Source organism: Silene latifolia, chromosome X (assembly GCF_048544455.1).
Source record: "Silene latifolia isolate original U9 population chromosome X, ASM4854445v1, whole genome shotgun sequence".
Classification (NCBI taxonomy): Eukaryota; Viridiplantae; Streptophyta; class Magnoliopsida; order Caryophyllales; family Caryophyllaceae; genus Silene; species Silene latifolia.
Genome location: NC_133537.1, coordinates 299,413,498 through 299,485,586, shown reverse-complemented (window position 1 = coordinate 299,485,586; position 72,089 = coordinate 299,413,498). Strand labels below are relative to the sequence as shown.

Here is a 72,089-nt window from a genome sequence, read left to right as displayed (position 1 = left end):
TCGTTTCAGTTGGTCGAGATTTGTGGGGTTTGAAAACTCATTCCCATCTAGGTCTGTGATTCTAACCGCACCCACGGGAGTATGGATTTGACTAGATATGGTCCGCCCAATTAGGTTTGAATTTCCCCCTCGGGTCGACAAAAAAGAGCTCTAACCGATTTGAGAACTAAATCTCCTTCTTTGATGTTTCTTGGCCTAACTCTTTTGTTGAAAGCTCGTTTGATACGTGCTTGATATGTTTGGACATTATGTAAGGCACGAAGCCTACGTTCATCCAAGAGGATGAGTTCTTCGTATCTATCCCTTTTCCAATCGGCCTCCGGGATTTGACTTTCTAGTAGAATACGCAAGGATGGTATTTCTAGCTCAACTGGTTGTACGGCTTCCATGCCGTAAGTCAAATAGAAAGGAGTAGCCCCAGTGGGCGTCCTGACGGATGTACGATACCCCCACAAAGCGAAGGGTATTTTGCTTGGCCAATCTCTGTAATTGTCAGTCATTTTCTTGAGGATTGTGACGACATTCTTGTTAGCCGCTTCTACCGCGCCGTTAGTCTGTGGTCTATAGGGCGAGGAATGGTGATGCTTGATCTTGTACTTGGCTAGCAATTGTTCGGTTTCGGCTTGGAAGTGGGACCCATTATCGCTAATGATCTCATGTGGGCAACCATATCGGCAGATGATGTTATTCTGTATGAATTTGGCCACGTTTTTGGCTGTAAGAGCGGTGTAGGAAGCCGCTTCCACCCACTTGGTGAAGTAGTCGATTGCTACTAGGATGAAACAGTGACCTCCTGTTCCGGCTGGGGTTATTTTCCCAATTATGTCAATTCCCCATGCGGAGAACGGCCAAGGAGATGTCATCGTATAGAGCAACGAAGGAGGGACATGTTGTACGTTCCCGAAGATTTGACAGTTGTGGCAATGCCTCACATATTTGATGCAATCGGATTCCATTGTGGTCCAATAGTACCCTAGACGTGTGATTTTCTTTGCCATCATAGGTCCACTCATGTGAGGACCGCATTCTCCGTCGTGGACTTCCTCCATCACCTTTCGTGCCTGTGAATGATCGAGGCAACGTAGGACTACACCAAGAGGTGTTCTTTTGTATAACTCTCCTTGCATGAGAACGTATTGGGAAGCTAGAAGGCGTATAGCTCGTTGTCCCCTTTTGTCCATATCTGGTGGATAGGTACCATTAAGCTTGAAGTTCAGGATTGCTTGGAACCAGGGTTCCTGTGCGAGTTCTTCTTCATCGGTGATTTGATGGACATAAGCCGGCTCTGACCGTCGTTCGATACACAAAGGCATTTCCATCATGTAATCTGGCATGTTTATCAAAGATGCAAGTTTCGCAAGAGCGTCTGCAAATTGATTTTCCTCTCGAGGTAGGTGTAAGTAGGTTACGTGATCAAAGAATTGAGCGACTTGGTCTATCCTAGCTTGATAGGGTGCAAGGCTTTCACTCCGGATTTTCCAGGATCCTGTAACTTGGTTGATGATCAGTGATGAATCCCCATGTACTCGGAGGTTTTTGATGCCTAAGCTTACTCGCGCTTTGTAGTCCAATTAGACAAGCTTCATATTCTGCCGCGTTGTTTGTCACCTCGAAGTCGAGTTTGACAGCGATCGGTGTATGCTCACCTTCAGGAGAAATGAGCAACACTCCTATCCCAAATCCTCTCAGGTTTGATGCTCCATCAAAGTATAGATCCCAGGAGTCTACATCTGTTTGAAGTATATCCTCGTCGGGAAATGACCAAGTATCTATAGTTTGTGTGTCGTTGATGGGATTTTCTGCGAAGAATTCGGCGACGGCGCGACCCTTTATTACTTTCGGTGGCACATATTTGAGGTCAAATTCTGAGAGCATCATGGTCCATCTTGCCAGGCGTCCGTTGAGGACGGGTTTCTCGAAGAGGTATTTGACTGGATCCATTTTGGAGAATATCTTGACAGAGTAGCTAAGCATGTAGTGACGTAGCTTCTTCGTTGCCCATACAAGAGCGAGGCATGTCTTTTCGAGTTGTGAGTATTTGCACTCGTATTCTAAGAACTTCTTACTTAGATAGTAAATAGCTCTTTCTTCACTTCCTACGGTTTGAGCTAGCATGGCGCCCATGGCGGTTTCAGTTACCGTGAGATACAAACCAAGAGGTTGATCTCGTTGTGGTGGCATGAGCACTGGTGGTTTAGCCAATATCTCCTTGATTCTGTCGAACGCCTTTTGACAATCGTCATCCCACATTGTGTGGTCCGTTTTCTTGAGTTTCTTGAAGATAGGCTCACAAATCATCGTAAGTTTCGATATGAATCGACTTATGTATTGAACTTTTCCCAGGAATCCTCTGACTTCTTTTTCTGTTTGAGGTTGCGGCATTTCGATCAGAGCCTTGATCTTGGAAGGATCTATTTCTATGCCCCGTTGGCTAACGACGTATCCCAGGAGTTTGCCGGATGTTACCCCGAATGTGCATTTCTGAGGATTGAGTCTCATGTTGCACTTTCGTAGCCTTGCGAAGAACTTGCGAAGGTTCGCGATATGTCCCTCTCTTTCCTTAGATTTGACGATCATGTCATCCACATATACCTCGACTTCTTTATGCATCATGTCGTGTAGGAGTGTAGTCGCGGTGCGTTGGTATGTAGCTCCGGCGTTGATCAACCCGAATGGCATTACTGTATAACAATAGGTTCCCCATTGGGTGACGAATGCGGTCTTATGCATATCTTCCATGGCCATCTTGATTTGGTTATAACCCGCGTATCCATCCATGAAGGATAGTAACGCGTGGTCTGCAGTATTGTCCACTAATATGTCAATGTGAGGTAGAGGGAAGTCATCTTTTGGACTTGCTTTGTTCGAGATCCCTAAAGTCAACACAAACTCTGATTCTCCCATCCTTTTTGGGTACGGGTACTATGTTAGCTACCCAAATCGAAATACTCGAAACTTTGATGAACCCGGCTTTGAATTGCTTGTCGACTTCTTCCTTAATCTTTAGAGCCCATTCTGTTCTCATTCGTCGAAGCTTCATTTCACGGTTTGAAACCCGGCTTAATCGGAATTCTATGTTCGGCAATATCCCTGTCGATCCCTGGCATGTCTTTGTAGGACCAAGCGAAAACGTCTTTGAATTCATTTAGGAGGTTTATGAAATCGGTCCTTTCGGTTGAGCTCAAGGTAGTCCCTATCCTAAGTTCTTTGGGTTCTAGTTCGGTTCCAACATTGATGGGTTCGGTGTTTTCTATTACTGGTCCCCCTTCCCCTTCCTGTAGTATTTCTTTGGCTACGTAGGGAGGTATTTCGGTCAAGTCTGGGTCTTGGTCGTCCTCAGTATCATCATAAACAGAATTGCACTCAAGATAACGCAAAGAGTAAGCAGAACCTGATTTATTCATATTAAGATTTGAGTAAAGTTGAAACAAAGAAGCCAACTGATCCAAGGATAGTGGCGGCAAAGGGACAGTGGTTGGGGCATTTCCCGAACTACTGTGACTACTCGAAAATAAGCTAGGAGAAACGAGGGGAGTGGGGATGACGACAGGAGTAGACTCTCTAATGACTCCTCTAGCCTCTGACTCTGACTCCGACTCCGACTCTGATTCGAATTCGTCGTCTTCTGGTTCTTCTTTGAACATCTCTCCTTCTCCAGTAGTGAGCTTGAAGAGTCTTCCTTGACTGTTGGTCCATTTGATTGATTTTCTCCACCCTTTCTCGCTTGGGTGTTGATTTCGTGATCAAGGCGGTGGGGTTGAAGCGATCGTCTTGAAGTATCGTAGTAATGATCTCATCTCGCGCGCCCTAACAAATCGGTCCTCTCCAAACAGAGGCTAACAGACTTGTTCGTCTAAGCAAGGTGCTTGACGGGTTTTGACGGTAGGAACCGTTTCTGGAGGGATGAAGTAGCAATCGTGAAAGATCTCGATTCCGGCTAACTTCTTCTCGAGGTAATGCCAAGGTTCGGGGAATCCATGAAAGGGTTCTGAACTTCCTTCTTGGACAAAGTATCCATTGAGGGTAGGAAGATATGGCCTCATTTGGACTCCCACATACTTGCGGTTTTGGACTTGGGCGAGCATTTCGAGAACTTCTTCTGTTGTGGGCTTGTATCCTAGCCCAAGTGGTATTCTTGATGAGTTGCCTTTCTTGTATGGTGCGAAGGTGTTCTTCCGAACTGGGTTCAAAGGCATTCCAGGGAAGTATCCCTGGTTTTTGAGAATGTGGTTGACCACCAAGTTGGAGTAGGGATTATAGTATAAGGGTGCCAACTCACTTTCTATGACATTTACACTTTGGAAGCCCCCAAGTTCGTATATGGGATCTGCAAGGACTTGATTATTTGATTGCTTCTCGATTATGGCCTTAATGGGTGACGAAGCGATTGTCACAACTTTGCCATTTAGTGGAATCTTGATCTTTTGATGAAGGGTGGATGTTACTGCTTTGGAAGCATGAATCCAAGGTCTTCCCAGAAGTATGTTGAATGAAGCTTCGATATCCACTATTTGGAAGTTTACCTTTCGCTCGATTGGTCCTGTGGCTATGGTTAGGTTAGCAAGTCCTACCACCTTTCGACGTGTACCGTCATATGCACGTACACCTTGATTTGTAGGGGTCCAGTCTGACTCTTTCATGCCTAGTTTGTATGCCGTTTTGAGGGGTATAACGTTGACCGCGGAGCCATCATCCACCAAGGTCATTGGCACATTCTTCTTTAGACAAATGACAGTGATGTATAGAGCAAGGTTGTGACTGGCGCCAAAAGGTGGCAAGTCTTCGTCTGAAAAAGTAATAGGATTACTTAGCTTCGGTGATTCTTGGAAGACCAAGTTGACTACATCCTCAGGAGTAGAGTTAGGTGCCACGCTTAATTTGGCCAAGGCTTGCAGTAAAGCTTGGCGATGTGGAAATGAGCTTGCCACTAGTTGCCAGACTGAAAGATCAGCCTTGGTTCTTTGTAATTGCTTGAGCAAATGATCAGTGGGGTCGTCTTCGTTGTCATTTGGTGTGATGACGTTGGTTGGACCGTTCTGAGTAGTGCTTTGGTATGGACGACCCGAGCGAGTTAGGTGGTCCACATCTTGGTCTTCACCATTTTGGACTATTTCCTTGACTAAGGAGTTTTCAATGAGATATTCATCTTCATCGTCATCGGCCCAAACCCCATTGACTGCAGCTAGTTCCCTCATCCTCATGATGTCATTTTCTAGTTGTATGATTTGATCGACTAGCTTGTCGACCGCGGCGACTACTTCTTGCATAGTGGCATTTTGAGAGAAGGTCAATGGTACGCGCTCTTTAGGGGTTGCATTGGGATTGCGCAAGATTGTTACCATGTTTTCTAGTTCCCACACTTGTCTATCTACACTCCTTGCCCATGCGATGAAGTTGGAAATGGTAGGGGAGATGGTAGAGTAGAGTCTTTCTTTCTCAATTGCATGAATTTCATCCTCGGCGGGAGAAATGAGATGTGAGCAATCTAAGGTAGATTCATCACTTGTAATCACTAGAACTCCAAGAGGATTCTGAGTGTTATTGGGCTTACCTCCTGGTGGAATTGGAAGTCGACCATCTTCAATCATATCCTGAAGCACGTGTTTCAACTTGTAGCATTTTTCGGTGTCGTGCCCCTTGCCCCTATGGTATTCACAAAGAGGAGTTTTCGTCCCAAATTTGGACTTCCTTTCGGGCTCGGGAGTAGGTCCAATGGGTTGGAGTTTGCCTTGCTTCACTAGCCTTTTTAGAGCATTGGAGTATGTATCCCCAAGGTTTGTGAACTTCCTTGGTGGGCTAGTTTTCTTGGATGGTTCGAGAAGGTTAACTTCGTCGGTCTTGCTAGTAGAGCCGTATGAACGACTTGTGGAACCTTGGTATCCACGACCTACTGTCTTGGACAAGAGTCCTTTGCGGATGTCATCTTCAATTCGTGTCCCTAATACGGTTAAGTCCTTGAAAGTCTTGATGTTTTGATATCTCAAATGGTTGGCATATATGGGCTTGAGATTGTCCACGAACTTTTCCACAAGAGTGGCCTCATCCGGGCGTTCAACTAGTTGAGTACTAGTCTTCCTCCACCTACTTAGGAAGTCGGTGAATCCTTCTTTGTCATTCTGGGTAAGAACCTCTAGAGTACGCATATTGACTTGGATCTCGGCATTATCCGCGTATTGTTTTGAGAATTCGATCGCGGCGTCCTCCCAAGTAGCGACCTTTTTGTGATCTAAAGTGTAGAACCATTGCTTTGGGATGGTGTCGAGAGATGAAGGAAAGATCCTTAAGAACATCTCGGGTTTGATGCCTTTGATAGACATGTAATCCTTGAAGGCACGGATATGGTTCAAAGGGTTCTCGTGTCCCTTGAACTTAGGGATATCCGTCATGCTAGAGTTAGTGGGCAATTTGGAATTGACGGCTTCATACTTACGATTGTTCTCCCTATAAATGTCATCTCCTTTAAGGTACATCAATTGCTCCTCTAGGTATTGGAGCCTTTTCTCAGCTGCGGTCATCCCCACGGGAGGACTTTCATCCTTAGACTCGTCATCGGAAAATTGTAGTACTTCACCTTTAATGGGAGGCAACCTTCCCTCTACGTCAAAGATACGGCCTTCGATGAGCTCGAGGCGGTCATAGGTTTGGTTTTGGGTAACTTGCATTTGGGCTAGCGCGGCTAGGATTCGATCATTACTTTCTTGAATTTGCTGGAGGTTCGTATCATCACTTGACCCAGGCATCTTGAAAACTGAGTAAGAGATCGGCGACGAATCAAAACACGATCGACCATTCTATCACACTTGCTAAAAGAGGAAAAGTTTTGACTCGTGAAGTGGGTGTGTGCCACTTGTGTTGAGTGAGTTTTGAAGAAAGACAAGGTCTTTGAAAATGTGTGTCCTAGTCAACTGTAGTGTAGTTGCAGGAGTGGACTCGAGGTGAGGTTTGAAATGGGCTTGTGACCCGAATTTTGACACGACAAACGGACAGAGTTTTGACCGGATTTTGTACTAATCAAAGGCCCTATTTCGAAATTCTTGTTTGAAAACGGGTTTTGATTTTTTGAAAATTCGTCATGGTTTTGTTTAGAAATGGTGATCACATAAGGTTTACATATTCATACACGCATTATAACGGATCTTTGAGTGCTTTTAGAAGGGTTTTGGTTTAAAGGGTGGGTTGCCATACCGAACCATCAAACCCGAAGTCTGTGGAGAGGCTCGTGCCAAACAAGAGTAAGGCCGATTCCTAGTCCATTTCCTCAAGTAGTGAAGGCCCTTGATACAAACAAGAGTAAGCATCACGGTATGGATGACGTCAACCGCTATCCATCCTTAGGCCCAAATAGGAATTAGGACCGTTTAGACGGGACGATTGGTCGAATGGGTTGGGTTGGGCCTAGGAAGGCCGAATTAAACGGTCTAGGAAGACCGAGTTATGAAAACCGACAATTGTCTTGTACAAACTTATTCCCTAACCTTGTTCAAGTTTCACCCTAGCTACACGTAAGTGTATATCCCAGAGTCGCCAAACGTGGACAGCGGGGCGCCCACGGGGCGCTTGGAGTGAAGGGGCTCGAAAACATGCGTTTGCATTTTGTAAGGAGTCGCCACCAATTTTTGTGGGAAATTGGAACCGTTCGAATACTCGTGTCATGTCAAGACACAAAGTAGTGACATGAACACTAAGCAATCGTTACCCTTAGCATTCTATGTCTAGAATGACTCTCGTGGATGCCAATGAACACGGGTGCTCACGGAGATCTGGAGTAAGGGGTGAGGGTACGTATTAGGAAGCTCTTTTGATCGAACACCTAATCCCGCCCGCCTCGATAGCGGCCTCTACTAATGATTAGGGAAGTTGTTCGTACTTGATATATCGTCGGCTAAATGCATGCAATGCAACATCCATAGATTAATCCTAGCATGTGAGAAATTAACACTAAGTCGGTTGACACGTAATTAGCAAACAATTGGGTCGAAGTTGGAGTTAATATTGATTTACATGTGAAAACATACAAGGAATAAAAGAAATACGATAATAGAAAATTACAATAATGAAAATTACAATAATTACATTGGATTAGGTGATTTATGTCGAAAATACCTTTAAAACGGATAATTTGGAAAAAGAAATAAAAGAATAAAAGAAATAAAATTACGAACAGGAATTAATGTGATAATACGAATAATAGTTAATTAATACGTAAACTAATTAAACTAGGTCAAGGCAGGAAAGGAGTTCAGGGGCAGAAGTCGTCGCCTGAACAAAGAAGAGATCTCGCGCCCTTTGGAAGAGGCGCGTGACGCCGCGTCTTCTCCAAGGACGACTCTGGCGTGGCCGGAACTGCAATTGTTAACGTTAATTGATGAATCTAATGGATTGATTGATATTACTCGGATGGAAGTGATTTACAGATTATTTACATATGATTAATGTCATAAAAACAATAACATGGATGAAACGGAGATAAAGACAGATTAAACATGTGAAGGGTCGATGTTAATGAACGAACTAAACAAGCGAATAATTAACTAATACTAAACATGATGGATTGATGACGAATTAATGAACAAACAGGTGAAAATATATCAACGATGAATCCCAGAAACTCAACATGAACGAATTGAATCCCTAGAACTCGAATTGAATATTAGTGACGAAAACCCGCAAATATTGATTATTTCGGATTTGAATCGGACCTATGACAACATAAACATGCTAATGACGATAGAATATATGATACAATATACATGCTAATCATTATGATTTTATGACGGAGAATTAACAGACGAACAAACAAAACAAATAAATTTGATACGAATTACAGAGGACGGAGGAAGAAGAAAAGAAGCGAGAATCTGCGCGGCCCCTCACAAAGAGGCGCGGCAAAGAGTGCTGCGCTCCTTTGAAGAGGCGCAGCGGTTGCTGCGTCTTTTCTCGACTGTCTGTCTACTGGAAATCCGCAAAACAGGTTTTAAAGACGGTTTTAGAAATCGGTTTTAATGAGGTACTTCCGACACAAATCTTACAATTGTTATACAATAATCAAAATACAATAAATAAATAAGGATTATACACCCTCAGACTTACATGTTGACGGAACGAGAAGAACTAAGAAAATCGATTAGTGATGCTCGACGCGAATGCAAGGAAAGAGTGCCCTCTTAAGAGGAAAACGATTGAACAAGTTGATTAATTAGATTGATTGAGTGTAGTGGTCAAATTGGTCGGTCATGCAACGGAGAGGCTGGTACCCGGAAGGATCCGAGCTTACGTGGTCGGAAGTCCAAGCACGTAGGCGCCAATTAGTAAGAACGAAGTCTAGAATGCAAAGGGAGAAGAGAAGGGCGGACACTCGCGTGAGAAATATGAGGAACGAAGGCTCCTATTTATACTAATCACATGAAGGAATAGGGTTTCGGAGACTCTTTGGAAGTGAATCTCGGAAAGATATAAAAAAGATACGTAAATCATGCAAAGAAGGGCCTGGGAAGAGGCGCAGCAGCCACTGCGTCTCTTGGAAGAGGCGCAGACACTCTTTAAATCTGTTCCCCGGAGGTTTCCTCCCGCTAAGAAAGATTTCCGCGTTTTAGTTATGGTAGGACGGATTTAATTTGATTATCTTTTGAATATTACGGGATATTGTTTGCCAAAAGATAAAATTTGATGAATATGGAATAGAAATATCCGGAACATTCCGGAACATTCTGACTCGGGATTTAACGGTTATCAGAAAATGGAGACGGTTTTTGACCGGACTCGAATGAACTCTAATTATCGCCAAAACGACCGTATCGGGACGTAGATGACATTTAAGAGGTTGACATTAATATTTGAGAAATCACTTGACGATAAACTTACGAACTGTCACTAATCGTTCCGCGAATCAAACATGCGGCCCAATCATCACCGGGTGGTTTGCGAGGGGTGCAGAAACGAGGTGTCTACAGAATGATGAAAAAGGCGAGGAAGGAGAAAAACCCAGTGAGGCTGATGATGAGACAGTTGGCGACGAAGAACCAATAACTACTCAGTGCAGTCAGGTAGCAGAAGATGACGACGATGATGAAGTTGATATTGTCGATGATTGCAGTGATGAGATCCTGTATGACAATTACGACGAAGATACTGGCGACCACTATTTGTTACATGTCGAAACAACTGAAGACTGGATGCGCGTGATGGATCCTCGCTACGGCTGCACAATCGAATGTGGCCTACCAGCTCCGGATCTAACACTTGTGTCCAAGAGTATGATAAAACACAAGGAGATAATGGCGCTTATTCTTGAAGTTAGGAAAGAAACAATTGACTATTGTTTTATCGACGATGACGAGAACCTCTCGAATCGTGAGTACTTTATTTACTCTTGCACTGTGATAAACAAAACGTTTTACTTTGCAAGTGAATACTTTTTCAACCGAATAGTTATTCTTGTTAAAATGTTACTCTATTAAAAGGTGTTCTGACTATTACATCTCATTGTCCAACAAGGAAAGGCTTGTCTCGTATGGGAAGTATCACTTCATTCCAAGGGAAGATTTAACTTCATTGGCTCCTGGTGAGCTTATTTATATAATGGTCACTTTGAATGTTGGTCAATGTTCTTTGAATGACCTCATCTCCGAAAAGGTAGCAAGTGATACACCATTGAGGATTTTCATGGGCTTGGGTCAATCTGTATGTATTCTTAATAAATAAATTTTTATTCTTATTGATTTTCTGTTTCTATAATGTTTATTGACTTTGTATTTATATTTATTTTTGTAGGACGCATTAGCAACGATGGCTCTTGGAAAACCCATTCAAAACAGTCATTTAGAAAGTGAAGTTTCTTTGTCCTTCACACAGTGGATCAAATACAACAAGAGTCCACTGAATTTCGACTGTGATATGGTAAACCACATTACTGTTAATATTGTTTTTTTTTTATTCTTATATAAGTAGAGTGTATAGAAATTCTGTTTAGCAATGATATATATCTGCTTAATTGCAGATATTCATTCCACTCATTCTGGAGGACCACTTTTTCTGTGCTTGCATAAATTTCATGTCGAAAACCGTTGACTACCTAGACAACAAACCCTTATATGCCAGATCCCGAAAAGCAAAAATGGCAAGAAATGCGGTAAGTTTCTCTACTTACAGTGACAATGTTATACCTTTAAATTTCCATTAATAAATTTGGCAATCATAGTTACTGATAACATAGATACGATGAATGATATTACTTTTGTGCGCAAATATCATGGGGAAAATGTTGTTAAAATGCAAATTGCAAAAGGCTCCAAAGTGGAAAGTTTCCCACTTAAGAATGTGAAATTTAAATGGCGAGCACCGCAAAAACGTGGATTGTGGGGTTTTCATGATGATGCACATGGCTTTCTACACGGGAAGGTTTTTGACTACGAAATGGGGATGAACGGAAAAGAATGTTGTACCGTCTTTGAAATATGTGCAATACTTGTTCTTAGCGACTTGAATCAAGTACGAAAAGAGGTGCAAGGAGGATATCAAAATTCGGAATGAAAGGGAACAATGAAGGAAAAGTCTGCAAAAAAAAAGAAGGCTGGAAGAGAAGAAGGAAAAAAGGAAGAGGAAAAAAAGGAAGAGGAAAAAACAAAGAAGCCACAGAAAAACAAAAAGGGGAAGAGCCCAAACAGTAGAGGGTGAAGTCGGTTGCTTACAGGCATTCTCCTAGAGCAATTGGTGAAGATGAGGAGATAATATTTAAATTTCATAAAGATGATGTTATGGGATGTTCTCTAGGTGACGGTGAAATTGACGGTGATATATTCCTAGTCTCGAATTTATGAGAGCAAATCGAAATCTGTCAGCCTGACAACTAATCGAGAAGGCACGTTCTTGATTATGCGTTTATGGATGATATCGACTTCCACAAAAGGTAAAATACTTGTTGTTCTTGTGAAAGTGTTCTTTGTGACACTCGTTTACGTAAACGGTTTTTAAACACTTTTTTATGTTACACTTTGTTTCGCGAAAACTCTTGAGTATTCGACTCTTATGGTTACGTAACGGTGAGATCCTGGCTGCGTTTGGAGACAACAGGAGGTTGACAAGAGCTGATATACTCTCACTACGTCCTAGGAGTCACACAAATTGGATGGTGTTTGAATGCTGGTCTCTACTCTTGAATTATGTCGAGAACAAAAAAGAGGCACAAGGGCGTGCAGGGCCAACCATACTTTACTTAGGACTAGGTCACATGGTAAGTTGCATCGGTGTTAAATGTCCGCATACGTTCAAGAACATATGATTCTTTTACAAGGGAAATCTAACCCTTACATTTTTTTTTTTTTTTTAAAAAACTACGGCATGCTCTACTTGTTTGTGATGCGGGAGGATAGTGAACGATCGATATAAAGAACGAGTTGTTTGAAATTTGGGATAATTTCATCAACGCGAGCAAGGCAAATTACAGACTTGATGCCGAACTTATTTTTATACCTTGTTTGGCTGGCTATCACTACTTCTGTGTGTGTATTAATTTCCTCAACAAAGAGATTAGTGTGATCGACATCAATCGTATGCTAATCGGGAGTCTTCATTCACTTACGACATCGCAATGGCGTGATAAGTCCCCGAGTTGTCGAATTGTATGTTTACGTTTCGCTGATTTCGATTTCGATTTCGATGTTACGAATGTCATTATCTTTGTAACGTTATTATGTTGTTTCGGTGTTTCTTGTTACACCTATCTTTGTAACATTGTTGATTACACGATTTCTTAGTTGATAGTAAAAGGAAATTAATGTTACTGCTTTCGACGTAGGTTGCATGAGTGACTACCTGGACACAAAGGGCGACGTGAGGGTAAATCGAAATGCTCCGCTATCCCGGTAAATGTGAAGTTTAAATGGCGAAACGGGCTTCCGTATTTGAAGAGTCACCAGTATCACTATGACAGCCCTCTCCAATTTTTTGGGATATGCAAACAAGTCTTCTTTGCTCAACAACACATTTTATCGGCGGGCATGTGCTTCCCAAATTGCTTTGCATGTTTGCTCATGGTCGACATCAACAAAATACGGGCTGAATTGTTGGGCCGTTGAAATTTTCAAAAAATCAAAGAAAACAATCGGCGGATATAGCCGCAAGGAGGGAAGCGGCTAGAATGCTCAAAGGGAAGGCAACGGAAGATGAATTGTCAAACAAAGAACCACCGATTGAGAATGAACCGAAGCCACTCAACACCGAAATGCCCGTACTTCGTTTTAAAGTGAAAATCAAGTGATGTACTCTAAAACAATGTTACTTTAACAACGTAATAGTGGCTGTCATAGACAGTGGAACATATTTTCGAATATTTTGGAATGTATTACAAATAAGTTTATTCTTGTAACATTAACTTATTATATGCGAAATTCATTAACTATGTTCTTTATAAAGGTGACGATTTCAAGAGTGAAAAGAGAAAACATAATTTGACGTTTTGAATTCTTCACTCTTGCAAAATTATAACCGCACTTCATAGGGAATACGAAACATGGGTTGGATAAGTTTCATGTCTGATTTTGTCTTTGGAATTCAAAAATTAACTGTTTGTTTAAAGCATTTAATTTTGAAAACGATTATTAAAATGTTAAGTGTTTTTTTAAACAAAAAAAAGTCGAGACAAAATGAAAATAATGTTTCTTTGAACAATTTGATAGTAATAAATGAAAATTATAATAAAAGATTTTAACGCTTAGAATTCTCCACTCTGCAACATTTATAACTGGACTTAATTATGGGGAACATGCACGTGGTTAACATCAATCATCATTTAAAAACAATTTTACAAAGCGATTAATAAAAGTGGTTTTTAAAGCGATTAATTTTTTTTTTTTTAAAATAACTGTTTTGTTTTTCACAATTATCTATAAATAATGTCATTGTAAAAAAGCACAATTATGTTACTCAGAATGTGACGGTTTTGACGCTTTGAATTCTACAATCTGGCAGCAGATTATCTTTCTAAAATGCTTTTGCACTTTGTTCAAAGTGACGTGTTTCAAGGCGCTTTTTTTTTTTTTTTTTTTTTTTTTAAAACTGTTCATTTTTTTTCATTATCTATAAATAATCTCATTTTCATTCAACATTTACACTTCATTTTCTAAACAAAAAAATAAGCCAAGACAAATTCAAAGGTTTTTCATGTCTAATTTTTTTTAAATCTTTTGTAATATTAAAAACCTTGCTCTAATTGAGGGAAAACAGTTTCTGTTTGTTTATAAATAGATTTTGTTTTCTCTAATTTAGGGAAAACAGTTTATTTTTCTGTTTTAATAGGTTTTTTTTTTTTTTTTTTTGTTGCAAGAGAAAAAAATGGAACGAATTCAAAGGAAACTAGAAGACACCAAGTTTGAACTAGAAGAAATGACAAGGCATAGAGATTCATTACTTGAGCGGGTTATATCATCGATAGTAAGGTAATAGAAATGGTGGAACGAGTACAAGTGCTTGAAAATGACTTGGAAAATGTTTAAGCTCATATCAAGTTTCTGATGGCGGAAAACAAGTGTATTGGGAAACAACTAGAAGAAAATAAGTCAAGAAGTACACTCGAAACGATTTAGACCGTCAATTTCTCCTTGGTGTTACAGCTCTTAGGGAGTCATATGCTAAACTCAACCCTTCGATTAACAGGAAGTGGCCTCTTGTTGTCAAAGCTATTGAAGAGATGGAAGGTTACAGGAATAATCTGAAAAGGGAGTTGCTAGAGGGCGAAAGCAGCGTTCATTCTCCTCCTGTGAATAAACGACTAAGAAGGGAGTAAAAGATTTAAAATTTCCTTTACTGTTACAGTTTATGCTTACTGTGACAGCTTATATTTAAGTTAACTACTGTTACTCTTTCTAAGTGTTTCGTTTGTAATCAGTGTTTGTAACACTTGTTTTTAATGAATGACATCTTAATTCGGTTAATTGTCCAATTTACTATTTGAATTGTGGTATATTAAATTGAACAACGATTATGTAACTATGTTTAAAATTGTCAAAAAACGCTCCTAAAACGGGACGGAAAAGGGTTTAGGGTTGGATTAGGCGGTACCGCGAAGCGGTTCCGCCTAATCCAACCCTAAACCCTTTTCCTTAAACAAAGCTTGTTCGTAGTACAACAGTGTTACAGTAAACCTTAGGGAAGTTTTAGGAGTCAAAACTAAACCTTAGGGAAGGACGGGTGATACCCTGTCGTGGACGGGATTTAAATTTGGGGAAAAACGCTCCTAAAACGGGACGGAAAAGGGTTTAGGGTTGGATTAGGCGGCACCGCTTCGCGGAGCCGCCTAATCCAACCCTAAACCCTTTTCCTTAAACAAAGGTTGTTACATTAAAACCAAAACTAAACCCTAGGGAAGGACGGGTGATACCCTGTCGTGGACGTGATTTAAATTTGGGGAAAAACGCTCCTAAAACGGGAAGGAAAAGGGTTTAGGGTTGGATTAGGCGGGACCGCCCGCGAGCCGCCTAATCCAACCCTAAACCCTTTTCCTTAAACAAAGGTTGTTATAGTAAAACCAAAACTAAACCCTAGGGAAGGACGGGTGATACCCTGTCGTGGACGGGATTTAAATTTGGGGAAAAACGCTCCTAAAACGGGACGGAAAAGGGTTTAGGGTTGGATTAGGCGGCACCGCTTCGCGGAGCCGCCTAATCCAACCCTAAACCCTTTTCCTTTAAAAATCGTGGTGCGAAAAACCAAAACTAAACCCTAGGGAAGGACGGGTGATACCCTGTCGTGGACGGGATTTAAATTTGGGGAAAAACGCTCCTAAAACGGGACGGAAAAGGGTTTAGGGTTGGATTAGGCGGCACCGCTTCGCGGAGCCGCCTAATCCAACCCTAAACCCTTTTCCTTTAAAAATCGTGGTGCGAAAAAACCAAAACTAAACCCTAGGGAAGGACGGGTGATACCCCGTCGTGGACGGGATTTAAATTTGGGGAAAAACGCTCCTAAAACGGGACGGAAAAGGGTTTAGGGTTGGATTAGGCGGCACCGCTTCGCGGAGCCGCCTAATCCAACCCTAAACCCTTTTCCTTTAAAAATCGTGGTGCGAAAAAACCAAAACTAAACCCTAGGGAAGGACGGGTGATACCCTGTCATGGACGGGATTTAAATTTGGGGAAAAACGCTCCTAAAACGGGACGGAAAAGGGTTTAGGGTTGGATTAGGCGGCGCGGAGCCGCCTAATCCAACCCTAAACCCTTTTCCTTAAACAAAGCTTGTTCGTAGTACAACAAGAAAGATACGAAAAACCAAAACTAAACCCTAGGGAAGGACGGGTGATACCCAGTCGTGGACGGGATTTAAATTTGGGGAAAAACGCTCCTAAAACGGGACGGAAAAGGGTTTAGGATTGGATTAGGCGGCACCGCTTCGCGGAGCCGCCTAATCCAACCCTAAACCCTTTTCCTTTAAAAATCGAGGTGCGGAAAAACCAAAACTAAACCCTAGGGAAGGACGGGTGATACCCTGTCGTGGACGGGATTTAAATTTGGGGAAAAACGCTCCTAAAACGGGACGGAAAAGGGTTTAGGGTTGGATTAGGCGGCACCGCTTCGCGGAGCCGCCTAATCCAACCCTAAACCCTTTTCCTTTAAAAATCGTGGTGCGAAAAAACCAAAACTAAACCCTAGGGAAGGACGGGTGATACCCTGTCGTGGACGGGATTTAAATTTGGGGAAAAACGCTCCTTAAACGGGACGGAAAAGGGTTTAGGGTTGGATTAGGCGGCACCGCTTCGCGGAGCCGCCTAATCCAACCCTAAACCCTTTTCCTTAAAAAATCGTGGTGGAAAAAAACCAAAACTAAACCCTAGGGAAGGACGGGTGATACCCTGTCGTGGACGGGATTTAAATTTGGGGAAAAACGCTCCTAAACGGGACGGAAAAGGGTTTAGGGTTGGATTAGGCGATGCAGCCGCGGAGCCGCCTAATCCAACCCTAAACCCTTTTCCTTAAACAAAGCTTGTTCGTAGTACAACGGTGTTACAAAGAAAAACCAAAACTAAACCCTAGGGAAGGACGGGTGATACCTGTCGTGGACGGGATTTAAATTTGGGGAAAAACGCTCCTAAAACGGACGGAAAAGGGTTTAGGGTTGGATTAGGCGGCACCGCTTCGCGGAGCCGCCTAATCCAACCCTAAACCCTTTTCCTTAAACAAAGCTTGTTCGTAGTACAACGAAGTTACAATAAAACCAAAACTAAACCCTAGGGAAGGACGGGTGATACCCTGTCGTGGACGGGATTTAAATTTGGGAAAAACGCTCCTAAAACGGGACGGAAAAGGGTTTAGGGTTGGATTAGGCGGCACCGCCGCGGAGCCGCCTAATCCAACCCTAAACCCTTTTCCTTTAAAAATCGTGGTTCGAAAAAACCAAAACTAAACCCTAGGGAAGGACGGGTGATACCTGTCGTGGACGGGATTTAAATTTGGGGAAAAACGCTCCTAAAACGGGACGAAAAAGGGTTTAGGGTTGGATTAGGCGGTGCCTTGCGGAGCCACCTAATCCAACCCTAAACCCTTTTCCTTAAACAAAGCTTGTTCGTAGTACAACAAAGGTGTTGCAAAGAAACCAAAACTAAACCCTAGGGAAGGACGGGTGATACCACATCGTGGACGTGATTTAAATTTGGGGAAAAACGCTCCTAAAACGGGACGGAAAAGGGTTTAGGGTTGGATTAGGCGGGACCGCTTCGCGGAGCCGCCTAATCCAACCCTAAACCCTTTTCCTTAAACAAAGGTTGTTACAGTAAAACCAAAACTAAACCCTAGGGAAGGACGGGTGATACCCTGTCGTGGACGGGATTTAAATTTGGGGAAAAACGCTCCTAAAACGGGACGGAAAAGGGTTTAGGGTTGGATTAGGCGGCACCGCTTCGCGGAGCGGCCTAATCCAACCCTAAACCCTTTTCCTTAAACAAAAGAAATCGTATAACAAATTGTATAATACTGTTATTCTTGTAAAACTTAGGAAATATGCTCCTAAAACGGGACGGAAAATGGTCCTAAAACAATATGTATTCTTTGTATAAAATGTTGTAAGTGTTGTATAAAATGTTAACTATGATGTAGGAAAATCGAATGACTTTTTATGTGACATGTTATTGCCACAAGACACAATTCTACTTTTTTATTTTTACTGTGACATATTATTGGCACAAGAACACAAAATCCTACTAATTATTGCTAAGGTCACAATGTTCTTGTAACATCATAACAAGATCAAACTTTTTCTTTTTAGCCGCTTTCTCGCAGCTACATCAACTATGCGAAGAGGGCATGTTCTCCCGTCGTGGGTAACTCTTTCTTTGCGGTATGCACATAGCCTCTTTGGCTTGGCCGCTTTTTCAATGGCCTCGTTGTTTAGCCGACTTCAATCTTTTTCCACCGCCCTTGTTGCGTGCTTGTTCGGAGGGTGGATAGTGACTTCGAGACGACGAGTCAGCCCAACAAAGATCTCCATCTCTTGGTCTTTTGTAAGCGGTTCAATACATAACTTCTGTCGGAACTCAACTAGGAGGGATGCTAACTCTTCCGTGTGTTCAACGGGTAAAGTTTTGAGAACACCAACTATCCGACGGAACTCGACCATACGTTGCACAAATGATCAAGTTATCGACGTAGCCATATATGAATCCTCAATGACATTCCCATTCGAATCAAGCACGGAAGTAAAACAAAGAAAGTTCTTTTATCATGGTGACAATGTTACTGTAAGAAATTATGGTTACAATGTTACTGTAAAACAATTACTGTAACAAGTCAAAACTGTCACTGTAATAATGTTTTCGAATCAAACCTGTTCGCTGCGTGTGTGTTATTTAGCCAACGATCTACAATGTACTTGCTTGGTATTCGCCCAATTCCTTTGCCCTTGTACACCCACAAAATATGCCTGCAGAGTAATCCAATTCTTTCGAACAGTTTACACTCGCATACCGCATCTCGTGCTTCTAAGGTCCAACCTCACCTTGAAAATTACTCTCTCGGCATCGATTACATGAATTATGCGCACATGCTCCTCCTTCTCAAAGTCATCAACACCACATGAATCGGCCGCCATTACTTCTTCTTGGAACACCTTGAACACAGCATGTGTGTATATAATAGCGCCATGCTTTTCTATAGGTAATTCTGTCTTAAGCTCAGGGAATGAGTGGTCGCTGTTATAATCATCGCACCTTCGTGTATAGCGCTGCTGGTCCATAGCAGTTTGGAACCTGGTTTTAATGCAACAAGGATTCGGCAACAAATTATTTATGTAACAATGAAACAATGGTAATCTTGTAACATACACTTGTTCCCGAATGCGTAAGGAATGAAAAAGAGGTGTTTACCTCATCCAAAATTCGACCAGTGTACCAAAGTGATTCTCATAGCGCTTGAAAAACGAATTTGTACTTTACGATCGTTGTGTTGTTCTTAATATGCAGCCCAAGGCAAGGTCACGATGGTAGGCAGGAATCCAATGGTGTCTGTCGTCGAACATTGTAGTCAACCAATCATTATCTTCCAGCTCGAAATCTGAAATGACCTTCTGCCACTTCTCTTCGAACTCCGACGGCTCCATATCAGGGTCCCAAACAACAGCGTTGAAGCGAGCAAGGAAGTCCGTGTCTCTGCAGAGTGCTGAACCAACTTTGTCCGTGATCTTTTGTGTAATATGCCACATACAATAACGATGCCTAGCTGTCTTGAAAACGAAGGAAAGCCTGTTGTATGCCAGGCATAATGAAACGACAAGTCGAACGTGATATTGACCAGTGATAGGGAAAGAGCAAGTGAGTAAATTATATGTTAGTAATTTAGTTACTGATGACATTGTTATTGAATAACCTTGTAAAAGAGGAAGAGATGGAACAGTGGTAGTTGGAGTCGAGAAAGTTGGGGTACAATAATCTTAAGTAAGTCTCATTACGGAACATTGTCACACTATTACCTTCTTTATGCCAGGGCATTGATCCGTGATCATGAATCGTGCTCTTTTTGTCCCATGGCGGTCAAGAAATCTTTGAAAGGTCCATTGGAAGGAGATGTCATCCTCGTGTAACATGAGACAACCGGCAAACAACACCGACTTTCTGTGGTGATTAACACCTGTGAATGGTGTAAAAACCATATCATACTTGTTGGTTCCGTAAGTAGGGTCGAAGCTAACAAAGATCCCCAAAGAATGAGTAGTTTCTAATACATGTAGCATCAGCCCAAAAGAACTTTGTTAGACGGTTTTGCGGATCAACATCATAGGCGAAGTAGAACTGGGGTTGGGTTGCTTTGAGTTTCTCGAGTCGATCGATGAAAAGGTCAGCATCTCTTAACCCAATGTAGCACTTGATATCTCTTTGAAAGTTCTTAAAATCTATCAATGTAGCACCGATATTTTCATACCCATTGACAAGTTCCTTAACCGGTCTAAAGGTCAATCCAGCGCCAATATTCAACTTGGAGTTGTCCAAGATAAGCGTCTTCTGGAACATATCAAGGGATCGTGAAATCTTATCGAGATCTCTGTTACAGACAGAGGTGAGACGATGATTGTGGACTTCAGAAAACTCGTCAATCATAGCTGGGCCATCAAGGCCATGTAGAAGGGCAAATCTGACGTATGCTCGGCATCCAATTCTTGTGATTTTAACTCGCCGTGTAACTGTACTAGCTGTGGACGAACAATTACCCATATTCTCATCATCCTTGGTTCTGGGACGCTGTTTCGGTTTAGATTCCCTGAACCCTTGACGGTTGCAGACTACGAATTTTTGGTGTGCAACACCACCTCGTAGTGTTTTCGTACTGTGCTTCCGAGGGGTAAATCCGCATGCCCGAGCATAAACCTCGTAGAACTTGATTCCAGCCTCAAGGGAGGCGAAAACTGCACCAATGGTAGGTCTAAACTTGTGCTCAACCACACGCATCCAGCGCTCACCTCCATTAGGCGTGTGAGACAGAACAAGCTGATTATTTGGTTGAGGATTGGGTTGCTCTTGGACAATTGGCGTAGAATGGGGTTGAGTGACAGAACTTGAGTCTGTAATACAAAAAGGGAAATACGAGTATTAGTGACCTGAAATACAACGGTGGTATTACAAAGAGTAACATTGTTACAGTAATACTAGTACTATGACAATGTAGTGACATAAGGATGGACGGGAGAACAGGAATATGCGAAGAGGATGGACTTCAATTTAGAACAAGAAACTAAAGTACATTGAAAACAAGCGAGAATAAGAGGACGTCCCGATGGTACAAAGATATGTTATATGTGCAATGGAAAATGAATATATGTGATTGTGTTACAGTAACATTGATATTGTAACAAGCTGAGCCTGTAAGCATTGACAGCAGAACAGGAATATACAGACAGGGGAACATGAATATACAAGACAGGATAAGAGGTCAAATATAATGAAATTTGACCGAAGTTGAACGAGAAAATCAACAAATACAAGGATATTTGACCTAATATTTAAGAGAAAAGCAACTACGAGTATAATCAAAGGAAAGGAGACCGTAAACTGAAGTAGAAGTGAACGGATTTCATTAAAATTGAAGCAAACATAAAATCGATTAACCTAAAAAACTGAAAAGCAACAAAATAAAGACAAATATAATCAAAATTGACGGAATGTGACGATAAAGCAACTGCGATTGTAAGCGAAAGCGAGAGAGAACGCAAATATGAAAAAATTCGATAGGAAAAACAACAAATACAAGGATATTTCACCTAATATTTAAGAGAAAAGCAAATACGAGAAGAATCAAAGGAAAGGACATCGTAAAATTGAAGTAGAAGTGAACGGATTTCGTTAAAATTGAAGGAAACATAAAATCGATTAACCTAAAAAACTGAAAAGCAACGGAATAATGAAATTACAATAGCGAGTGATCAGCGACATAGAATCCAGATGAAATCGCGAAAAGCAAAACTGAAAACGAAAGGATTACGGAAATTACCTGTTTGCATGTTAATGTCGGTAGCAAAAACAAAGGAAAAAGCGAATTTGCAGCAAAGACATAGATTATAATCAAATTCGATCAAATATGACGGAAAACAACAACGATTATCATGAAAGCAAAGGATAAAGCGAAATTGCAAATTCAAGAGAGAAAACAACGATTCTAATCAAATTTGACAGGAAAAACAATAACGATTATAATCAAAGAAAAGGATTACTGCGCAAAAACTATTTTCGAGAATCGGCATCCATAGGAGTATCAACCATCAAGCAAAAACTGAGAACGATTGAACTGTAGAAATAATTGAATGATGAATTGAAAAGTAAAATTATTTGTGTATATTTTTTGCTGGATTTGTTTTACGCGAGAACGAAGAAAAACAGAGGGAAATTCGTAGAGAGAGAAAAAGTGTGAATGAAGAGAGAGAAAGTGAAACAGAATTGTAAGGTTAGCAGCGAGAAATCTGAGCCTTATATAGTCTAATTATAATTTTTGAGATTTAATCTCAGCCGTTGATTAGGAGTAGATCTAATGGCTGAGATTAAGATGCTAGACTCACCTAAGATACCTAGACTCACTTGATGCAATTTCTATATATATATATATATATATATATATATATATATATATATATATATATATATATATATATATATATATACATAAATTAAAAAAAAAATTACATATATAAAAATGCAATTCTTATATTTTCATAGAGGATCTTATTTTGCTCTATCGTATCCGTCCTCTTCTCCTTGGCTATTTGGAGGTTCCGTTCGCAGCTGCTATATCGTCATATAGCCGCAATCGCTGCGCTCCGTCAAGCCATCTTCTTTGGCGTGCTTCGGTGCGGATCGAGCATCCGCAAGGTAGCTCCTGAAACTTTCCTCAATATGGAGGAACCTGGCGGATGAAGTCGTTGTTGTTCTCGATCATAGTAAGAGTCTTAAGGATGAAATCATTCATTTTGTTGGAGTTTGGAGTTTGTTTTGAAAGATTAAGTAGAGTTATTTATTTGGAGTTTGTTTTAGCAGTTAGGGTTTGGAGATGTATATATATTGAGATAATGGAAATGTTAGTTGAGATAATGCAATGTATTTATACTAAGCAATGTGTGGGTTGAGTTGTTTTTTAATTAATATATATGTTAGGAAGTTGTGCCATAATCATCATCATATCTCTCAATGCTGCTTCAAATCTTATTACTAACCCTTCTCATTCCATATTGTCCGTTCATATGCACAGTGATGTCAGTAATAATGCATGCATCGGAATTCTAACGGGCCGTAATTATGCATGCATCTAGTAATATTTAATTTAATTTTTATTTTATTTTTTAAGAACAAACAACAACGGTTATTTACAAACAACCCATTGTCTTTAGTTATAACAACGGTTTTGTATATTAAAACCCGTTGTTATAACTTTCCCCCCAAAATTGAGTCACACTTTCCACAACGGGTTTTTATACTTAAAACCGTTGTTAATATTTTTAACAACGGTTTCCTTAAGAAAACCAACCGTTGTTAAAACCTTTTACAACAGACGCTTTAACAACGTCCGCTTTTTTATATAACAACAGTTTTTGACCGTTGTTATAGCCTGTATCTGTAGTAGTGGCTTGTTGATATTAAATACAACTGATTATATTTAATTACGAATTAACTGATTAATTCGTCCAAGCTAACATTATATATATTTAATTAAATATAACTTATTATATTTAATTTACGAATTGACAGTTAATTTGTCTCAACTTAATATTATTTAATTTTCATTAAATAATTATCTCATCAACACATCGACTAACTTTTTAGTCATTTTGGGCATCAATGTAATTATATTTCTATAACCACATTTCTCAAAAACATCCTATAGGTGTGACCTTTAGGGACCAGTTGATCACCGCCATCTGTATGATAATAACGTCAAACTTTCTAGCAAGCCAACCGTTATTAGGTAAACTTTAATCAACTGATTAAATATACGAAGTATTCCCTTGTGAACCTGTAAGAGATTTACAAATGTTATCACACTAATTTGTGGAGGACACAAGCTCCAACAAACTCCCACTTGTCCTCACAAGTGTATGTGCGATAACCGATTCTCATATCCTATAAAATTTCTCCCACTCAATGTAAAACAATTTGCAAATCCGAATTCACAAAGGTCGTATTTTACAAGCGATCAATATCAAGAGTGGTTTCCCGACTAGAGAGTAACTTAACCGATAAACGAATCAACATTCGAGCATGGCCATGCATTTCGATTCTGACTCCTCGAGTGGCCCCGAGAAATAACTATACCTGATAAGGGTTGGATATTTTCCTCAACTCGAATCCTGCAGATGTAAGCACAGTATGAAATGACCCGAAAAAAATCTACTTAGCCTCCGATTCACGGCAGACCGTGAGAAAGAAACCAAAGTCACCCAAAAACTGCCTTAATCTCAAGAGACAGTCGATAGTCAAAAGAATCGACTCTAGGAACACAATGGATGTCCTATCCACGACCTGGCATCGAATGTTATTAAACATTTAGGACTCCATTACGTTGTCACAAAAAGTTGTCCTACGAGGTATCGTCATAATCTCGCATCGTGATCGATCGATCAACCGTTTGACTTATGGCTCGTTGAACCCACCATCAATCGATTGCACAATATAATAGCCGGAGTTATCAGCTCACATTGGCGATTACGGACCAAAACAAATATAATGTAATTCAGTTCACTTTGTGGCGTTCAATGTTGTCAGTACAATCCACATGAAAAACAAAATATTATATATATAAAACGATAAAGTTATAAATAGTATATGAAAAAGATAATGTATCAAATCCATAATCAAGTACTACAACTCTAGAACATGTTTAATTCCCATGGAATTAACATGCCCTACATGCTTATCATAATTCAACGGTTTGGTGAGAGGATCCGCGATGTTATCATCCGTCGCTATCTTGTCAATCACTATCTCTTCTTGCTCCACGTAATCACGGATCAGGTGAGCTTTCCGAAGTACATGTCTAGATTTGTTGCTAGACTTTGGCTCCTTAGCCTGGAAGATGGCACCTCTATTGTCACAATAGATGGTGATCGGGTCATTCGAACTAGGAACTACCGAAAGCCCTTGTAAGAATGGACGCATCCATATCGCTTCCTTTTTTGCCTCCGAAGCGGCATAGTACTCGGATTCAGTAGTAGAATCTGCTACAACACTCTGTTTAGAACTCTTCCACCTGACCGCAACACCATTAAGAGTGAAGACGAACCCGGACCGAGATTTTGAATCATCTCGATCCGTTTGGAAGCTAGCATCTGCACAAATCTTGGGTTGCGCATAGCTTAGTATCGCCTTCATAAGTCAATACCCAATCCTTAGTCCTCCGTAGGTACTTGAGGATATTTTTGACTGCTATCCAAAGTGTTTCACCTGGAGTCTTTTGGTACCGACTCGTCATACTCAATGCATATGCCACGTCTGGACGTGTGCATATCATGGCATACATGATCGATCCTATTGCTGATGCATAAGGAACACGACTCATGCGCTCAATACCTTCAGGCGTCGTGGGTGACTGAGACTTGCTCAACTGCATCCCAGTCGTCATAGGAAGGTTCCCCTTCTTGGAGTTGGTCATGCTGAACCTCTCAAGAACCTTATCCAAATAAGACTCCTGACTAAGTGATAACGTCCGTCGTGATCTATCTCGGTAGATACGGATTCCCAAAATACGCTGTGCCTCACCCAGATCTTTCATCTGGAAATGGTTCTTCAACCATTCTTTAACCTAAGAAAGGAGAGGAATGTCATTCCCAATCAAGAGTATGTCATCGACATACAATATCAAGAATACAATCTTGCTCCCACTCGACTTGATATATAAGCATGGTTCCTCGACCGATCGAGTGAAACCATACTCTTTTATCACTTGGTCGAAACGATGATTCCAACTCCGAGAAGCTTGCTTAAGTCCATAAATGGAACGCTTAAGCTTGCATACTTTCTTAGGATGTTTAGGATCTATGAAACCTTCGGGTTGCACCATGTACAACTCTTCCTCCAAATAACCGTTTAAGAAGGCGGTTTTCACATCCATTTGCCAAATCTCATAATCATGAAATGCGGCAATCGCTAAGATTATCCGAATGGAACGTAGCATGACTACAGGTGCAAAAATCTCATCATAATGCAATCCTTGCACTTGAGTGAAACCTTTTGCCACAAGTCGTGTCTTATAGATATCAGTTGCGCGTCTACAGAACGCTTTATTTTGTAAAGCCATTTGTACTGTAGAGGTTTTACCTTATTAGGTAAATCAACTAGATCCCATACGTTATTCTCATACATGGAGTCCATCTCGGATTGCATGGCTTCGAGCCATAGCTTTGAGTCGGAACAGGCCATAACACCTTTATAGGTTGCGGGTTCATTACTTTCTAGAAGTAATACGTCATTCTCCTCGACCATACCAATGTATCTGTCCGGAGGATGAGAGTCTCTACCCGACCTCCTAGGTTCCTCAGGAATATTAACCGTATCATCAGTTGGAGGTACAGCTTCCTCCATCTGTTCCTCGGTCGTTGGTTCTGAATCTCCGACAGCTCGAAGGTTCTATTACTTGACTTGTTCTCGAGAAATTCTTTCTCTAAGAACGTCGCACTAGTCGCAACAAAAACTCGATGTTCGGTAGGCGAATAGAAGTAATGACCAAATGCTCCTTTTGGATAACCTATAAAGTATGTCTTGACCGACCGCGGGCCGAGCTTATCCTCGTGTCTCCACTTGACATAAGCCTCGCAGCCCCAAACCCGAATAAAGGACAAGTTAGGGACCGTTCCCTTCCACATTTCATATGGAGTCTTGTCGACAGCTTTAGACGGACTTCGGTTAAGTATAAGAGCAGCTGACAAAAGAGCATAACCCCATAATGAATCAGGCACTACTGTGTGACTCATCATGGATCGAACCATATCAAGTAAGGTTCGATTTCTCCGTTCGGATACACCATTCAATTGAGGTGTTCCAGGTGGAGTTAACTGCAAAACGATTCCACAGTCTTTCAGGTGTTGATCAAACTCATTTGAAAGATATTCGCCACCCCGATCTGAACGGAGTGCTTTAATCTTTCTACCCAGTTGGTTCTGTACCCTATTCTGGTATTCCTTGAATTTCTCAAAGAACTCACTTTTATGCTTCATTAAGTAGACATATCCGTATCTACTCAAATCGTCCGTGAAAGTGATAAAATATCTATAGCCATCTCTAGCGGTAATTGACATAGGTCCACATACGTCCGTATGTATGAGTCCTAATAGGTCACTAGCGCGCATTCCAACACCTTTGAAGGAAATTCGAGTCATCTTGCCAATGAGACATGATTCACACGTGCCATATGCAGAAAATCCGAATGCGGGAATAGTCCCATTATCGACGAGTTTCTTTACGCGTTTCTCATTTATGTGTCCCATTCGACAATGCCATAGATAGGTTTGATCTTTGTCACCAACCTTTAATTTCTTATTATTCATGTGTAATACTTACGTGGTTTGATCTAAGATATAAATTTCATTCATGGAAACTGCTTTGCCATAAATCATTTCATTAAAAGAGAAAATACAACTATTATCCTTTATTGAAAATGTAAAACCATCTTTAGCAAGTACGGAAATAGAAATAATATTCTTAGATAAACTGGGTACATAGTAACAGTTATTTAAAGATAACTCAAAACCACTAGGGAGTTGGATTACATATGTTCCCTTCGAGGCGTGAAGAATCGTGCTCCATTCCCGACTCGCATGTCCACATCACCTTTTTCGAGAGGTATGATGTTCTTTAGGCCCTGCAAATGATTACACAGATGAGAACCACAACCAGTATCTAGTACCCAAGTTCCGAAACTTGCATGGTTAATTTCAATCATATGAATATAAGATAACATACCAACAGGAACGACGCGGCCTGCCTTGATGTCCTCACGGTAGACGGGACAGTTCCTCCTCCAATGTCCAGTCTTGTGATAATGGTGGCACTCTATGTCACCGCCCTTACTCTTTGTCTTGCCCTGTGAGCCACTAGTCTCACCAGGCGTACTCTTACCGTTTCCTGGCTTCTTAAACTTTGGCTTACCTACAGCTAGGTCGCCATGAGCCTTGCCCTTACCTTTACCTTTGTTGTAAATCGTGAGAACATCCTGCTTCACGCTCCCACTCAATTTCATATCCTACTCGGTCTGTACGAGAAGGGAGTGTAGCTCATGAGGACTCCTTTTCAAGTCATTCATATAGTAGTTCGCCCTGAAAAGTGCAAAACCATCGTGAATAGAATGAAGCATTCGGTCAATGACAATGCTCTCACTGATTTTACAATTCATTACCTCCAGCTTCTCGACATTCTCAATCATGTGAAGAATGTGTGGGCTAACCGGTTGGCCCTTCTGTAGTTTCGCATCAAAGAAGCGACAGGTATGCTCATATGTAACGATTCTCGGTGCCTTTGATAACTCGTTAGTGAGCGTGGTGAAAATCTTGTTTGCACCTTGGGCAATGAAGCGTCTCTGCAAATTGGTTTCCATTGCAAAGATGAGTACGTTCTTTATCGCACCCGCTTCCATAACGAAATCACTATAAGCGAGTGACTCGTTGACTCCTGCATTTGGGCCTGGTTGACCGGTATTGGCTCGCTTAAATACCCGAGCTTACCGTCGCCATGGGGCAGCATTCCGTAGTGCCGCCTCCCGATCCGCAAAATTGGACCCATCATTCTTCATCAGTGGACCGATTCATTTGGTCCATGAACATTTTGAGCCAGGACGAACGATCTAGTGTGGCACTAGGCATTGGGATTGCGTTATTTCCAGCCATTTGTTGTAACAGTATTATTGATAATAAACGTGTTCTACACTGCGAAAGAAGAATAAAATAATAAGCATGTGCATCGTTTTTATTTTAAGTCTAATGAACTAATGTCATAACGCGAAGACTCAAAACATTTATACAATTGACCTCCCTCAAGAATTATATAAATGACCTCAAGACTCAATTCTCTGTAAATTGATAAGCTAACCTTTTAGCGAATTCTACCGTTAGAAGTCTTGGTCGATAAATTTCTGTAAATACTATCTTTAGTCCATCATAATCACGAGAAACTCTTCGGACTATGATGTTGAGGTAAACTAAGTCAATACAACTACTTACCCAACGTAGAAGGGGTCATATTAGGCCTACCGACGAAGAAGGGATTCATAGATGTTTGCTCTTATAAAGACTAATCTCAATTTCCGTTTTAGAGGAAGATCCCATCAACTTTATTTAAATTCATTTTAAGTGAACTATAATCTAGCATGCGAGAATGATTAAACTAAAGTGATGGCTTAAAGACTGTGATATCTGCATGTCCATGAAAACTAACATACAACCTATATGAGTCAATTTTCATGCATTTTAGTAGTAGGTGGTTTGGTTTTAGGCGGAAAATGATGCATAAACTAACATGTGAATGAAAAGCAATAAGAATGAAAAAAACGTAAAAACAGTAAAAGTCCTAGTGTGGCCTATCCTATCAAAATGAACAATGAATACAAGTTTGGAATCCTCCTTGGACCCGAGAAGCTTGTCTAGATGTTCCATCTTGATCCATGTAGCGGGAGTGAGCTTCAATCTCCATCTTTAGTCTTCTTTGAAATTACAAAAATAAAATTACATGATTGACCTATTAATTACATTCTAATTTCAAATACCCAAAACTAAAATAAAGGAGATTCGAGATCTCATAATTACATAAAAATCATGTTTCCTTCATTACGAAAACATAATTTGACTAAGGCCACACTAAGTATAACAAATTACAACCGATTACAAAATTAAATACGTAAATAAAATTCATTCATTCGATTCATTCAACAAAATTAAAAGCATCAACTAAAATAAATTAAACATACATAATACAATACATTAATTATGTTGATTAATTTATCCAAACCACCTATTTAAATTAAATTAAGTGACAATTCCACAATTTAATCACATTAATTTCATACTTAATCCATATTAAACTTGTAATATGAATTCTATCCGTCAAAATTTTAAACTGCTTTAAAATAACTCGGTATCATTAAATTGTGAACCGATTCACAATAACTAATTGGCCAAAATAAAAAAAGACAAAATCCAATTTTTTTTAAATTGGTCTCGGCTGGAAAAAAAACAAAAAATTTTTTTTTTTTTATTTATCAGCTGTCACGGCTGAATTTAAAAAAAAAACAGCCCCTTTCGTATTTTAATTCGGTAAATAGGAAAAACAAGGAAAAACTTTCCATAAATTTTTTCTCTTTCTTTTTCGGCAAAAAAAGGCAAATAAAAAAAACTTTCCTATATTTTTTTTTCTTTTCTCGGTTTACCAAAAAACAAGATTAAAATAAATTTTTTTTTTGTTTTCCGGTAAACCCTAAAAAAAACGGCCTCCTATTTTTTCTTTTTGCGGCAATATGCCCTAAAACAAAATTTGATGACTAAATTGTTTACCTTTGCTATTAGAACATGATTAGCATATGAAATAATAAACATGATCAATTTATATGCCAAAAACTATATAGCAAAAACAATCTTTTTATCATAAACATGACGATTCCATTTAATTTTAACTTAATCTGCATTAAATCAAAAACTACCAATTCTTCATATGATAATTTTAACTGATTATAAACTATAATATGAAAAATAGAATGGAAAAATATCATCAAACAGAAAGAAAAAAACGGCAGGAAAAAAACGGCACAAAAAAAAATTTTCGAACCACAAAAAAATTCGAAACCCTAATTTTTTTTTCGAAAATCCTATTGTTCACATACAAATTTTATGAAAATCATCAAAATTAAAATCGTAGCCTAAAGCTCTGATACCACTTGTGGGAAATAATCTGTATACTTCCCTTAAACTAGAAGGATTATAACGAATTTTAACAATGATGATAAAGGTCATAAACAAAAGACATAAACAAAGTATAAGGATTTAGAATTAACCTTCGGTCCTAGCAAAAGTGGCCTAAGAACAATATCAAAATTGATATTCGCCTATTAGTTGCACCCAAGACGATCTGAGATATGCCCTTTGATTATGCTAGAAATCGATCTAAAATTTTATGTAAAATTTAGTTGTTTTTGTGTTTTTTGTGATGAGAGAGAGGAGGCAAGGTCAAGAAAAAACATTAGGGTAGAATTAATTCTCTCCCTTTCTTTTTATACAGACCGAAACTTGGAGTCAATTAGGAAAGATAAATCTCTCCTAATATTCGGCCAAGCTGACCGAAATAAGGACTAAAATTCTCCTTATTTTTGGTCTTTCCAAAAATATATAATATGTGTTGAATTGTCATCTAGTGAGGATCGAACCCATGACCTCTTGGTATGTGTACCCTCACTATTACCACTATGACACATTCAGCTTGTTGATATTAAATACAACTGATTATATTTAATTACGAATTAACTGATTAATTCGTCCAAGCTAATATTATATATATTTAATTAAATATAATTTATTATATTTAATTTACGAATTGACAGTTAATTCGTCTCAACTTAATATTATTTAATTTTCATTAAATAATTATCTCATCAACACATCGACTAACTTTTTAGTCATTTTGGGCATCAATGTAATTATATTTCTATAACCACATTTCTCAAAAACATCCTATAGGTGTGACCTTTAGGGACCAGTTGATCACCGCCATCTGTATGATAATAACGTCAAACTTTCTAGCAAGCCAACCGTTATTAGGTAAACGTTAATCAACTGATTAAATATACGAAGTATTCCCTTGTGAACCTGTAAGAGATTTACAAATGTTATCACACTAATTTGTGGAGGACACAAGCTCCCACAGAATGGAGCAAATGATTTTAATTTGGGTTGTGAATGAAACTGAAACTGAATATGTGGTCGGAGGAATTGGTTTAACAGAATATTATGGCTTCTTTTCAAATGTGTGTTGGGAAAGTAATATTATTCAATTGTTTATTTGGAAATGTCTCTTTAACTTTCAGCCCTAGTCTTTTCTTTTGTCAGGCTACACGCAAACACCTATTATTACTCCTGACCCATTTTCATACCATTTTATATAATACGGTTGTATTCGACCCGTCTTAAGCTTAAGACGGATACCCTCCGTCTTAAGCAAGACTTATTGTAGAGTAAATTATAAATTACTCCCCTTTAAGTTGGAGTTTTCTAAACTTACTCCCTTATATGTTTCTTTTTTTAAATTACTCCCTTAAGTTGACCTCGGACCAAAAGTTGCTACCATTTTCCAACTCCGGCAAGTATTTCCGTCTCTTTTTGAATTTTCCCTCCATTTCTCTAAATTCATGACGAAAATACCCCTGAGATTCCTTCGCCTTATGTTAATTTCACCTATCTTCCTTCTTTATCTCCCCGACTACTCCACCAGCCGCCACCCCCTCCTTCCTCTCCAACGCCCCTTCACCCGCCGTTCTCCTTCCTCACGAGAACCCTGCCATCCGCCCTTGTCTCTCCTTTCTCGCCCCATTTGCGTTTTTAGTCGATAACGACCACCTTTGATGAGCGACATCGCCGGCGACTCAACCACGGAAAATGTTGACGAAACCAGTTATGGGCTCTAATTTTGCCGACAACGTCGCCGTAAATATTAGCTTCTTAAATTTGTCGGTGTGTTAGGTGGGGAAAGGAGCGAGGTGTTGCTTGTTGTCGGCAAATTCGGATGAGGATGGTGGCGCGTGCGGTGGGGCATTGTCGTACATCAGGTAGTGGGAGGGAGGTCGTTGGGGTGACGGTGGTGCGATGGCCGATGGCAGAAGGGTGGATCTAGGAGATGAGGAAGAAGAGATAAAGTGAGTAATTTTTTCGAAGGGCAATTTCGCCCATTTACTTATTTTTTTTACCTGAGAACTAGCTTGGTAGCAACTTTTGTCCTAAGGTCAACTTAAGGGAGTAATTTAAAAAAAGAAACATATAAGGGAGTAAGTTTAGAAAAATGCAACTTAAAAGGGAGTAATTTATAATTTACTCTAAAGATTAAGAAGGCTAAAAGAAATGTGAAAAGCTTACTTTATTGTGGAAAGCTGCATAAGTAAAGTTTTGGTCCTGTGTTTTGTGACGACACTTGTTTTCTCTATCCATATTTGAGTTCGGAGGTTAATTTTTGGTTTCTCTATAAACCCTTGTAAAACCCATTTGGTAGATTCAAATTCACTATACTATTTTCAGGCGCGCGCCGCGCAGCCTCTTAGCACTATATAGCTTTTGGTCGGTTAGTCTTGTAACTAGTTAAGTTTTTATTATTATTAATAATGTATCATTGTTGTAAAAAAAAAAACCATTTGGTAGCCTCACATAAGTTCTGAAGTGTTCTGGGGTTGACTTTGGGTTTGAATTTTGCTCGAGTCATTTGTATTAGGGGTTGTTAAAAGTGCGAGTTAGTCTGGTCCGTCCCGCCCCGACCAGCCCTATATCCGGGCCGATTCCGGGTCTCCAAATGTCAAGCTCGACCAGTCCCAGCCCGGACCCGCCCTAGGCCACCCGCACCGAGCCCGCCTTAAACCCGCTACCTGGGCCACCTTTTACCCGGCCCGACCCGCCCTCAATCTCGGGCTGGTTCCGGGTCTCTCTAACCAAGCCCGACCCGCACCATTGAGCAAGCCTAATTTGTACACAATTATTACTCAAACTTTAATTTTTATTGTTCAAAGGTTCTTCTTTATTAATTTGATCAATTCTGTAGCAAGCATTTGTTTATTTTTCATTATAATATATCTCACAAAAATTAAAAAAGGTAAATAAATAATTAAAACGGATAAAGTATAGTTCTCTTTGTTTACTTTGTCTTTCGGTCTTTCCTCATTTAATGGTACCAAACTAACAACGTTTTTAAACATTTCAGAATATACTCCCTCCAACTCAATCATTTGTTTATCATACCCTTTAAAACTTATCAAAGCATGCATATTAGCATACTCCACATAAGTAACTAGTACCCCTTTCATTTCACTTTTATTTCCCTCTTCTATTCCAAAGTTTCTTCTTGTAAATTTAGTATGGTAAATGACTAGATTACCAATCTTACCTCTAATTTACTAACTGATGGGGCATATTCTGCACCCGCTGACCGAGTCAACACATTGAGCAAGGTCAAAGATATCCAAAGCAAGTCAACACCTTGGACAGTCTAGCCGACGCAGCCTGTCGGCCTGTCACCTGGGTCTCGGCCAGGCAACTAGCCAGCCGTGACACATATCCGCGTACTCATATCCAAGACCCCTCGGCATGGAGTCAACAGGGCCCGCCGGCCTGCCATGGGTCCCTCGGCCGAGGGCAGAACAGACTTTCCACCTGCTACGCCACTTGGCCCACTTGGCCACTACGTGACAAAAGGTGAAAGTCTATAAATACTCCACTTCTCTCATTGAGAAGAGGATCCACAATCTAACCTAAAACTCACTATTCATCTGGTATAAACTCCCTTATCTCTCTACAATATACTTTGTCAAGTAACACACAACTTAATCCCTTTAAGTTTACTGACTTGAGCGTCGGAGTGAGTACGCTCGGTGCAAAGCCGAGCCCTCAGTTTGTTCATCGTTTCAGGAGAGACCGAAAGGAAGAGTCAAAGCAAGGAAGGACATCCATTCACCAAGCTTACGTGGTAAACAAATCTGCTCTGGAATTACACCCGGAACACTAACTACTATTCCCTCCTTAAAATGACATTGCTCTCATTTTCGTTAATTCAAGGGATATGGTTGTAACTTTACCCTATTTTTTAAATTCTTCCCAAAATAAAAAGTACTTCGTATAACAATAAAAATAAAATGGAGAGAGTACTATAGTCTATATAAGCACATTTGATACTCTCAGTCCGATTAATCTTTACATTTCCTTCTGCACAAAAAACAAAGACATGAGAGACGATATGTTTTTATTTTTCTTTTTAAAAAAAGGTGAAAAAATGGCTATTTCGAAAATATTTTCAAATTGTACATGTTAAAAGAAGAAACACATACATAAAAAATACAACTGTAAATAAATTACCGAGACAATTAAATACGAAGTAATACTCAAAGTGACACCTATTTTTATTTATGAGGAAAAGTTACTTGTGACATCTCATAATCACCTTTACTTTTTTTTTGGGATATTCTACGGTGTACCCTCGTGGTTTTCGGTTTTCTACGTTGTACCCCTCTTTTTTTTTTTTATATTCTATGGTGTACCCCTCAACTCTATACATTAGTCTATACCATGACCTTATTTATTATCATTGCTAACTTAAGTTCTTAAATGACCTATTAAATCGTCTATTTATCATTCCATTTACTCTATAACCTACCAATTTACTTATTAGTTCTCCGAATTACTCGTTAACCCAAGAAATAGTATACGAAACTAACTAAAAGTTCAAAAAATCTCCAGTATCATGTCATGAATCATAACAGATGATTTTAAAAGTAGTTGGTGCTTATTAAAAGTGATTTGTGGTGTTTCTCATATAGAATGACGATACAGCGTTAATAAGTCAAAATAAGGTCAAAGTATGGTCGTTTGATAGTGATAAAGTTAATGGATAGTTAAACGAGGTTATGAGGGAGAAATAAGTAAGAAGTTTAGGGGTACAATGTAGAATTAAAAAAAAGAAGGGGTACAACATTGAAAACCCAAAAACTCAGGGGTACACCGTAGAATATCCCCTTTTTTTTTATCATTGTTTAAGACGGGTACTAGATAAGAATTTGTTCAAAGTGAACGACAAACACAAATAATTTCAACGCTCATTCATTATTACCCCTCAGATAAAACTGACCCAATCAGATTGACCCGATCCTATTAACTCGATCCGCACTCGAATTGAGGACCTGAATTTGAATCGAGGCCCCTATTGAGTATTGACCCGACCCTATTTCATTTTACCGAAATGTTTATCATTGCATAATAATCGTTATTCGCAAATAACTTGATAACAACACAAGCGATAATAACATGACCCAAAATACCCCTACCCGGCCCGAATTCTTTCTAACACGAACAACTTGAACCCGGCAACCCAATTAATCCGTTTACCTCAAATAGTCAAATATAACACACTTCCTAGTTCCTTAACAAACAAACAAACAATTATTTACCGTATTTTTATTTTAGTATTTCAAATTTCTCTCTCCACTTAACGAACCAAATTAATGCACACCATCTCCAATGGAGTCTCTGAAAATCAGTGCCCTAGATCCAACATTACCCCCATAGGGTTTCTTAATCAAATCAATTTAGCACAAACATTCATTCCTTCATTCATCCTACAATCCAATAAAATCCGCTATTTTTTCGTAAATTTAATCACCCAAATCTGATTAATCATTTTTCTTGAATTACGACGATGCTAGAGTGAGTATACAGATTCGTCAAAAATGGGATGTGTATGTTGCAAGCCATCTGCAATCGAAGATAGCAAAGAAAGTCCGAGAAGAAGAGATGATCATCTTCGTAAAACTAATAGTAACAATAATTACAACAATGGCGGTGATGAGAAGGTGTTGTTGATCGATAAGCAACAACAACAGCAACAACAACATCAATCGGTGTTTGGTGGTATTAATGATTCGGGCCGAAAACCGCGTCGAGAAATACCAGTTAGAGTGGAGTCTCCTTTGTCAGGGAGGATTACGAAGGTAGTGGAGGGTGAACAAGTAGCGGCCGGGTGGCCTACGTGGCTGGCGGCGGTGGCGGGGGAAGCTATTAAAGGTTGGGTGCCGAGACGAGCTGATTCATTTGAGAAGTTGGATAAGGTTGTGCTATGTTTGCATTCTTCTGAATTTAGTTCATTTAATTTAATTAATTGAATTGCATTGTGTTGTGAATTTGGTACAGTAGAATCTTTTACTTAGTCTATTGGATTATTATACTTAGTCTATTGGTCAATTAATTTGAGTATTTGACTGTGTATTGTCGTTTTAGGATATTACAGGAAAATTAAGTAATCATTGGAAATGTTACATTATTAATTACCCCTTGATAATTGAAAAAAGAGACATTAACTTTTGTATCAAGTTTTATTTTAGCCCTATAGATTAACTTTGGTTTGTAAAATAGTGCAGGGGAATTTGCAATTGGAGAGAGTAGTTCAAGTTCATGGTAAAATGAAAAATATAACGAAAAAAACATTGGTTTTTAAAACGAATTGTAAAACGGGACGGATGGAGTATAGGAGTACAAAAGGAATGTTCTTGACTAACTTGAGGTTATCAAGAAGAATTTTGCTGTAAAAATAGTTATTTGTAGCTCTTTGAGGTTACTGTTGTGGTCTTTGAGGGTGTGAAGACTTTCATTGCTGCTTTTCTATGCTTAGTAATGAACCAGATGTTTCGTGGGGTGACGATGAAAGAAAACAGAGGTATTTTTTTGTGGACATTGCAAGTGTTTGATGATGGTCGGGAGCTTGCCTTTTAGGGATGTTATCGCCTCATGTGCTCAGGGATGTTATTTGCCTTTTTTAGTAAATCAGCAGGCATACATGGTTGTATACCAGCTCCTGACCCTAGACCAAATGTTTGTCAGCATGTTGTCATTGTATTTATTTGAAGGAATTTATCTCAGTGTAGTCTTATGGAGGCTCGCCGTAGGGGTTGCCAATCATCTGTACCTGGCTGTTGTTTGACTCTACTTGCGCCATTTAATTTCAGATTGGCCAGGGGACTTACAGTAGTGTCTATAGAGCGCGCGATCTTGATCAAAGGAAAATTGTTGCTTTGAAGAAAGTCAGATTTGACAACTTGGATCCTGAAAGTGTGCGTTTCATGGCTAGGGAAATTCACATTCTTCGTAGACTAGACCATCCTAATGTAATTAAACTAGAGGGTCTTGTTACGTCAAGGATGTCATGCAGCTTATACCTTGTCTTTGAATATATGGAGCATGATCTTGCAGGGCTTGCGTCACACCCAGCAGTTAAATTCACCGAATCACAGGTATATAGGCTTTGCATTTTTTAACTTTTATTTTTAATGTGAAGCATCTGCATAGTCCAAAAGAAAACTCTAAACTGAGAGAGAATTATTTCAAAAATATGAGGTTTTGGAATACTTGCTTCTCATATAAGTCTCTATATCTTTTTGCAGGTTAAGTGTTATATGCAGCAACTCTTGGGTGGACTTGATCACTGTCATAGCAGGGGCATCTTACACCGAGATATAAAGGGATCTAATCTTCTAATTGATAACGATGGGAAACTGAAGATTGCAGATTTTGGGCTGGCAAGCGTTTATGATCCTCATGGAAGCCAGCCACTCACAAGCAGGGTTGTGACTCTTTGGTATCGGCCTCCAGAGCTTTTGCTCGGTGCAACTAATTATGGTGCAGCTGTTGACTTGTGGAGCACTGGTTGCATACTTGCAGAACTCTATGCTGGGAAGCCGATTATGCCTGGAAGAACAGAGGTACTTGGCTTAATCTTCTAACTCTGTAGTAAACATCGTCTTTCAACTTGGGCTTGAGACTTAAATAGCAAACTGTTGGGACAGTGCTGTTCTGATTCTTCGATACCTTGTTCTTTTTTTAGGCTAGTGGGAAAGAGGGTGGGGGAATACTGAATTAAGTAGTTAAATCTGGAGGGGCTCACAAATCACGATGTGTTGAAGACGATTGTTCTTATTTTCGTAGACGAAGTTGTGTGACTCATATCCACTGTATTATATGACATATGTTGCCCATTGAGCTAAAAGGTTTTTTTAGGTCTTTTTAAGTGCGATAATGTACATGCTGGCAGCGTTGTAAATGGAGAAGCTGGCACAATCAAAGATCAAAGCGAATTGACTTCTTCGTCATTGAATGAGTTCTTTACTCTGGAAGTTGCTCTTTATTGTTTGCTTGTACAATAGCTTGTCATTTAAAATACTTGGGAAATATCAGCGCTAGAGGAAGCTGTAACTGCTTTGAAGTGTTCACCCAGACAGCGGCATAGCTAATCTGCAAGTTTTACTTATGGGATAAAGCTGAGTTTCATCAATGGCCAAGTGCCGCGAAGTATTAAACAAATTCTTATAAAGACATTCATCGAGTATGTATATTACTGAGCGATATGTGATGTCTATCATGTCCACTTAAGAGGAAGGTGTAGTTCCCTCTTAAACATGTGAAGTTGGCTAGTTGCTCAGTGCTGGAATATTTTGGCAGTACAAGAACATTACTCCAACGCGTCAAGGCTTTAATCAACAACGGTGTGAGGGGGCTTGAATCTATTAAGCCTTATACGTGTGCTGAAAAGTTGATAGATGACAGTATTCTTAAAAAAATTACTCCATATATCTTTAGGTTTGTTGACTAAATTTGTTAGTTTTTGACGTTCTGATACTTGGGCAACTTTTCACTCTCTTGGCGGCCGTCATCACTCTGCTATGACCTATAGACTGTTCTGTGTTTTGCCTCTAGATTGTCCTCTATTTGTATTACCCTTGCCTCTATATTTTGGTACATGAAATGTCAAGCTCTTCACAACCTTTTTGAATTATATCGCCGCTTAGGTGGAACAATTACATAAAATTTTCAAGCTTTGTGGATCACCTTCTGAAGAATACTGGAGAAAATCCAAGCTGCCTCATGCGACAGTTTTTAAGCCCCAGCAGCCATATGCACGCTGTGTTGCTGAAACATTTAAAGACTTTCCTGCTCCAGCTCTAAGTCTTTTGGAGGTTCTTCTTTCAGTTGATCCTGCTGACCGTGGAACCGCGTTGTCAGCCCTAAAGAGTGAGGTAATAATTTTCTGAGTGGCTGTATTGAAAACTTCTCAATTCTTTTTGACCAATTACTCTAAATTTTCTACTAAGTATGGGTATCTAAAGCATTTGGTATTGCTACAGTAAAATTTGGCACTTAAGCAAAAAAGCTCTTTATTTAGAAAGTGGCTCTGTGAATGTCATTTTTATTTTATAGTTGATTCTTTCTGTAAGTTTATTACAGTTTCGCTAGCCGGCCAAGGAGATTAGGATGATCTACCTTTTAAATTTTAATGAGCACTGCTTAACTTTGTCTCCTTATGAATATGGTTTTTGCACTGTTCTATACTTCTATAAGATTTTAGTGGTTAAAGTGTTTTTCTAATGGGTTCGTATTTAATAATTACGAGTGTGCTGAACTATTTTCTGTGAATAAATTTCCCCTTGTGAAAATCATCTGTAAGCAGAATAAGTACACAAACTCTGTGGGTTGTAGACTCATAGAAGAATATGAGCGATCTTTTTCCATTTGATTGAATTGAAAATGTTGCTGAATTTTGCCGATATAATTGCTCTTGTATGTATTTTTTTTTAGTACTACGTGTATCAAAGGTATGTGTTTGTTCACATTATGATTGTGAACTTCTGCATGTTTCGCACAATTGCTTGAGGTCAAATGTTAAATTGCACTTCGATCGATCTGTATCAATATTCGTTGACTGGGTTTGTGTTAATGCCTTTTGTAATGTAATCTTAATGAAACATTAATTTCTTCGGGCCAAGCTGTGGTTTGTATTTATTTGTTTTTTTTTTTTTTCGTTTTCTAGTTTTTTACTACGAAACCACTTCCGTGTGATCCATCAAGTTTGCCCAAGTATCCTCCAAGTAAAGAGTTTGATGCTAAAATGAGGGATGAAGAAGCTAGAAGGTACTCTTTTACTGGTTTGTATTCTTCATGTTTATTTCACTATGAATTTTCTGATTTAGTGAAATTGAGCTTCGCATGGAAATAGCAAGTAGATTTTTTAAAATATAAAAAAATATGGAGAAGAATGAAATGAAAGTGTCAGGTTACTGATTTATCTTCACTGAAGGATCTTTGCTGAGGGCCTTGTGGTATCTTTATTATATATAAGCATTTTGATTTTTTATATGATTAATAAAAAAGTTTCAAAACTACAAAAGGCAATAGCCAAGCAAGCAGCCAATAGAGGTAAGAAACAGTTGAGCATCAAACTTGAAAACGTAGAGAATTATGTTAACGGCATTTATGTGCCTGTTATTGGAGCATGTTGCTCAATTTGATTGCAAACTTGATCACGTCTCGTCTTCCAGAGAATAACAAGCTTAAAGTTCTTGTCATGAAGTTGGACCTAAGCTACCCGTGTTGTTGTAATTAGTCTAGTCTCTAATCAATAGCATCCATAAAGAGACCTCCATCCAGAAAATGTAAACAAGGTTAATAAAGCATGATTTCTTATCCAATTCTTGCTGTTCATGTAGGGAAGGAGTCGCAGGAATTAGGGGCCAAAGAGCTGGTCCTGAGAGGAAGGTAACTAAAGAGTCTCGAGCCATACCTGCACCTGATGCCAATGCTGAGTTAGTCTTGTCCATGCAGGTAGTTCATAATTGTTGGTGATGCTTGTTCTTTTATTTTCTAGATTCTTCTTTTTTATATTGGATACTTAGGAGACAGAGGAGGGAAGCTTATGACAACGGAACTACCTATGACAATGAACAGGCATTCGAACTATTCTTAAAGAGTATCGTTTCTTAGTTTTAAAATATTTTTGTTTGATTTTAAATTTCATTTGATGCAAATCTTATTCTAGGAGCGGGAGAGAATGGTTGTGAAGTTTTTCTGCTCTGCTTATTTTACTTGAAAATAATTTGGAATACCTATTTCCCAGGAAGGCAAAAATATATTATTCATTTGGTTTTGGGATTAAATCATACAATTGGCTAGATTTAAAATGACACGCAAAACCCTGCGTGATTCTTTTTTCTTTTCTTGAAGTAGATGGTTGCACTGTTTTGATTATGGGTCTCTTCTAAACATCCTCTCTTATTGCACATGAAATTATGCGTGTATGTCCGAGTGTCCAACCCCCTACCATACTTGGAGCGGGATCCCCTTTGTAGGGTCTGAGGTAGTGATAGTGAAATGATGTACTTAGTCTTCATCAAAGTTCAACTGATGGGTTATTCCTAACCTGTTTCAAATAAGTGACTTGGAGCAGATGTTTTTTTTGACTTTTTGTGCTTGGACTTTTGGCCCTTTTCTTGAACATAGTTGCTCTGTTAACTGGTATTTATGCCTTTCAGAGAAGACAAGCTCAATCTAGTGCAAAGAGCCGGAGTGAAATGTTCAACAATCATCCGGAAGAGGTTGCTTCTGGCTTTCCATTTGAACCTCCCAGGGCATCTCAAGCCAAAGAAGAACCTGGTACAAACAGGCAATCCCACGTCCACAAGCGAGCCTCACATTCGGGACCACTTGTTCACCAAGCGGCATGGGCTAAATCTGGGAAGAACTTGGATGATGCTCTCAAGGTGTCAAATGGGGTTAATTTATCTACAATGACTGGTTCTGTGGCGGCTAGGAGAAGCTTCTTGTCTGAAGAGAAACGGGAAAGGAGTGGTTCTTTTCATGATGGTGTGCCGAAACTGATTACTCGATTTCCTGGATCTTTCAAAGAAGTACAGGACTCCATTCCAAGGCGAGATCAAGCGGATCACATGCAATCTTTTGTAAATTCACAGCAAAATAAAGAAGAGAGAAGCAGCAGAAATGTTCCTGTTCTTGTAAGCCTTTCTATCTTTCATGTCCATCGTAACGATGAGAATTTTTATATAAGCGTGCAGTGTGGATAACTTCATTCCATTTCCAATTGAGCCAAAGGACTCATTTACTCTTTGGTTCTGAATTATGATGGAATAAAGAAAAATGGCTGACAAAAGTGGCTGGGCCTCTTTCTCTTGTAAAGTACCAGTCCTTCGATGCAATTGTTGATGCAATTTTCATCTTGAGTCATTTAGAAACAGTCTCTTTTTGTTGCTAAGACAAGGGTAAGACTGCCTACATCCGACCCCCTCTTACCCCGCAATTTGCGGGAGCCATTGAGGCACTGGGGTAATGTGTTGTTGTTACAGTGTTGATAACTTCACTCAAATTAAGTTACATTTTTGCATAGCATTCTTATTTTATGATGGTATTTCACATATTGCCAAACTTTCCACAAATCTTCATATTCGTAACACCAATGCCTGTAACTAAACAGATTTGCTCCATGTCAAACTTTGGCTTGACTGGACCTCTCCCACCATTGCGGCCTTTGACCAAAAGACGAAAAATAAAGAGGTTAATTTTTTGAAATGGTGATTTCATTGGATCTGTGTCTTTGTTGTTCTTTACAAAAACCACTGAAATATGGTTACAATTATACATATGATTTTCTACCAACTACCAAGTGCCTAAAGCCGAAGTTTATCATCTTTGGAAGGTTGTTTTTTTTTTTTTTTAATGTTCTTGGATGTTTTCTATGTTCTCTGTTCTGCTTTCTTTCGGTGAGAAGAAGTGATTTTTCGTAAGCAGTGTTATTATCTACGACGCAAACTGATGGTTGTAACTTTCAAGTTAATCAAATAGTTATCGTGCTGTGTTCCTTTCTGAATGAGTGCATTGTTGAATGTTGATGGTATGTCTATTCTTCCAGATTGGTTATGGATCAAAGGGAAACAAAATCCACTATTCAGGACCTCTTATAGCCCCTTCCGGCAATACAGACCAGATGATGAAAGACCATGATCGCCAAATCCAAGAAGCTGTAAGGCGAGCCCGCATAGATAAGGCCAGAATCAGAAAGATGCAAGGCCAATTAAATCAAGTACCGACCACTTAATTATTGGTTAATGACCGCTTAATCAGAGTAGGTAATATCTATGTAAAGATTAGAGGAAAAAAGGCAGCTAGCATGACGTTAGTTAGAGATTAGGCGAAATTGGTATGCTTGTCGAGTGAGTGATATTTCTTTTAGAAGAAATCCATTTTTCCTTGTACAGGTAATGTTTGTTGAGTGAAGAAGGCAAATGGCCGTTGTTCTTTACAAGTTTTAATCCTTGACTCGTATGTAATTGGCTATTTATTGCCACTTCTGTAACCAGAAACTTCCATTGTTGTGGAGATCGTTTGAGGTGCATCTATGTTTTAGATGCCTGCCAGTAATATAGCCTAATAGGTGTGATAGGAAATGTGACATGGAATTTAATAGGGTTCTTTGCCTGGGAAGGGTAACTACGCACAAATTCTGCAACAACAAAAACTTAACCCAAGGGAGTCGACTATATTATAAGAATGACTCAAAATGAATATTGCGTTGATAGTTACAAGTTTGCAACTGATAATTCATTATAAAAAGAAACGAAGTTTGTCCAATGGAACATATTGTTTGATTGATTTTACTAAAATTGCGGGTCTTTGACTCTATTAGAGATAAAAATTTAGGTCGGGCAAACTAATGGCAGTTTTATGCCATTAGGAGAGACTATCATTTGGAGCTGGGATTCGTCCAATGTATCTCCAAATCCGTTAAAAAATGTTCCTCTCAAATTCCGATCTTCCACAAATTATTACTAACAATAATTTTCCTTACTCGGTTTACTCTTTTTGATATAGTTCTTAGATCAATATGAAACGTAAATTTATTTAGTTTTTTTACTAGTCAAAGTCATATAGAATTTACAGGTTACTTGTTAATTTATCGAGTAATTATTTATAATTAATTAGATTCTTTAATTAAACATAAACTTAAATTTCACTTATTGTATTTTTAAGTTTTCAACTCTTGTATAAAACCATTACTACTACTCTTTTTCTTCAAAAAAAAAAAAGTTGTTACTTGGTATGAAAATTTTACTGTTAAATTCCGCAATATCCCATACTTTTATATGAAGAATATTATTTTCAAATGCGCTTTATTTCACAATTGATACTCGTACAATAACATAAAATAATGATTTGTATATACAGTACTTACTACTGAGGCCCTTTTCCTTTCAGCTTAATTTCAGCTCTCATTTAGTGGACCGAAGATCGGACCTAAAAGTTTAGGTCTTGGACGACACTAAACCTGAATTTTTCGGTCCGGTCCGGTTTTTGACTGAAATGGACCGAAAAGTACAATTTGTCGGTATTTACTATTTAGTACATGTATATGATTATTAAATTTTAAATTCATCAAATCAAATACAAGTATTTAAACTATTTTAAATTTAAATAATTGTTATAAATAAGTTTATAATGACATTTTAGCTTAAAATATCCTATTCATTTACAAAGTTTCAATAAATAGATGTGAAAACCATATATTTTGGTCCATTCAATCCGGATTTAAAATAACCTGTCTTGGACCAGACTGGACCGAAGACCTATAACTTTAAACAACAAGGACCGAAGACCGGACCTAAAAGAACTCGGTCTGGGTTTGGTCCAGACCAAATAGTCTAGTCCGGTCCATTTTATCGGTTCGAACCTAAACTTGCACCGTCCTACATTCATCTCACTTCAGTTCAGCTCAGCTTATTTCATTTCTATTTATCTCGTCAAATTTCAATTCAGTTTAACTTCATTTAACTCACTTCAGCTCCATTCAACCCAAAAAAACGGAACTTAAATACATTATGTAGTTTCTGGAAGGATCGAGAATTAATTATGGTCGGGAAAAGGGCAATAAAGACATCCCATTGTGTCACGGCATATATGGTGTACCGTTGACACAAAGATAGTGACATTGTGTGCATAAATAGTACGACAACGTTTTCAATTGTCGTTATCGTACTAATTAATTTAAAAGTCGTGCACCAAAGTTTGGTTAGAAATACTAATCTCTTTGTTCACCTTCTTATATGTTTTTCACATTTTTTTTGTTGATTCGTAGCTCACGACAATTCTTTAACATTAAATACTAAAATTTAAGAATTGCCTATGACTAGAATAGGAATCTAAAGGTGATTAAAATTACTCTTATTTAAATTGGTAGTGTGAACGATAAACTTATTTTTCCGAATAAGTGGTTAAATGCTTATGTTAAGAGTTTTATAAATAAAAAAAATTGAGCTTGTAAGAGGTGTTATGTAATGAGACACTAAGAATATGCCCAACAAGTAGAAGATGTGTCAAGATACAGCTCACCCATGATAAAGGAGAACTCCACCCATTGCTAATTGGTTTCGGGATGGAACCTCCTTAGACTTATAAGTCGGACTCTCTCTCCTCCATACGGGTGCGGACTTATCGATTTATATTGGCTACCATTTCATTTTTGCACACTTTCTAATAGGTTATTACTGAGTAGTATTTTATTGAAAATGTCTAAACTTTGTTGAAGACGCTAACAATTGTTTACACTATAGGTCGTTGTCGATTAGAATCTCTCCTAAAAAAATCATCTACTTACAAGAAACCTAACGTCATTGCATACAAGGAGATGAGGAATTATGAATTATGAAGGTGATAAAATGAATAGTTGAATTATGGACCACGTCAAATTTCGAAATAAAAATTACTAGCCTGGCATGAATCATGCTCCCCACAATTCTTTTCACGGCGAATTTCCGTTTTAAGTTTAAGAGGGGTTAAATATCAATCCACATGTGTAGATAGGACAAATCTTTTGCTTTTAACCATATATTCTGCAGTTGCCAAAAAGTGACAACAAAAAAATTTATTAAAAGTTGTGTTTGACAATTTTTTTTTAAAGGTGATGTTTGGAAATATTTTATTTTTAAAGGCTATGTTTGACAAAAAAAAAAAATCTCTATTAACTAGCAAATGTGAAGTTGTGAAGTAATAATGTAGGAGTTGTAACTGTTTTAATTTATGGTTTAAACGTAAATATGATACCGCAGACGAGGACGATATCAAAAGTCATTTCAGATGTTGTATCGCCCAAACCTCATCCTACGAGTCCTGTGACGGATTTACGTCATATAACTAAGCACGCGTTCACGATTGTAAGACGATAAACAAGAATTTGTGTTTAATGATTAGTTTTCACTTTGCAGTTCGCAAGTACATAAAATTGTATGAGAGCGTAACACCTGACCCCATATCAGAACCGCTTTTATAGACCAGAAGGTTATCACGACAACACATCTCAGGACCGTATTAGCTACATTTATGGTGTGCAATGACTAAGATTAGACCACAAAGAATGATTCAAAGATTAAGATTGAAACCGATATTTAATACCGGTTTTTTCCAAGGAAAAAAGTTTGTCAAGAATGATTGAGCATTCATAAAATAAAATTCATAAAGAAGTGGAATTGAAGTTATTAAGTGATCATAGACTGAAGCAGTATTATATTATCTGAGGATAGATTCATAGGGGTTATTTCAAAGGTGAAAATTCATACATTAATGGAGCATTACCTCGAGTAATTCAAGAGCGCCAAATTATATGTATTGTATAATGAATCTACTTAACAATTATGAAGCCTTACCTCCGACGACATTAAGAAACTCGGCCTCTCCTATGGCCTATCCGCATTGTCAGCGCCAAAAACTTGCCTCAACAACCAGATGGTTGACGTATGGGGCATTTTCTCAAGCTCGTAGATGAACACCCCATCTATCCAAGTCTATATCCATACAACACCTTGTTTCACTTACGCCTCTTATCAACAATCGTAAGTGTCTCCAAAGATTTCCAAGAATCTATTTACATTGATTTGCTTGAAATGCTTCCGAAGAAACTATTGAAGATATAAGCTGTTGGAGTCTTTTAGCTCCGGGGCCTCCTTGCTTAACCTTGTCGGGATTCCCGACTCTAGCACAACGTGGCTTACCAACACACCAACGACCAGGAGTAAAACTTCCATTTTTACGGTCTAGTAATTCTAGATCAATTTTATCCAATATGGGATCATCTTGCCTGAACTTTCGACCGAATGCAGCATTGCTGTTTATCATTTTTTCGGAGTCATTCATGGTGAGAGTATGTGGATGTTGCCTGGGAGGAACATCCCAAGCAATGTAATGAAGATCGTGATTGACAACAGTTTTTGCAAACTCGGGTGCATTGCAAATGACAGTATGAAAGTAGCCTTCCGGGGAAGAGACAAAGTTTGTGTAGTACATGAGTAAGGTTCTAGGTAGGTTGTCCCATCCCCAAATGAGATACTCTACAAATTCATGAGAAAGAACCATCCAGGCCGAACCTGCAAATCATTGTATGTTAGCGCTACCACAAAAGAAACTATCAATAAATGATGAATCCAAACCCACAAGACCCCAATAAGTGGGCAACTTTATGTGTTTTAGTTTACACATTATTTTTTAGGAGACAATTCCCTTCACTCACTTTTATAAATTGTCCGTCTTACGATTTTTTTCATGTGAGACGGACTCCTGTGAGACTAACTTTTCATTGTTTAATACAAATCTATAAGAATATTGTGTTCATGTGCAAAATGTGAGCTTACTGAGCTACATCATGTCTGAATTTTTTTTGTTCCTCTGACCAAAGGTAACATGTTGTACTCTAAATGCTTTGAGACAGCATGTTCTCACTGACAAAACTGGTAACAGCTTTTAATCTCTTATGGCTACAAATAATAAAATCAGCATGTCAATGGTAAACTCGAACACAAACGAATGATTTCAAGTTTCTAAGACTGAGCGAGAAACTCAGTTCTGGATTTCTAGCAATCACCAAAATGGAGAAAAACTAACCAGTAAACAGCTTAAATGATGTAGGCATAGTTCTTTTAGGTTGAACCCAAAAGATATCTGATTTTTTAGAAGAGTAAAGCCCGGGATCTATCATCAAAGGCAAAGCTCTTCCACCCCTGCAACATACAGTCAAACATCAAGAAATCGTCTCAAAGCTGAACACCTTATCATACTCGTACAACAGGCAGGAACAAATACAATACAATTTAACTTACTCTTTCCAACCTAACTTGCCGGTGTGCTCAATAAAGTTTAGCTTCCGATCCAATTTTGAAAATGTGTGTATAAGATCTGCAAGAGTTTATATGAACAATTAAACAGAACGATTCCACCAACCTTACTCCAAAAAAATACAAAGCCATTGGAATAAAACTAACCATCTTGGGTCACTAAAGGATAATCAGAAGCACTGAGATTGATAAACCAATCCCAATTCTTATATTTCTTCAAGAAAATGGCACAAGCATGTAGTGTAGTCGAAACCATAGTTGGCCCTCTATAAGTCACAATGTTTGCTTTAGTGATCATATGCACATTCTCAACACTGACAAAAAGGGGTTCCTGGTCAATCCAAGAAGCAAGCTCAAGTCTTTCCTGCGGCGAAGCCTCTAAATCCAAGTGCACAATGTACTGATTCCTCGGGTGGTACAACGCACGAAGAGTTCTCCATAGCTTCTTGGCATCACCCTTAGACCCGGAAATCAAATACGCAAATCGAGGGAGCGGAGGAGGTGGCGGAGGTGTGGGGGGAGATGAAGTTCTAGGGATCGCATTTTCGACAAAGATCGAATTTGTTTGATTCGACGACGTAGAATAATGAGATAGAAGGGCATTGATAGTGTGCAATGAAGAAAGTAACCCCATGTTGAAACATGTTACTAGAAGAAATACACCTATAACTAAGCTAATCACAAGAGGAAATGTCCATTTCTTCTCCATATTCAAAGGCAATGTTGTTTCAAACCCTTTCATAGTTTCATGAGTGCTACAACATAACAAAACTCATAAAACCCTTTTAATTCAACTTATTTCAAAATTAATACTATTTTGATGATAAATTAAATCAAGTAGACCCTAGAAATTCCTCACCACCAAATTTTGTTTGCATCCAACACAACTTTTTTACCTAAATTGGCAGCTCCAATTCAATACATACCATTAACATCAACCTGCAAAAGGGTGAATAAATGATTTTTTAAGAAACATATCTCAGTATAATCAGGTAAATACCATCATCTAAATAAAACTACTATAATTCTCCATTAACGGTCAGCTATATCGGGAACTTTTTTCAGCAATAAGATACAACATTGTATATTCAACACAAAACATTTACCACTACAATTAGTGGTGGATCTAGGAGGCTAGCAGGGACGGTCGTACCCGACTAACAATTAAAAATTTACAAAGAGTTTTTCGTTTTTATTTACCTAGTAATTCGCTGTCTAACGGAAAATCTTGCTCCGCCACTGACTACAAAAACAGAAAAACATTAAAATTAATAAAAATAAATTCAACAAAACTTAAATCTTATCTATACCATCAACATTAAAAACTTTAAAAACGAAACAGAAGACACAATCTACACAAATTTAATATATGACAACAGTTACAACCTGGGATATAATAACTACACCAATTAAATTAATTAAGTACCAGTTTTACACTAAAAACCGATAACAAAACAACAAAAACCAAAAAACAAAAAACCCAGAAAAATTAAATTATATTATTGAAAATCAACAACGACCCACATCATAAAAAGCTAAAATCTAAAAAAGGGTAGTTACAAAAATTGAAAAAAAAAATACACACCTGGTTGGATTATTATGAAGATGAGCTAAAAGATTGAAGCAAGTCTAAACAAGGGAGACAAAAAGAGAAAATTTGTATAAATATAAATATATAAGAATAATAAAAGAGATCTAATAAATTGGTCGAAAATGTGGGAGAACGTGAAGAAGATGGAGAAAAGAAGAAGATGTTTCAATGTTTTTTCTCGTTAATTGGGTTGTCAACAAAGATTGGAGAGAGAGATTGAAATTGCAATTTTATGGCAATTATGGTTTTTGGTATGTTTTGTGTATACGTAGTCCTACGTATATAGAAAGTGTTGTTTATTCTCTTACAAGAAGGATAGATTATTAATCAAAGTGCTAATACGGAGTAACGTGTGGGGTGATCATTTGAGGATGGTTGGACTTAAATTATTGACGAGTGTATTAGGGGCTCAATTACGTTGACTTTTTGGAATTAATCGTTTGTTGTAAACTTATAATCGATTTTATATTTGATGTGATTTAGAGTACACCAGCCAAAACACCCTCGGTTAGAATGATCCGATCTAATAAGGTTGACCTGACTCCCTGAGATTTGAAGTGACTCGATTCGAAAGTGGTCCGAAGTGATATAAATGACCCAAAATGACTTAGTTAAGCCAAAATCATGACCCGAAATGACCAAAACGACCCGACCCAAAATGACCCGATCCGAAAGTGACCCAATAAATTGTTGACCAAAACTAGTCCTTCACTATTTTAAAGTCAACCTTGTTAAATTTTGACATCGATTATATTAATCAAATATTTAAAATTTACGTAAAATTGACATATTTACGTTTGTTATAAAAAGAGGTTTCGGAAAATTATAATTTCGACACAAAAAAATAATACTATATAAATGAAGAAAAACATGGTTAAGTGTCGTCTCGTAGATCGTGAAAAGCGTGAAAAGTCAAATGGGTAGTTTGGATTGGATAGGGAGGAGTATAAAAATATTAATATTTTTATTAATATTCTTTATTTATCTTTGAATTATAGGGTTGAACGGGTCGGGTCAGGTTTCGACCGTAAAATAACAGGATATTTCGGGTTAGGGTCGTTTTGAGTCGTTGGTCGAGATTTACGGGTCTTTGGTTTTGTTTGTTTGGATTGAATTAGATCTGAATTGAACTGAAATGAACGTATATGATCTGAACTTTTCTAAATGAACTTATAAGATCTGAACTTTTCTGAACTGAACTTATATGTTCTGAACCTTTTCTGAATTTATAGGATCTTAAATGATCTAAACTGAACTTGTAAGATCTTAACTGAACTTAAAGGAAGTGACTTAAGTCTAAAAGAACAGAGCCTTTGACCCGAAAAACGAGTTGGGTAATATTTTGACAGGTCTAGTTAGAACACATAAAAATCTTATATGGCACGTCTCAAAGTAGGATTATATACCGCTTTTCTATAAAAAAAAAAATCCCTTTTATAATTTTTTTTTTAAATTACTCCCCTAAAATTTGCTCAAGTCAAAATTTGCACCTATTTTCACTTTCAGGTAACATATTCCGTCAAAATTCAAATCTATAAAATATTATTAAAAGGCTAGCCTAAAAATGCGACATAGACAATGCTACATGGGATGAAAAAAAGCCACGTACACAATAACAATGTGACTTGACAAACGACTATGACATGGATTATCAATTTATTATTATATTGTACTCCCTCCCATCCACTCTTTTCTTCCCTATTTCCTAAAACGGATTATTCAGGTTTTCTTCCCCTTTCCTTTTTGAGAAAGTTTTTATTAATATTATACTCCTACCTCTCTCCACTCATCAAACCCCACCATATCCTTTATTAATATTTAATTCTAATTATTCATACCTCTCTTCAATAACCAAACCCCACACATCTCCTTTATTAATATTTAATCCTAATTATTCATACCTCTCTCCAATTAACAAACTCACTCATATTTTTATCAATATTATACTCCTCACCCTTAATCCTCGCGTCCACTTCAAATGGGAAGAAAAGAGTGGATGGGAGGGAGTATTAATTTAATTCACTTATTTTCTTTAAAAATTCATCCATATTTCATTAGCTTTAATCTTGATTAACTAAAAAAACTACAATAAAAAAATATGCATTAACTATAAGTTAATAATTTCAAGATATCTACATAATAACATAAAAAGTCTAGATTGAGTAGTTAGTAGAATCATACGTGGCGCACAACATTTACATGTTAGATCAATTTTTATTTTTTATTTAAAAAAAAAGTAAAAATAGAAAATGAAAAGGCAAGGTAATAATCAATAGACTAATTACTCATCTTATTTAAACACTTTCATTTATCATGTAGTATTCCAATTAATAATCATAATTTAGTGTTAATCTGTTTATATTCTACCTTTATGAAAACATTTCACCTATAAAAGAAAATAAATTGATAAAATTATAGCACATTCCTAACAAAAACAAATTAATGAAAAAGTTTGTTTATTTTCACCAAATTATTTTATTTTGATTTATTTTTCAACAATTCTCATATCTTTACTTTGTGGTGTGTAGGAATCAAATGGACAAGAAATGAAGAGATAAGAGATAAGTAGAAGAAAAGTGAAGAATTCGACAAGCATTTGTATTATATAGTTTATTTTAGGCATTGTCGAATGTATATAAAGATACTTGATATCGTCGTCGACGATTGAATATAATCATCAGCGAATGGTGGTCAAACTTTGGCGAAGAAAATCATCAGCGAATTACTGACGGAAAAAGGTTGTGCCCGTCAGTAACCAGCATTTTCGTAGTAATATAACTTGACTAAATTGTAACTTTAGTTTCTTTAATCTCTTTTCAATAGTGATAGATTGTTTTGCGATGTTTTTAATATATTCATCATTGTTAATGTGTAATAAATTTATTAAGATTGATATTAACAACAAATTACAAATATGACTAGGCAAGTTGGTGTAAATATAGTATTCTCTATATACTCCCTCCGTACCAGACCAATGGTAACATTGACTTTTTCACACTTGTCGAGACACGTTTTGCAACGTGAATATCTTTAGTTACACATAATTAAAAATTATAAAAATTTGATATTCTTATAGCATTCATGACGATAAATCAAACAAGATCTCATATGACTATATTTTGTCTTATAGATTAAGAATAATATCGAAGATTCCCTGTGACCATAAATAGTGTCAAAAAGTCAATGTTACCATTGGTCTGGTATGGAGAGAGTATTTAATTAAGTTGGTTAGATGGGTAAATCTATATTTTTTTATGATTTGAATACTAATGAGATGACATAGGATACATTTGATTTTGTTGTCTTATTGTTGCTTTGATGATAAGATGACAAAAGTACATTGTATATATCGATTTGCGATAAACTCTTATTAAATCTCTTAATATAATTACTTACATTTTATCCCAAAACAACAAAATACTAATGAGTAGAATATTTTTTTAACTTTTAATTTTCAATGTGACAATTGATGTTTTATCTATTTACCCACCTTATTTAAATTATTTATATTTGGTTAAACGTTACAATAGTTAAGAGAAAATGAGTGAAGAATATTTTAAGTCTTATATATCATCATTATTTCCAAACTAAAAAAAGAGGTATATAAACTATGTTTAATACTACTTATTATTTTTTTAATTAATACGGAGTATCATCATTTTAATAAGGTTGACTAAAAAAAATATCAAATTTGACGTTGAACAAAAATGATATCATTTGGTTACAAAAGTAATGAGAATGAGAATAACAAAATAATAGATTACAATAAAAAAAATACTAAAAAATGACGTAGAATCGTAAATAACTGAATATCAAGCTACTACAAAAAGTAGTAAAAAAACATTACGCCAACAAATTAATGAAAAGTTAGAGCTTAACTTTTGCACTTTCACAATAGGTTATCTCCTATTGAATAAACCACACCTCATCCTTTCAATTTCCCTATCATAATATTGCAATAGTTAGAGCATCTCCAATGGACGGCTACAATACATTGTAGCCTGATTTGCCAAGTCGGTTTTTTAAGCTGTTTTGCTTTTCAGCTACACACCGCTCCAATGGGAAGCTACAACATTTTGTAGCTTATATGGGTCCCACCTTATTAATTTCATCCAATAAAAAAATTTACCTTTTCTTTTTTTCATGTCAAGCATGTAGCTTGACAAAGCTACAATGCTTTCAAGCTACATTTGTTCACTCCCTCTCCAATGGTAAGCTACTTGCTTGAAATTTTACAAAAATTGCAAGCAAGTCCCTAAAAGCAACCATTGGAGTTGCTCTTAGAACCCTACACAAATGCTTTGTGTGTCTTTCCATCTTTCCCAACTTTTAATTCTTTCATTAATTTGCCTTAAATTGAAATTCATCCTCCTCTTTAAAAGTCCAATATTTTACTTTTATAAAATATGAGTATATTAGTATGAGATATCATAGAAGGTCTCATGCGTCAACTTTATTTTTGTTATCGATTCATAGAAAGGACTCATTTTCTAGCTCAGTATAACATACCTAAACTATGAACGGCTAAAATAATTATAGAGATAGACCAAAAATGAAAAATGGAAAAATCATCAAAAACCTAAAGGGGAAAATGCATGAACGATCCTTAAACCGAACCCGTGAATTTCACGGGTCACAAAACTAGTTTTCATTTTAAAAGCCTAATTTTATGACAAAACTGCCCTTATTTCTCTTTTTTTATACTTAGTCTTCTCTCTCCCTTAAAGAATTCATTCATTCATTTCAACTCTCCTCTCTTCTTATATTTTTTCTCAATTAAGGTAAGATTGTTCATTTTATTTTAAGTAAATTATCAATTATACCCACGCTTAATCCACTTTTTTACATTTACTCCCACGCTATTTTTTTTTTAAATTACACCCAAATTAATAGCTCAGGTTATATTTTGCACCCAAAATCGATTTCAGGCCATATTTCTGTCAAAATTCAATTTTTTTGGGTTAAAACACTAATATTATGACGATTTTGCCCTTCCTCCTTCTATTTGTTCATCCTCCTCATTCATTCTCTTCTTTATCCTTCAATCTCATCTTTCCCAATTTAATTTCATTCACTGTGTTTCTCATCCTAATTCTATGCCCACTTTTGAATCCTCTTCTCGCTTATTCTTTATTGAAGTTAGCATTCATATCTTTCAAATAAAGGATGAGTTTGGGCGGCTCCTTTACAAAACCCAAGCTTTCAACCCGAGAAGGAAAGCCAAGACTAAAGAAGATTTCAGATTCTTAAAAAGGGGAGTATCCTTCTCTTTAATGAGAGGAACGAAGATACTTGATCGTGTTCAATTTAAGGTTTTTGTTTAATTTTGTTAATGTTCTTTGCTAGTTTAGTTTTTTTTATTTTTTTATTTTTTTATTTTTTATCTTTTGAATATATAAGCTACAAACAAATACGAAAAAAGAGAAAAAAGGAGAACTACATAAATTTGGAGATGGATGAACAATCTTTCAAATATAGGAGCTCAATAGTTCAAGTTACGATTATGACGGAGATTTGGGGAATTTTTAGAGGAAATGTTTGAGGAAAATATTTGGGGAAAATATTTGGGTCGAAGAGATGAAATAGGGAAAATAACTCCGAGTAATAGACATGGGGATAAAATCGTCATTTCATAATTTTTTTCGCCTGAAAATGGTGTTGGGTGCAAAATATAACCTGAGCTATTAATTTGGGTGTAATTTAAAAAAAAAAAAATTGACGTGGGAGTAAATGTAAAAAGGTTGATTAAACGTGGGTATAATTGATAATTTACTCTTTTATTTTCACTAATTAGGGTTTACAACCCAGAAATTAGAGTTTCCTAACCCAAAAATGTGGGTTTCCCAACCCAGAAATTTAGGTTATAAAGCTAGAAATTAGGATTACAAACCCATTTTTTTATAACCATTAATCAATATATCGAAAACCTCAAACTACTTGAATCACACCTACTATATTCCCTAACATATTTATCAATTGCATCCAAATTCACATAAGGAGGGTGTCTTAATCATACATCTTATAACTCCATTTACACGACGAAAACAATTAACATTACAATACAAGCAAAACTGCTAAAATCGAGAAAGAAATCAAATTGTGACGAATATCCAATTAAGAATGGGACCAATGGAAGAAACCCAATAGCCGAATTGGATCAAAGACTTGATTTTGATGAAGAACAGATTGGATTATATCTGAGTGTAGCTTCATTTTAATGTCTGAAGATTCCATTAAAATGGTCCAATTATTGTGCTTTAGAAGGTTTGAAATCTCTTATATGGTGTTAATCTTTGAGGGATTGAATGTGGTGAAATTGTAGGATGATAAAGAGATAAAGAGTGCTTTTTTTAGTGTTGAATGTTTTCTAAGTGGAAATAATATCAAGTGATATTGATACCCCATTTTATTTAGTAAATTAGGGGAAAATTTTGGGATTAAATGTTGAATGTGATAGAATAGGATAGAATGACAAGTGACATGGAGGGATGTCTAAATATTGACCTAAGGGTAATTTTGTTAGATTTAAAGATTTTTCGCCTGAAAATGAAAATGGGTGTAAATTTTGACATGAACAAATTTTAGGGGAGTAATTTAAAAAAAGTTTATAAAAGGGAGTTTTTTTTTTAGAAAAGTGGTATCTAAAAGTGAGTAATTGTTAATTCACTCTTATATTAATGATATATTTACCATATGGGCTTTAAATATGGTAACCCTGTGTTTTTTCAAAAGCTACATGGTAACCCCACTTTTCGAAGATAACATATGGTAACCATCAACTCTGTTAATAAGTTGTAGATACCCGTATCTGTCGATATTGGAATTTATAGAGAACCCGACAAACAGCCGATGATGATAGGACACATGTATTCATTAGTTGTCACTGTCATTATTTGGAGCTCGTTTTACGGCGTAGAATGGGCGTAGTCGATGAAGTATTTTATTAATTTAAATGATATTTAAATTAATGTTTTTTAAAGTGAATTCATTTTATTGTTTTAATTTGAATTTATTTTCTTAAATTTATTTTATTGGAAATAAAATAGATATTTGATTTGAAAAATCATTCTTATGTTATTAATTTGAAAAATCAATTTATATCGTTTATAAACCGTATTTGAAGAACTCGATTTTTTACGACGGCTTTATACGCGATCTTAAGATCGTTTTCAACTTGATTTGGGCACGATTTTCGAAGCAAACTGTAATACTCCGTATTTATGAGTCTTGGGGTACTCTATCGAGTAGGCCTTACTCTGTCGAGTAAGGGAGTTTTGCGAAATAAAATAGTTTCTGACCTGTTGGGTACTCGATCGAGTAACTGCGATACTCGATCGAGTAGGGGGGTACTCGATCGAGTACCATGGCTACTCGATCGAGTAGCGGTTCTGAGGTTGTTTTCTCGGGTTTTGTTAATTATGCGATTAAGGTATTTAATCTTTTCGTCATTCATTCTAATCACTTTTCTAAAACCTAAATCACTGTGAGAAGAGAAAGCAAACTACGTTCATCACCTTAATCGCATTGTTACAAATCCCGGAGCTTGGAAGGTCGGATTTCACTTGTCTTTACATCGTTGAAATCCTTGCGTCGAGGGTAAGACCTTTATACCGTTTTTATTATATTTCGTCAAAGTTAGTTAAACCCTAATATTGGGAATTGGGGATTTTGTTGTGTTATGTGCATAGTAGTAATTATGTGCTTGTATAATTAGGAGGAGAATTCGTAGAGGAAGCTTTTTGACTTCAGCTGTGAGATCGTCGACTCTTGTGCTTTCCGGGTAGGGTTTCCTACTCGGTATTACTTACATGTGATGTGGTGTTGTGTTGTAATTAGTATAATTGGTTGGTTCGACGATGTTGTGATTGTGATTGTGATTGTTTGTCTGTGGTTCTCGAGATGCGTTCTCGGCTGAGTGGAGTCACTTGCGGGAGTGGCTTCACGCCCTAGTTCGCCCTTCGTGGAACCCGCCACGGAAGGGATGTGCACATTAATGGGACAGGGTTATCGCTCGGTATGATGAGCGGGGCTTAGGTGGGAACGTTTGCGGTCCCCCAGCGGGCGGTTCGGTGGACGATCGGTGACGGAGATGGAGTGGAGTGCTTGATCGTGTATAATTGTTTGAGTTGTGTTGGTTCTTGTATTGTTGATTATGTCACTTGTGTAAATAGTCGACCCGGTTAATGTTTTAAAACTGCGGTGATCCATTCGGGGATGGTGAGCGAGATATTGAGCGGTATGACATGAGTCTTTGGGATAGCTGGAATTGCCACGATCGATGATAGAAGTCTTCCTATTTGTAGTTTAGTAGTTTTCATATACATTTCGATTAGTTCGATGAGATGTAGTTTTGAGAACATGTATTAGTATTTGGTTTGGTTTTTGGATTGTAACCTTTCGCTAAAGTATTACTATTTAAATATCGTTTCATTATTGTTTATTTGATTATCATTGCCTCGGGTAACCGAGATGGTAACGTCCTTATACCTGGGTGGTCCTGGTAAGGCACTTGGAGTATGGGGGTGTTACAAAATGGTATCAGAGCGACGATCCTGAAACCTGTAACCAATGAACCCAATGAATATAGGGAGTCAATTAAAATGAACCCGGGGTAAAGGTTGTAGGAGTTAATGCAAAGGCATGGGAGACGTCCTAAAGTCGCGAACTCGCCCTACAATTTTGAACCGGTCACATGGGGGAATATCTGTTAAGTCGAATGTGTGGTTTGTTCACTTGTGTGTGAATGTGATGAGGTGTGCTGTAAATGTTGGATGTTTGAGGTAGAAGTTGAGAATATGAATAAAGGATTGATGAGATATATATATAGAATTGTGTTGGAATGAGAAGCATGTTGAATGATTTCTATGTGGCATTAATAACATGATATAATTGTTTGTTGATAGCATGAACAGTGGAGTGGCATAGCATGCTTAATTATGAAATAATATCGTGTTTATAAGTTGTTTTACATGTTAGAATATGTTATAGCATGCGGGTAGCATATTCGAGTTAGCATGACTCGATCGAGTGGGACTGACTTGATCGGGTGGGTTTTTGACGTTTTTACGGCCAGAATCGAGTTTTAGGGTACTCGATCGAGTAACTAGTGGTACTCGATCGAGTAGGGGGTCACTCGATCGAGTAGCCTGGCTACTCGGTCGAGTATGTTAGAGGTCGGAAGGTCTTTTTGTGTTACGGAGTCGAGGTACTCGATCGAGTATGGGAGGCACTCGATCGAGTAGCCTCTTACTCGATCGAGTAGGTTGGGACACTCGATCGAGTAGCACCTGGGTAGCCTGTTTTCGTGTTTTGAGGTTTAGTACATGTGTTTATGTCTACCCTTTCTTATATATAGCTTCAAGATGCCGCCTAAGAGAAACGCTTACTATGCGAGAGAGCGAGGCCATGAATACGGATGATATTGTTAAGATGTTGGAGCACCAGGATGCTCTTACCGAGGCCTTAAAGAAAGTGAATAAGGATAAGGAGGTTGATCACTCTAAGATCAGCCTTTACATAGCTAGGTTCAACCCAAAGGAGTACAAAGGGACCGGGAACCAAACCTTCTTGACAACGGCATCGTGAGATGGAGAATATCTTGGACCTGGTTCATTGTCCTGATGAGATGAGGGTTGAGCAAGCTGCGTTCTACCTGAGGGAGGCAGCTGGTGAGTGGTGGGATAAGGTGAAGGTGAGTGCAAGAGAGATGTATGCTAACCAAGGCTTACCTGCTATACCTTGGGATGAGTTCCGTAGGGCCATGAGAAAAGAGTTTGTGCCGAGCATGTGAGAAGCAAGTCGAGAGAGAGGAGTTCGATGGGTTCAAGATGACATCGACATGTCGTGGCTGAGTACTATAAGCAGTTCAATGAGAAGTCTAGGTATGCTGAGGACATGGGATTGAGTGATGAGAATATGGCGCTGAGGTTTGAGAAGGGGTTGACCACTAGGATCATGGATAAACTCCCTGTAGGAGTCCTTACTGATGTTAAGGACGCTTATGAGAGAGCTGGGAGGGCTGAGAGGTTAGTAGAGATGGCTCAGGAGAGGTCTGGTGTTGAGAAAAGAAAGGCAGAGAGTGAGGGTGGTGGCCAATCTAGTCATAAGAAAGGCAACCACAATCAAGCTAAGGGGTTTCTGTTGGGTCGGGGTTTAGTGCTGGGGCTTCCTTCGGGCGTGGCCGTGGGGGTAGCAGTAACAGTTGGGGTATGACTTGCTTTGGCTGTGGCGGTGTCGGCCACAAGAGACATGAGTGCACGAGTGTGCCTGGAGCTTTTCAGGGGACGGGTCGGGGAAGTTATTCTCAGGGACCGGCACAGAGTTATGCGAACAACGGACCAAGTGGGTTATGGTCTAACAGGGGGAGCCGAGCTATCGGGGTGGAGGTAACCGCAACGGCGGTAATTCTTATCGAAAAACCACTACGAACAACAACAACAAGAATCGGGGGTCGGTGCTAAACCGGCCACATCGGCCAAACCGATCTTTGTCCGGGGAGGTGGACAAAAGACCAGTGGAAAGCTGTTCATGATGGACAAGAAAGCAGCTGAGGAGGATGCACATGTTATCACTGGTACCTTTCTTGTTAACGGTATTCATACCTTTGTTTTGTTTGATTCGGGGGCTTCCCAGTCGTTTGTATCATCGAGTCATGTTAAAAGGTTGGGTTTGAGAGTTTATGAGTCTGTAAGTGAGAAAGTTTTTATACCTTCGGGAGAGTCTGTATCTTGTGGGAGGTTGTTTAGGGATGTGTCTATGATAGTTGGGCAAGTTGACCTACCTGTAGACTTGCTAGAGTTTCCTCTTAACGGTTTTGAGATGATAGTCGGGATGGATTGGCTGGGGAAGTATAAGGCTAAAATAGACTGTCATCAAAAGAAAGTGTCTTTGAGAGGGCCTAAGGGTGTTAGTGTGTCTTATCGTGGGTTTTTAGTCAAACCCAAAGTTAAGTTGATTGCAGCTATCACGTTGAAGTCTTATCTGAGGAAGGGATGTCCTTTGATCTTGTGCCATGTGAGAGATGACCGGATAGAGAGTCCGACGGTTGATGAGATACCGATGGTGGGAGAGTTTGCCGATGTTTTTCCCGACGAGATTCGGGTTGCCACGAAGAAGGGGGGATAGATTTCACCGTTGAGTTGAAACCGGGGACGGGGCCAATCTCTAAGGCACCGTGCCGGATGGGTCCTAAAGAGATGGAGGAACTCGGGAAGCGATTAGATGATCGATAGAGAAGGGATACATTAGACCTAGTGTATCGCCGTGGGGAGCACCAGTTCTTTTCGTGAAGAAGAAGGACGGGAGTTTGAGGTTATGCATAGATTACATAGAGCTAAACCGAGTGACGGTGAAGAACAAGTATCCTTTGCCAAGGATAGATGACCTGTTTGATCAGTTGAGTGGTGCATCAGTCTTTTCCAAGATTGATTTGAGGTCGGGGTACCATCAGGTGAAGATTAGAGAGGTGGACATACCAAAGACAGCTTTCACGTCGCGGTATGGTCACTATGAGTATGTGGTGATGCCGTTTGGGTTATCTAACGCACCGGCCGTGTTTATGGATTTGATGAATAGAATCTTCAGACAGTTTTTGGACAAGTTCGTGGTGGTGTTCATCGATGACATCTTAGTCTACTCTAAGACTAAGGAAGAGCATGAGGAGCATCTGAGGATCGTGTTGCAGACTTTGAGGGACCATGAGTTGTATGCTAAACTGTCCAAGTGTGAGTTCTGGTTGGAGAAAGTTGCTTTTCTGGGGCATGTGATCTCTAAAGAGGGAGTAGTCAGTGGATCCGACAAAGATTGAGGCGGTGACAAAGTGGGAAGCACCAAAGAATGTCGGCGAGATTAGGAGTTTCTTGGGTTTAGCCGATACTACGGACGGTTCGTGAAAGATTTCTCCAAGATAGCTAGACCTATGACAACTTTGATGAGGAAAGAGAACAGGTTTCGTTGGGATGAGAGTTGTGAAAAGGCGTTCCAAACATTAAAGGAGCGTTTGACCACAGCTCCTATCTTAGCATTGCTGAAGGGATTGAGAACTTTGAGGTTTATACGATGCCTCAAAGAATGGGTTGGGATGTGTGTTGATGCGAACGGTAAGTAAGTGATTGCCTATGCTTCTAGGCAATTGAAGCCGTATGAGGAGAACTACCCTACACATGATCTAGAGTTGGGTGCGGTGGTGTTTGCTCTCAAGATTTGGAGACATTACCTTTATGGGGCGACCTTTAAGGTATTTTCTGATCACAAGAGTCTCAAGTACATCTTCACTCAAAAGGAGTTGAACATGAGACAAAGAAGGTGGATGGAGCTGATTGGCGATTATGACATGGATATTATCTACCATGAAGGGAAGGCCAATGTCGTTGCAGATGCTTTGAGTAGGAAGAGTGTACACTCCCTGTGTACAACTCTATCTTTGATGAGGTTGAGAGATGAGGTGGGGAAGTTTGGAATACATATGATTCAGAGAGGAGATGTTGTGGGAGATTTGACAGTGCAGCCTGATCTTTATGATGATATTCGAGGTAAACAGACTTTGGATCCTAAGATAGTTGAGTGGAGAGCTGGAGTAGAGAAAGGGACAGTGTCCCGATTTTCCATTCACACAGATGGTAGTTTGAGGTTTGATGGTAGGTGGTGTGTCCCTAATGATGAGGAGCTGAAAAAGACAATCATGACAGAGGCACATTGTACACCATACTCAGTACATCCAGGCGGAGACAAGCTATACAAGGACTTGAAAAACACGTTCTGGTGGCCTGGGATGAAGAAAGAAACAGCTGAGTTCGTGGCCCGTTGTTTGACATGCCAGAGAGTAAAAGGGGAGCAGCGACGATCACAAGGTAAGATTCAGTCTTTAGAGGTACCTGAGTGGAAGCGGGAATCCATTTCTATGGATTTTATCGTGGGTTTACCAAAGAGTCAACAGGGTAATAACATGATATGGGTGATAGTGGATCGACTGACCAAGTCAGCTCACTTTGTTCCAATGAAAGATACATGGACTAAAGCACAATTGGCTATGGCTTATCGAAAGAATGTGCTTAAGTTACATGGAGTCCCTAAGGACATAGTGTCTGACAGAGATGCGAGGCTTATATCACGGTTCTGGAAAGAGTTGCAGGAATCTTTGGGTACAACTTTGAAGATGAGTACGACTTTTCATCCTGCGACGGACGGTCGGTCAGACGAGAGAACAATCAAAACTCTTGAGGATATGTTACGAGCTTGTGTGATGGACTTTGGTGGTAGCTGGGAACAGAGGTTGGATTTGATAGAGTTTTCTTACAACAACAGCTACCACACTAGCATTGGCATGGCACCGTTTGAGGCTTTGTACGGGAGGAGATGCAGGAGTCCGATTTGTTGGGACGACAGTGCTGAGGCAGTGGTTCTAGGACCAGAGATGGTACATGAGATGGTTGAACAGATTAAGATGATCAGGGAACGGATGAGAGCAGCTCAGGATAGACAAAAGAGTTATGCAGATCTACATCGCCGGGATATAGAGTTTCAGGTTGGGGATAAGGTTCTTCTGAAAGTGTCTCCTATGCGTGGGGTTATGAGATTTGGGAAGAAAGGCAAGCTGAGTCAGAAGTTCATCGGTCCTTATGAGATCTTAGAGCGAGTTGGGGAGGTTGCTTACCGTCTGGCTTTACCTGCTGCTTTAGAGAGAGTGCATAATGTGTTTCATGTATCGCAGCTGCGGAAGTATGTGAGTGACCCGTCACATGTGTTAGAGGCAGAGATCATAGAACTAGATGAGTCTTTATCATATCTTGAGGTACCTAAGCAGATTCTTGACCGGAAGGTTATGAAGACTAGGAGTGGTGAGACAGTTTTGCTTAAGATCCTTTGGTCTAACCACGAGACAGAGGAAGCTACATGGGAGGCAGAGGAGATCATAAGAGAGCGCTACCCTTTCCTTTTTGATCAGGTATGTTTGGTTACGAGGACGTAACCTTGTTTCTTTTAGGGGGGTAGCAGATGATCGCAAAGAGTTTTAAGAGTTTTTATACCCTTTTTATGCTGTGTCGGTATAGTTGTTGTCGTTGAGTCAGGTTGAGTTTGAGTTAGTAACAAGTTTTTATGTTGAGTTTGTTTCGATTGTTGAGTCGGGAGTGTTGTAGTGTGAGTCTTTGTTTGTGTTGGTTTGAACTTCGGGGACGAAGTTCTTTTTAAGGAGGGAAGACTGTAATACTCCGTATTTATGAGTCTTGGGGTACTCTATCGAGTAGGCCTTACTCTGTCGAGTAAGGGAGTTTTGCGAAATAAAATAGTTTCTGACCTGTTGGGTACTCGATCGAGTAACTGCGATACTCGATCGAGTAGGGGGGTACTCGATCGAGTACCATGGCTACTCGATCGAGTAGCCGGTTTACGGGGGTTGTTTTCTCGGGTTTTGTTAATTATGCGATTAAGGTATTTAATCTTTTCGTCATTCATTCTAATCACTTTTCTAAAACCTAAATCACTGTGAGAAGAGAAAGCAAACTACGTTCATCACCTTAATCGCATTGTTAACAAATCCCGGAGCTTGGAAGGTCGGATTTCACTTGTCTTTACATCGTTGAAATCCTTGCGTCGAGGGTAAGACCTTTATACCGTTTTTATTATATTTCGTCAAAGTTAGTTAAACCCTAATATTGGGAATTGGGGATTTTGTTGTGTTATGTGCATAGTAGTAATTATGTGCTTGTATAATTAGGAGGAGAATTCGTAGAGGAAGCTTTTTGACTTCAGCTGTGAGATCGTCGACTCTTCGTGCTTTCCGGTAGGGTTTCCCTACTCAGTATTACTTACATGTGATGTGGTGTTGTGTTGTAATTAGTATAATTGGTTGGTTCAGACGATGTTGTGATTGTGATTGTGATTGTTTGTCTGTGGTTCTCGAGATGCGTTCTCGGCTGAGTGGAGTCACTTGCGGGAGTGGCTTCACGCCCTAGTTTCGCCCTTCGTGGAACCCGCCACGGAAGGGGATGTGCACATTAATGGGACAGGGTTATCGCTCGGTATGATGAGCGGGGCTTAGGTGGGAACGGCTGCGGTCCCCCACTGGCAGGGCTGGTCCAGTGGACAGTCGGTGACGGAGATGGAGTGGAGTGCTTGATCGTGTATAATTGTTTGAGTTGTGTTGGTTACTGTATTGTTGATTATGTCACTTGTGTAAATAGTACTGACCCCGGTTAATGTTTTAAAACCTGCGGTGATCCATTCGGGGATGGTGAGCAGATATTGAGCAGGTATGACATGAGTACTGGGATAGCTGGGATTGCCACGATCTGATGATAGAAGTCTTCCGCTGTAGTTTAGTAGTTTTCATATACATTTCGATTAGTTCGATGAGAGAGTAGTTTTGAGAACATGTATTAGTATTTGGTTTGGTTTTTGGATTGTAACCTTTCGCTAAAGTATTACTATTTAAATATCGTTTCATTATTGTTTATTTGATTATCATTGCCTCGGGTAACCGAGATGGTAACGTCCTTATACCTGGGTGGTCCTGGTAAGACACTTGGAGTATGGGGGTGTTACACAAACTCGAACCAACTCCTGACCCATAATCCAACCCATCACTCACCCTCATAACCAGGCCCTAACCCCACGCAAACCCGCGTCCGTACCTCCTTATTTTCGAGCCCCAAACAGCCCACACAACCAGTCCATACCCTTTCCCGTGTTCAGCATTACCAAGCCCCAAACCCGCTCCAAACGCCACTTAAACCCGTGCCCATTAACCTAATCCATACCCTAGTATCCTACCCATATTACCCTAGCTTAACCACCAAGAAACACCCCTCCAAAACCCTACACCACCTCACGAAAGCTGCTGGACAGCAAGAAAAACAAAAGCGAGCCATTTGACTTTGTTGCTCTCTTTTACCCTACTTTAACTCCTTATAAATACCTCCCCTCTGCCATACTTTCATTCCTCTAAGTTCTGCATACATACTACCATCACTAACCAACACTAATCTCCACAAAAAAACCCTAGTTACCTCTCAAAACTCTCGGCAAAACCGAGACATCCAAACTGAGAAACAGTTTGTGTCTCTCTCGAAATACCATTTGTTTCCCCTTCAAATCTCCACTAAAATTCGAGTTTCTTGTTCCTAATTAACCATATAACATCCATCTACATATTAGACAAAGATTCACGAACCAAATTGACCTTGAGAGTACACGAATCCCCTCGAAAAACAGAGTGTCATACACTCTGTTTTCGCGGCTTTTCTTGTCTGTCCAGTTCTATTTGTGCTCATTTTTCGTGCCCAATAACTCATAACGAGCATGGTTTGTTTTAAGATATTTGTTCTACTCTCTTTATAGTTTTCAAAACATCTTTTAAATCTAATTTTCACCAAGAAACGAGTGAGAAATTGCAGTTTGAAAGTTGCTGTCCAGATTTACCAAAAAACGTGTTGTTGCTTTGTTCCTTCGTCGACGACGGCCTCTCGAGATAAAATCTACGATCGATTACGACCCAAGACGGTGTCAACGATACATGTAGTTGAGGGTGCATCAAATCCTCCTCTTCTCCCTTTTATTTCGTTCTTTTATGTTTGTTTTTTATAGTTTGTTTTGTATATTGTTTATCGTTATGCATCGTTTGATATCGTTAACTATGAAACTAGTTTAGTCCGAGTACAAGTTAAAGTACCACCATGAACACCCGCGTTGACTTGAGTTGGGAAAGAAATCCGCCAGATCGGTCGGTCGTATCCCCCTTCTCATTTACATATCCCCATGTTCAAGGTAGGGCATTAATAAAACGAATTTTAACTTTGTTCCTCGCTTTTGACCCCTCGCTTGTTTCGCTCAATTCGGCCTGCCCTAGGACCCTTTGCATGTTAGTTCGACCTCTGATTGTTAACATATGACTCAATTAGACGACATTCGATTGATTTAATAACCTAATTAGACATGTTAGGGTGCTTCGACACAAGCTTTAAAACCGGTTAACAATTCTATAACCTAATTGAATACATCTCTCTTTTCACATGATTTCTCGCTAGTATAAGAGTGCGTGATTAGCACCTTCTTATTAACACTCGACGAGTTAATTTAACTAGCGAACTTGACCTAATTCGACCCTTTAGGCCGTGTAGAGCACTCGGTTTAGGCGAAGCCTTCTGACCTCTTTTATCATCGATTTCTAATGTATATCCAGTATCGCTTTGCAAATCTATCTAACCTAATGAATCTAACCCAAGGATTAGGGTAGGTTAGGATGTGTAGGTCGTGTTTGGCGGTGTATTTTGTAGTCCTTTTCTCGTTCATTTTATCTTTATCTCGTTGTTTCGTATCTTGTAATTACTTTTTGTTTATCGAGTCGTGTTTTGTAATTTGTTCGTAATTAGTTTTCCTTTATCGAGTCAAATGATTTCTAAAAAACCTTAGTCTTGTTTGGTTAGATGGTTGTGCTCCAATTCATGTAAGAGCGTAGTAAATCGCATGTTGTTTAAAGCGACGTGGCCCGATTTATGCTTATGCATGCTTTGGTGTGTGACCTAATGTCTAATTCGATGAGATTAAGCGAAAGCACGCATTATGAGGAGTGACCCAAGGCCGTGAGTTATGTAAACCGTGGGCCACCCTTTGTGCACGTTTTCCTAGGCCGAATTGGCCATGTAGGGTGTCGTGTATGGTGTCTTATATAACAATTGTATTTAGTTCGAGTTGTATCTTTAATTTCTTGTTGTGTCGGCATGAAATGCCTGGGTTGTAATTGGGTAGATCCCAACGGCTCCCCCATTTCCATCAAGCCTTGTTTGTTTCGTTTATGTGTTGTTAGATCAATCAACCCATATACTAAATTACAACTTTAACAAAGTTAGTTTAGTTGCATCTAAATCGACATAGAAACCTCACATGTTAGGGTTTTAAAACTATGTTTGCATATCATATATCGTGGTAGCTACGACCTTGTTTGAAATCCGACACTTGACTTAGTAGAGGCCGTCATCGACGGGCGGGGTTAGGTGTCCTTATGGGCTTCCTAACATGTACCGTCACCCCTTACTCAAGATCTATGGTTTGTGGATCCGTCTAAATACCATTGGATTACGAGAGTCATTCAAATCGAGTGATATAGGGTACAAGTCTTTATCTTTAATCACTCGTAGTCGATTGGCTTTATGCTTTTCGATGAAAGGTGTAAAGTTGACTTGAACGGTTCCAAGTTCCCATAAAACTTGGTGGAGACTCTAATTGGTCTTAATTCGATTCGAAGGAACCTCGAGTCGATAATGCCTCTTGTGGATCCCGCGGACGGAGATCCCGCGGGTGTTGTCCACAGTTTGGCGACTCTGCTGGGGAAAAGAGGACTAGTTACACTTTGTTTCTAGGGTCTTTTCCTCCGAGGTGAAACTTGAAAAGAAAGTATTGGAAAGTAAAACATTACTCGTAGTGCTACGATTCATGCATAAACCCTTAAGGACTTTTCCCGGGCCGTCCCAGCGCTTCTTTGTGACGCGTGGGGGGCGACGTCCCACTATGCCAGGTGCTTGCACATTGCTTGCTTACGCTCCGCCTCTTCGTGGTTCTTGAGGGTGAGTGTGCTCTTCTAGGTACTCTACCTAAAGGCCCTTGTCCTATTAGACCCGAAAGGATGGAGGGTATAGACCTTCTTATAGAAGACTTGCCGAGACTTAGAAATGTCTAGGAGCATACATCCTTATAACATGAGAATGACAATGTGCCATGTGAATTTCCCGAGTCTTTTCAATTTTTCCATATCAATTTCAAAGCCGAACTTTTGAACAACTCACTTTCAAAATAGCATGGTTTTAAAAACCCGGAATGCTGCCCAAATAGGACTAGACTTTTTTTTGGCCCAAAATGATCTTTTATAGCTGGCATGCTGCCCATTTCAAATCTCATTTTCAAATCAATTCTTCGTTTTTCAAAATCAATCCAAAAATGTTTCTCGAACCTTGACCGAGCTTGAAGTGCGTCGAGTCATGTCCATGTCCTGGCCGTGTTGGGCTAGGCGTGTTTTGTCCCAAGTGTCTAGCACACGACCTTGTTGGGTCACCCAAGCTCACCTCTTGGGATTCGAGTCATGTTGGTCTACCTTTTGGTCTAGGATAGTCCACAGAAACGTCCAAGCTAAGCCATTATGGACGTTTCATTTGAACCTAAGGACTATGTTGGTCCAATCACGGGTTTAGTCACACCGAGTCCAGTTTAGAATCGAGTTATGATGGCTTGGGTCATGTCGTTTTGTCGAGTCTAAAATGAATCGAGGTCTAAATCCAACCGTGAGTCGAACCATTTGGTTAGCTCAGTCTTAAGTCGAGTCTTTGTTTGAGTCAAGTTGATGTCGTGTCCTTAAGTGTGTAGGGGCTCTTATATTTGAATATTGACTCAGTTCGGGGTTTTCTTGTAGAAAGGCCGCCAAAAACCCGACTTCAAGCAATGGAAGATGCTGTTAACAAACTCACTGAGGCTGTGAACCTCATGAGAGCCAGAATGGATGTGATCGAATCAAAGCTTGGTGAAGATTCCTCTTCATCTACCCCACTTCTGACTGATCTGGAGAAACGGTTCAAGTTCATTGAAGACCGTCTGAAACTCTCCCAGGGGAAGAACATCCACTACGAAAATGCTAGGGCCTATGCCCAGTTCAGGATAAGTTGCCCACAAACATGGTACTCACTGATATCCCAAAGTTTAAGAGCACAGAAGATCCAGTCCACCATGTTAAGGCCTATAAGGGGTACCTAGCACTGAAGGGAGTACCTGCTGACATGCTCTCTGAAATTTTCGCTCAATCTCTGGATGAATACCCGAAGGCGTGGTTCTACAATCTGGACCTTAAGAACTTCCCTACTTTCGAAGATATCACGGTGGAGTTTTGTAAGCACTATGCTGACAATGTCAAGATTCGGACCAATATAAGAACGCTAGAGGTTATGACGCAGAAAGAAAAGGAAGGCTTTACTGAGTTCCTTGCAAGATGGCGCGCTGAAAGCGTGAAATTAGCCAAGAAGCCTGATGAAGTTGAAATGGTAGATAAGTTCGTAAAGAATCTACGACACATTTTCCGTAATGCTCAAAATACCGAAATTTTGGCTCTTTCAAAGAATTGATAAGAATCGGGATAAAGGTAGAAGATGACGTCCGAATGGCAGAAGCTGAAAAGCCAAAAGGATACCAAGAGGCCTCGTCATCTAAGACAAAAGCACCAGCAACGTCCCACTTTGTTGAAACTGTCAATCTCTTAGATGGGCAGTCAAAAAGGCCTCCGCGCCAAGCTCCGAGGGCATTCACCGATATCGGGTGCACTTATGCATATGCTCTCCAAAGGCTCATAGCCCAGGGAAAGCTGAAGCCCATCGGTCCAACTCCGGATCCACCTGCTGAACAACAAGGCAAATGGTACAAACCGAATGCCTACTGTGCCTTCCATCAAGGGAAGGGACACGATACTGAAAGGTGCTTTAGACTAAAGCACGAAATTCAAGACATGATTGAGAACGGAACGCTCCCAATCCTAGCCATAAAGCCCAACAACGTCACCAATCCCTTTGGTGACCACACTAACTTTGTCTCTACCGAATATAGTGTCGACTACTCTCATTTGATTCGCCCATGTCGTTTAAAAGGGGTCTTTGTTGGAAGAATATTCGTGGATTGCTCCAAGTTCTTACCAAGCCCGAAAAATGAAATTATGTTCGGGGATTTCGCTGTCGACTGTACTTCTTACATACTCCGAAGCGGTAGTGAAGTTAATGGCGTTTGGGCCGATGACGAAGATGATGTTTACCTCATCAAGGGTGCGGTAATTCCTCACACCCAAGAAGAAATCTTGAAGGCGAGGCAAGATGCCCTAGAGTCAAACCATTTGACTAGATCAGGGCGCCCGTATCGCGTGGAGAAAGCTAAAGATATTCCGAACAAGACATCTCTCAAAGAGCCAGCAGTGGTCGAAGTTCTTGGTGAAGGGTCGACCTCCGAGGCTTCTCTCATCAAACAACTCCAAAAGACTAAGGCTGACGTGTCTATCTGGCAACTTATCTTGAGCTCTTTCGAACATCGCCAAGCTTTGTTGCAAGCATTGATGAACATGACCGTGTCGTCAAGTACTACTCCTGCTGACATGGTCACTCACATTGCCCAGAATCGGCCATAGATTACCAATGCCGTGACATTTTCCGACGAATATCTGCCACCATTCGGGCCCCGACATAACCTGGCCCTCTATGTTGCTACCGTGTGTCTCAACAAGCACATTCTCATGACCTTGGTTGACGACGGATCATCTGTCAATGTACTCCCTTTGAAAACAACGCATATTCTGGGCCTGGAGAAGAATGACTTCATTCCCACTACACAGACAGTTTGGGCATTCGATGGCACTGTGTGTCGAGTAAGTGGACTCGTCGATCTAGTAATACAGACTGGGCAAGTGGAAAAGAAAATAAGTTGCCAGGTAATTGACGTTTGCTCATCCTTCAACTTGTTGCTAGGAAGGCCTTGGATTCATGCTACAAGGGCCGTAACATCAACGCTGCATCGAAAGATCAAGATCCCACTCAATGGCAAAACCGTCACCATTGACGCCACGCCAATTATGGTAGCAGGAGGCGACATTACCTCTGAGGTAAGGGTCGAAGTTGCCAATGACTCGCGTGGTTTCGAGATTGTTAACATGATCGAGCTAAACCCCGGAGCAGAGAATATGGATCTATACACGGGAAGTCATGCCTGCGAAGTGATTCTCAAGACTGGGAAGTATTTCGGTTTCTCTTTATATCCTAGAAAGGAGGATACATTCAAGTTGAAGCCACCAGTAGCCAAGGGAGTAACTTTCGGGCTTGGATATG

The 72,089-nt window shown here is 39.1% G+C and overlaps 3 protein-coding genes across 3 annotated transcripts; 1 reads left to right on the top strand and 2 right to left on the bottom strand.

The window, feature by feature from the left end:
* Positions 1-19,410: 19,410 nt before the first annotated feature.
* On the bottom strand, positions 19,411-21,969 carry LOC141620369 (protein FAR1-RELATED SEQUENCE 1-like). Its single transcript, XM_074437260.1, has 3 exons — positions 21,960-21,969; positions 20,397-21,033; positions 19,411-19,720 (listed from the first exon to the last, which is right to left on the bottom strand). The coding sequence occupies exons 1-3, from the start codon at positions 21,967-21,969 to the stop codon at positions 19,411-19,413; spliced, it is 957 nt and encodes a 318-aa protein (XP_074293361.1).
* A 14,148-nt stretch (positions 21,970-36,117) lies between these two features.
* Positions 36,118-43,884, top strand: LOC141617137 (putative serine/threonine-protein kinase At1g54610). The gene is made up of 8 exons (XM_074434313.1): positions 36,118-36,779; positions 37,674-37,958; positions 38,109-38,426; positions 39,510-39,737; positions 40,529-40,629; positions 41,205-41,319; positions 42,027-42,506; positions 43,418-43,884. The coding sequence occupies exons 1-8, from the start codon at positions 36,402-36,404 to the stop codon at positions 43,601-43,603; spliced, it is 2,091 nt and encodes a 696-aa protein (XP_074290414.1). The 5' UTR covers positions 36,118-36,401; the 3' UTR covers positions 43,604-43,884.
* Positions 43,885-47,024: 3,140 nt separating this feature from the next.
* On the bottom strand, positions 47,025-50,519 carry LOC141617136 (beta-glucuronosyltransferase GlcAT14B-like). Its single transcript, XM_074434312.1, has 6 exons — positions 50,248-50,519; positions 49,863-49,905; positions 48,810-49,601; positions 48,648-48,723; positions 48,433-48,548; positions 47,025-47,918 (listed from the first exon to the last, which is right to left on the bottom strand). The coding sequence occupies exons 3-6, from the start codon at positions 49,402-49,404 to the stop codon at positions 47,416-47,418; spliced, it is 1,290 nt and encodes a 429-aa protein (XP_074290413.1). The 5' UTR covers positions 49,405-49,601; positions 49,863-49,905; positions 50,248-50,519; the 3' UTR covers positions 47,025-47,415.
* Between the last annotated feature and the right edge of the window lie 21,570 nt (positions 50,520-72,089).

What these genes read in the sequence shown, in the direction of transcription:
- LOC141617136 (XM_074434312.1), bottom strand. Translation starts at nt 49,404, where the DNA reads ATGAAAGGGTTTGAAACAACATTGCCTTTGAATATGGAGAAGAAATGG. An exon ending in TCCTTTAGTGACCCAAGATG is followed by an intron (nt 48,724 to 48,809) that starts GTTAGTTTTATT and finishes AAACTCTTGCAG; the next exon opens with ATCTTATACACACATTTTCA. An exon ending in ATCATTTAAGCTGTTTACTG is followed by an intron (nt 47,919 to 48,432) that starts GTTAGTTTTTCT and finishes AATGATTTGCAG; the next exon opens with GTTCGGCCTGGATGGTTCTT.
- LOC141617137 (XM_074434313.1), top strand. Translation starts at nt 36,402, where the DNA reads ATGGGATGTGTATGTTGCAAGCCATCTGCAATCGAAGATAGCAAAGAA. An exon ending in TTATGCCTGGAAGAACAGAG is followed by an intron (nt 38,427 to 39,509) that starts GTACTTGGCTTA and finishes ATCGCCGCTTAG; the next exon opens with GTGGAACAATTACATAAAAT. An exon ending in GCAGAAATGTTCCTGTTCTT is followed by an intron (nt 42,507 to 43,417) that starts GTAAGCCTTTCT and finishes CTATTCTTCCAG; the next exon opens with ATTGGTTATGGATCAAAGGG.
- LOC141620369 (XM_074437260.1), bottom strand. An exon ending in GTTAAGGAACTTGTCAATGG is followed by an intron (nt 19,721 to 20,396) that starts GTATGAAAATAT and finishes GGCATACAACAG; the next exon opens with GCTTTCCTTCGTTTTCAAGA.